At 48.9% G+C, this 62055-nt stretch overlaps 3 protein-coding genes across 6 annotated transcripts; 1 reads left to right on the forward strand and 2 right to left on the reverse strand.

Annotated features, from left to right (window-relative positions):
* The first annotated feature begins 4703 nt into the window (after positions 1-4703).
* On the forward strand, positions 4704-21902 carry LOC309351979 (rab-like protein 2A). Its single transcript, XM_081880216.1, has 9 exons — positions 4704-4842; positions 9406-9548; positions 11254-11283; positions 12178-12257; positions 14846-14925; positions 17642-17753; positions 19340-19437; positions 19614-19697; positions 21466-21902. Exons 2-9 carry the CDS (start codon positions 9433-9435, stop codon positions 21544-21546), a joined length of 681 nt encoding a protein of 226 aa, XP_081736342.1. The 5' UTR covers positions 4704-4842; positions 9406-9432; the 3' UTR covers positions 21547-21902.
* Positions 21903-24915: 3013 nt separating this feature from the next.
* LOC309351762 (uncharacterized protein) lies at positions 24916-36070 on the reverse strand. 3 transcript variants are annotated; one of them, XM_081879633.1, is made up of 6 exons: positions 35924-36070; positions 34081-34284; positions 32984-33249; positions 30311-30456; positions 26251-28437; positions 24916-26184 (listed from the first exon to the last, which is right to left on the reverse strand). In XM_081879633.1, the coding sequence occupies exons 1-6, from the start codon at positions 35995-35997 to the stop codon at positions 25006-25008; spliced, it is 4056 nt and encodes a 1351-aa protein (XP_081735759.1). In that variant the 5' UTR covers positions 35998-36070; the 3' UTR covers positions 24916-25005. The 3 variants fall into 3 exon arrangements, with proteins under 3 accessions (XP_081735759.1, XP_081735758.1, XP_081735757.1); XM_081879632.1 differs by having other exon boundaries at positions 24916-28437; positions 34120-34284; XM_081879631.1 differs by having other exon boundaries at positions 24916-28437.
* A 5010-nt stretch (positions 36071-41080) lies between these two features.
* On the reverse strand, positions 41081-55199 carry LOC309351896 (acrosin-like). Of its 2 annotated transcripts, none has more exons than XM_081880071.1 (5): positions 55074-55199; positions 53065-53282; positions 49942-50213; positions 47383-47531; positions 41081-42116 (listed from the first exon to the last, which is right to left on the reverse strand). In XM_081880071.1, exons 2-5 carry the CDS (start codon positions 53196-53198, stop codon positions 41445-41447), a joined length of 1227 nt encoding a protein of 408 aa, XP_081736197.1. In that variant the 5' UTR covers positions 53199-53282; positions 55074-55199; the 3' UTR covers positions 41081-41444. The 2 variants fall into 2 exon arrangements, with proteins under 2 accessions (XP_081736197.1, XP_081736196.1); XM_081880070.1 differs by having other exon boundaries at positions 53079-53282; positions 55074-55193.
* Between the last annotated feature and the right edge of the window lie 6856 nt (positions 55200-62055).

Here is a 62055-nt window from a genome sequence, read left to right on the forward strand (position 1 = left end):
ACTGTATAGAAATGAATAATAATAATAATAATAATAATAATAATAATTTATTACTACACGCTGTTCTTCTTAGCTTAGCTCCAACTCTCGGGCCCTGGAGTCTCAGCCTGGCACTCCTGAGAGCCCGGCGCCCGGGTGCCTCACACTCCTGGCGCCTATGGTTAAGACGGCCCTGCTAATAGGCCTTCAAAGTAGACCCCCTCTGATTGGAAAGTCAGCGGTTCGAATCCCCACGACGGGGTGAGCTCCCGTTGCTCGGTCCCTGCTCCTGCCAACCTAGCAGTTCGAAAGCACACCCAAAAGTGCGAGTAGATAAATAGGTACCACTGTGGCGGGAAGGTAAACGGCGTTTCCATGCACTCTGTCACGGTGTCCCGTTGCTCCAGAAGCAGTTTAGTCCTGCTGGCCACATGACCTGGAAAGCCATCTGCGGACGAACACTGGCTCCCTCGGCCTGAAAGGGAGATGAGTGCAGCAACCCCAGAGTCGCCTTTGACTGGACTTAACCGTCCAGGGGTCCTTTACCTTTACGCTGTGTTCATGTCCTACTTGTGGGTTTCGCTTTGGGGCATTTGGGCGGTCACTGTGTGAACAGGAAGCTGGATGAGCCATTGGCCTGATCCTGCAGGATCTTCTTACCTTCTTTGGTCCTTACCTCGAGGAAGAGAGGGTGAGCCACGGCATCAGGCTTGATGATGGCAAGGGTGAGTTGCAGGACCTGCCGTGGAGCACGCAGAACGGCCCTCATCCTGCTCACAGGTTCCCCCTGCCCTGGGTGGGGATGGCGGGTGCTCTGTCTGTCTCGTGGTGGCCCGTCCCCAAAGCATCAGCCTGGCAATACAAAGTCAGGTCAGTGAGGTGCAGTGGTTAGAGAGTGTCCAAATTTGATGACTTTGAGACCGGGACTTGGGTCAAGAAGAGATTAAAACTGTGAGGGCTCTCGGACTTGGAAGAGGAGGGGAAAAAGAGAAGAACAAAATAAGAGACTGTTGGAACTACCAGAGGAACTTAGAAGAACAACAGTCAAGAGTGGAAATTTTGAAAGACGTCCTGAAATACCTTTTGGATCTTAGATTTAACTACGGAGATTTGGTTGCCCTGTCGAGAAGGAATAAAATCATCTTTAGGTGGGAGTTTCCCCGAGATCTACTCTTTAGCCTCAAAGGAAGGAAAATGAAAATAAGATCAGTGGAAGACAAAGTAAAGTTCATGTATAAATATGAAGAAGACTCGCAGAAGGGACTTGGAAAAGAGTTAAGAGCATCGGACAGAAGATCACCAGGTTGATGGACTATAGGGAATTGGCGGATATGACTGGCAGAATCCGGGACCAGGGAGAAGAGTCGGTGGAAGAAGATTGGAAAAAGTTTAAAGACTATTTATTAAAATATTGTAAAATTAATGAGTGTTAGAAAAATGTTGGAAAGGAGCTAAATGGCTTTAGTAGAAATGTTACAAGGAATTAAGTACAAATAGATTATTAGAGTATTAAAGGGAAAATAAAGTTAAAATATGTTAAGACAATTATATATTAAAGGGAAAAATAAGGTTAGAATATGTTAAGATAAATTACAGGACAGAAAACAGAGGAAGATGGAAAGGAATTGCTGAAACAGTTAATTAAAGTGGAATACAAAAAGGGAGGTGTGAGGAGGTTGTTGAAACAAGTAAATGAAAGTTAAGATACTGAACTTATTAGATGTGTTTTAAATTGTGTTTGTTTGGTTTTGTTAACTTAATGTTTGGGGGTTGGGGTTGTGTGGTGTTTTTGTTTTTGCATTGTATTGTTTTGTTTTGTTTAATTTTTTGTCTTTCTTTTGCAGTCTTTAAAATGTTAATAAATATTATTTTAAAAAGAGAGATAGAGAGTGTCCGGCTAGGCCCTGGGAGACCAGGGTTCGAATGCCCGGCCAGCCATGAAGTTCAATGGGCGACCTCGGGCCAGTCACTGCCTCTCCAGCCTACCTCAAAGGGTTGTGGGGATTGGGGAGACCCGTGTGTGCCACTTTGAGCTCCTTGGAGGGAAAGGTGGGATATAAAGACAAAAAAATGCAAATAAAAAAATGCTCTACCAGGCTAGGTTAAAGATTCCTGAATTACCGTATTTTTCGCTCTATAAGACGCACCAGACCACAAGACGCACCTAGTTTTTGGAGGAGGAAAATAAGAAAAAAAATATTCTGAATCTCAGAAGCCAGAACAGCAGGAGGGATCATTGCGCAGTGAAAGCTGTTCAGGCTTCTGGGATAGCTGTGCAGCCTGCATTCGCTCCATAAGACGCACACACATTTCCCCTTACTTTTTAGGAGGGAAAAAGTGAGTCTTATAGAGCAAAAAATACGGTAATATACAAGGAGCTGTTGAAAGGATGAAAACAAGGGAGCGTATTAGGGGCACCCTATGTTCCTTGAAGGTGTGGGAATTAGATATTGAGGCAGATGGAGGTCACTCAGTGCCATCCGTATATGCAAAATGTCTGGTTCATTTATATGAAACCTTTATTCTAAGTAATGATGGGACTCACAGCGGACGGAGAATGCTTTTAGTTTTGTAAATCTTTATTATTTGTAAAAGTATTCTTTGTAGGAGCTAACACTTTATTATCCCTTTGTGATTTTATGCTGTGAACTACCCTGAGACCTGTGGTTATAGGGCAATATAATAATAATAATAATAATAATAATAATAATAATAATAATAATACTACTACAGTGGTACCTCGGGTTACATACGCTTCAGGTTACAGACTCCGCTAAGCCAGAAATAGTGCCTTGGGTTAAGAACTTTGCTTCAGGATGAGAACAGAAATCGCGCGGCAGCAGCGGGAGGCCCTGTTAGCTAAAGTGATACCTCAGGTTAAGAACAGTTTCAGGTTCAGAACGGACCTCCGGAAGGAATTAAGTTCTTAACCCGAGGTACCATTGTAATGGTAATATTTTTTGCAATGTTGGTGGCAAGCAGGTCAATAGTGGGTGGGGGACCCTACATTGCAAGAAATATTACCCTTCTCTTAAAATTGTATGTATTGAGTTCCTACATTTTGTACAAAGTACATCAAAGTAAAGCAAGCAAAACAATAACAACAAATTATATTATTATTATTATTATTATTATTATTATTATTATTATTATTATTATTATTAAATATAAAAAGCAATCGTGCACAGAGATGGGCAGTGCTGCTCCAGATATTGTGGGGCGCAGAGGGGTCACCCAGCATATATAAAAGCATAATGAAACATTAAACTTTAAAAAAAACCCACACAAACACCAAAACACTTCCAATACAGATTTGCTTTTAAATGCTTCTGAAGGCTGTTGTTGCTGTTGTTTGAATTTGTCTACTGCCCTGTACCTGCAGGGAGGTTCACTAATCCCCTTGGCATCTGGTGGGAGGGCGCCAGAAGAAGAAAGGAAGGAACAGGAAGAAAGGAAGGAAGGAAGGAAGGAAGGAAGGAAGGAAGGAAGGAGGAAGGAAGGAAGGAGGAAGGAAGGAAGGAGAGAGAGTAAGTGGAGTGGGGTGGGAAGGGAAGGATGGAAGGGTGGCTGGGAGGATGGAAAGAAGAAGGGACGGGAAGGGACGAAGCAAGAAGGGAAGGGAAAGGGAAGGGAAGGGAAGGGAAGGAAGAAGGGATGGATGGATGGATGGATGGATGGAAGGAAGGAAGGAGAGGAAGAGGGGTGGGAAGGGAAGGATGGAAGGGAGGATGGAAAGAAGAAGGGAAAGGAAAGGGAAGAAACGAAGGAAGAAGGGAAGGGGAAGGGAAGGAAGAAGGGATGGATGGATGGATGGATGGGAGAGAGAGAGAGAGAGAGAGAGAGAGAGAGAAAGTGGAGTGGGGTGGGAAGGTAAGGATGGAAGGGTGGCTGGGAGGATGGAAAGAAGAAGGGACAGGAAGGAACGAAGCAAGAAGGGAAGGGAAAGGGAAGGGAACGGAAAGAAGAAGGGAAGGAAGGAAGGAAGGAAGGAAAGAGGGAGAGGAAGAGGGGTGGGAAGGGGAAGGAAGGAAGGAGAGGAAGGAAAGAGGGAGAGGGAGAGGGGTGGGAAGGGAAGGGAAGGATGGAAGGGAGGATGGAAAGAAGAAGGGAAAGGAAAGGGAAGAAACGAAGGAAGAAGGGAAGGGGAAGGGAAGGAAGAAGGGATGGATGGATGGAAGGAGAGAGAGAGAGAGAGAGAGAGAGAGTGTAAGTGGAGTGGGGTGGGAAGGGAAGGATGGAAGGGAGGATGGAAAGAAGAAGGGAAAGGAAAGGGAAGAAACGAAGGGAAGGGGAAGGAAAGGAAGAAGGGATGGAAGGAAGGAAAGATGGATGGATGGAAGGAAGGAAGAAGGGAAAGAAGGCAGAGGGCTTTCCCCCTCCGCTCTGAAGCCAAGCCAGGGGGTGGGGGCCCCCAATTCCTGCCCCCCCTCGTGAGGGGGGGTGAGGGAGGGGGGTGTCTGTGCTTTCGAGGGAGGGGGCGGGGAGAGGTCTCTTGGGGGGCGAGAGGAAGAGGAGGAGGGGGGGGGAATGGGGAGGGAGGGAGGGAGGGAGGAGGCCTCATCCTGCTCCGGTACCTGCCTCTCCCCGGCGGCGGCGGCGGCGGCGTCTCCCTCCTCCTTCCCTCCTTCCCTCCCTCCTTCCTTCCTCCCTCTCTCCTCCTCTTCCTCCTCCCTCCTTCCCTCCTCGGTCTCCGTGGCGACGCGGCGCTCCGTCTCTCCCTCCTCCTCCTCCGCCTCCTCCGGCGAGGCCTACCTTCCGCGCGGGGCGCCCCGGCCTCGCGTAGCCTCTCTGCCCGGCGAGGCGGCGCCTGGGCGGGGAAGGGGGCCAGGAAGGCGCCTCCCTCTTCCTTGGGGGCTCCGAGAGGTGCGGGAAGGTCCACTCCGCTTTGCCCACTTGGGGGGGGGCTGGGGGGGGCACAGAGGCACCGGCCTTGGGGGGGGGGGCTGTTTCGCTTTGCAAGGGGGGCAGGATGGGGGGGGCTGCTGCTTTATGGTCCCCTCGCCTTAGGAGGTGGGGAGATTACCCCCCCCCCAGGTTGGGGGGGTGTCTCTGCTGGTCCCCTATGGGCAGGGGGGCTGCCCCGATAGAGGCAGGCAAAGGGGGGGGTGCAAAGAGATAATAATAATAATAATAATAATAATAATAATAATAATAATAATAATAATAATGGGGTGCAGCACAGCCAGGAAAGATGCCTGGTTTTGGGCGGGGGGCTCGTTCTGGTGCCAGGTGGGCTCTGCATGCCTGTTCCTGTGATGCACAGGTGGTCCTGACTGGTGGTGGTGCCAGCAATTTATAATAATAAATTATAAATAAATTATAAATAAATTATAAATAAATTATAAATAAAATAATAAATATAAACTCCGTCCTCTCCCCCATGCTTTTTAACATCTATATGAAGCCGCTGGGAGAGATCATCAGGGGGTTTGGACTGGGTGTCCATCAATATGCAGATGATACCCAGCTCTACCTCTCTTTCAAATCAGAACCAGTGAAGGCGGTGAAGGTCCTGTGTGAGTGCCTGGAGGCGGTTGGAGGATGGATGGCGGCTAATGGATTGAGGTTGAATCCTGACAAGACAGAAGTACTGTTTTTGGGGGACAGGGGGCGGGCTGGTGTGGAGGACTCCCTGGTCCTGAATGGGGTAACTGTGCCCCTGAAGGACCAGGTGCGCAGCCTGGGAGTCATTTTGGACTCACAGCTGTCCATGGAGGCGCAGGTCAATTCTGTATCCAGGGCAGCTGTCTACCAACTCCACCTGGTACGCAGGCTGAGACCCTACCTGCCCGCGGACTGTCTCGCCAGAGTGGTGCATGCTCTAGTTATCTCCCGCTTGGACTACTGCAATGCGCTCTACGTGGGGCTACCTTTGAAGGTGACTCGTAAACTACAACTAATCCAGAATGCGGCAGCTAGACTGGTGACTGGGGGCAGCCGCCGAGACCACATAACACCGGTCTTGAAAGACCTACATTGGCTCCCAGTACGTTTCCGAGCACAATTCAAAGTGCTGGTGTTGACCTTTAAATCCCTAAACGGCCTCGGCCCAGTATACCTGAAGGAGCGTCTCCACCCCCATCGTTCTGCCCGGACGCTGAGGTCCAGCGCCGAGGGCCTTCTGGCGGTTCCCTCATTACGAGAAGCAAAGCTACAGGGAACCAGGCAGAGGGCCTTCTCGGTAGTGGCACCCGCCTTGTGGAACGCCCTCCCATCAGATGTCAAAGCGATAAATAACTACCTGACATTCAGAAGACATCTTAAGGCAGCCCTGTTCAGGGAAGTTTTTAATCTGTGATATTTTAGTGTATTTCTGGTTTTTATGGAAGCCGCCCAGAGTGGCTGGGGAAACCCAGCCAGATGGGCGGGGTACAAATAATAAATTATTATTATTATTATTATTATAATAATAATGGGGTGCAGCACAGCCAGGAAAGATGCCTGGTTTTTTTGGGGGGGGGCTCACTCTGGTGCCAGGTGGGCTCTGCATGCCTGTTCCTGTGATGCACAGGTGGTCCTGACTGGTGGTGGTGCCAGCGATCAATAATAATAATAATAATAATAATAATAATAATAATAATAATGGGGTTCAGCACAGCCAGGAAAGATGCCTGGTTTTGGGCGGGGGCTCGTTCTGGTGCCAGGTGGGCTCTGCATGCCTGTTCCTGTGATGCACAGGTGGTCCTGACTGGTGGTGGTGCCAGCGATTAATAATAATAATAATAATAATAATAATAATAATAATAATAATAATAATAATGGGGTGCAGCACAGCCAGGAAAGATGCCTGGTTTTTTTTGGGGGGGGGGCTAATTCTGGTGCCAGGTGGGCTCTGCATGCCTGTGTCTGTGATACACAAGTGGTCCTGACTGGTGGTGGTGCCAGCGATTAATAATAATAATAATAATAATAATAATAATAATAATAATGGGGTTCAGCACAGCCAGGAAAGATGCCTGGTTTTGGGCGGGGGGCTCGTTCTGGTGCCAGGTGGGCTCTGCATGCCTGTTCCTGTGATGCACAAGTGGTCCTGACTGGTGGTGGTGCCAGCGATCAATAATAATAATAATAATAATAATAATAATAATAATAATAATGGGGTGCAGCACAGCCAGGAAAGATGCCTGGTTTTTTTGGGGGGGGGGCTAATTCTGGTGCCAGGTGGGCTCTGCATGCCTGTGTCTGTGATACACAAGTGGTCCTGACTGGTGGTGGTGCCAGCGATTAATAATAATAATAATAATAATAATAATAATAGGGTGCGGCACAGCCAGGAAAGATGCCTGGTTTTGGGCGGGGGGCTCGTTCTGGTGCCAGGTGGGCTCTGCATGCCTGTTCCTGTGATGCACAGGTGGTCCTGACTGGTGGTGGTGCCAGCGATCAATAATAATAATAATAATAATAATAATAATAATAATAATAATAATAATGGGGTGCAGCACAGCCAGGAAAGATGCCTGGTTTGGGGCGGGGGGCTCGTTCTGGTGCCAGGTGGGCTCTGCATGCCTGGGATGCACAGGTGGTCCTGACTGGTGGTGGTGCCAGCGATCAATAATAATAATAATAATAATAATAATAATAATGGGGTGCAGCACAGCCAGGAAAGATGCCTGGTTTGGGGCGGGGGGCTCGTTCTGGTGCCAGGTGGGCTCTGCATGCCTGTGTCTGTGATACACAAGTGGTCCTGACTGGTGGTGGTGCCAGCGATCAATAATAATAATAATAATAATAATAATAATAATAATAATAATAATGGGGTGCAGCACAGCCAGGAAAGATGCCTGGTTTTGGGCGGGGGGCTCGTTCTCGTGCCAGGTGGGCTCTGCATGCCTGTGTCTGTGATACACAAGTGGTCCTGACTGGTGGTGGTGCCAGCGATTATTATTATTATTATTATTATTAATAATAGGGTGCAGCACAGCCAGGAAAGATGCCTGGTTCGGGAGGCACATGCACTGGTGGTCCTGACTGGTGGTGGTGCCAGCGATCAATAATAATAATTGCCAGGAAAGATGCCTGGTTGGGGGGGGGGCTCATTCTGGTGCCAGGTGGGCTCTGCATGCCTGGGATGCACTGGTGGTCCTGACTGGTGGTGGTGCCAGCGATCAATAATAATAATAATCAGTGCTTTTTTCTGGGGGGACGCAGGGGTACGGATACCCCTAAACATTTTGTGAATCTTAGTTTTGCCTCATTGACGGGCATTATTTCAATATGAGTCGGAAAATGAGAGTACCCCTAAACATTTTTTTTAAAGAAAAAAAGCACTGATACTACTACTAGTACTACTAATTTACAGTATTTATACTCCGCCCATCTGGCCGGGTTTTCCCAGCCACTTTAACAGAATTAAAGGCACAATAAAGCATTAAAAACTTCTCAAAACAGCATCAGGCTTGGTCGTGGGACCCCTAGATGCTAATAGTAATAGTAATAATAATGTTGTTATTTGTATCCCCACCCATCTGACGGTTTATTTTTATCTATTTATTGAATTTATATGCCGTCCTATACCTGGGGGTCTCGGGTCAGTTCACAAAAAAGATCAACATAAAAACCACAATATATAAGATCAAAATAAAAACAATCTGATAACACGCCCCCCGCCAAAGAAGCCACATTTTAAAAGGGCTTAGGAGGGGGTTGCGTCAGCCACTCTGCCCTAGCAGGTTCCAGCAAATATAAAAACAATAAAAGGGCTGCCATTTGACATTGGGTCTGCACCAGTGACAGGCTTGCAAAATTAAATCTGCTATAAATGCAGTAATATCATTTATGCAATTTTATTATTATTGTGTCTGTGTGTGTGTGTTTATGATTGATTGTAAATTGCCTCCAGACTTTCTTAGTGGGAAAAGCCGTGGGAAACCTAATCAATTTAATTTGTTTCCCTTTTGTGCCATGTCTTTTAGATTGCAAAGGCTGTTTGTCTATTGCTCTTAGTAAGCTGCGATTTTCTTTAATTTCATTATCAATTAATATTGCCATTTCAAATAAAAAAATAGAGTCTAAATTGCTTCGAGGCTTTACGGTAAAACCTAACCCTGACTGGAGTATTTGGCATCCCCTTTGCCCTGTGGCAAGCTCCAGTCTGGGCAGGGAAAAGACTCCATGGGTCAGCAAACTTTTTCAGTGGGGGGCCGGTCCACTGTCCTTTGGACCTTGTGGGGGGCCAGACTATATTTTGAAAAAAAGAACGAATTCCTATGCCCCACAAATAAGCCAGAGATGCATTTTAAATAAAGGGACACATTCCACTCATGTAAAAACACGCTGATTCTTGGACTATCTGCGGGCCGGATTGAGAAGGCGATTGGGCCGGATCCGGCCCCCGGGCCTTAGTTTGCCTACCCATGGAAAAGATGTTTGCCAGGTACCAGGCCTAACAGGATGCAGAGTTCCACCATTGTCCCTCTGGCCTTACAGGTGTCGTGCTGATCCTGCCAAAGCCCGATGGCCGAGGTGATGGCCGATGGAGACGCCAGTCTGGAGCTGGATCAGGAGAAATACGACGCTGATGAGAACGTGAAGATTATCTGCCTTGGGGACAGCGCCGTGGGGAAGTCCAAGTGAGTGGCCGAGAAAAAGTCCCATAGGATGTCTGGCTTATCTGACTATTCCCGCCCGGAGGTTCTGCGCTTTGCTTCGGTCGCTGACGTTTCCATTTCCTTTACAGAGGTTTTCTTTGGACGGGCAGGATAGATATATGGCACCCTCTCTGTGTTTTGGAGAGGGCCGGATTTAGGTTTGATGAGGCCCTAAGCTCCTGAAGGTAATAGGGCCCTTTCTGGGTCCGGCTGTCCTTTACCAACAACAAATTGTCGCTGTTTTTTGTGTGTGGAATATATGCTATGTGGTCATTTATGGACCTCATAGGTATCTAAAGCCATTTGCACATCACAAAATATGTATTTTATCAAAGTAATTGTTGAACTGAAATACAATTAAGAAGTAGTACAGTGGTACCTTCACTTGTGGACAGGATCCGTTCCGGAGCTCTGGTTGGATCCCGAGGTTTCCGCAACCGGAGGGACCGCTTCTGCACATGCGCGCACGGCGAAACCCGGAAAAATACTTCTGGGTTTGCAGCATCTGCATCCTGAAGGATACACAATTGGAGGTGTGCATATCCAGAGGTACCACTGTATATAAATATATAAATACAGTGGTGCCCCGCAAGACAAATGCCTCGCAAGACGGAAAACCCGCTAGACGAAAGGGTTTTCCGTTTTGGAGGTGCTTTGCAAAACGAATTTCCTATGGGCTTGCTTCGCAAGACGAAAATGTCTTGCGAGTTCCTGCGGTTTTTCCCCCCTCCCCCCTTTTTCTAAGTCGCTAAGCCGCTTATCAGCTGATCCGCTAAGCCTCTAAGCCGCTTATCAGCTGATCCGCTAAGCCGCTAATGGGCTTGCTTCACAAGACGAAAAAACCACAAGACGAAGAGACTTGCGGAACGGATTCTTTTCGTCTTGCGAGGCACCACTGTAGTGAAATACAATTAAGAAGAAGTATATTAAACCAGTGATATTTTAGGGAGCAGGCTAGCAAGCGGAGCCCATTACTTGCTTCATAGGAGCCTACACAACACAAAACACTTGCTACATGTAGGTTTTATTTTATTGGTTTTTCATCTTCTGTTTTGGAAGTGTACATCCAGGGTTTTTCCCTTTAATTTTTTGGGGGCCTCCCAAGAGAGAGGGGCCCTAAGCTATAGCTTGTTTAGCTTATACAGTGGTGCCCCGCAAGACGAACGCCTCGCAAGACAGAAAACCCGCTAGACGAAAGGGTTTTCCGTTTTGGAGGCGCTTTGCAAAACGAATTTCCCTATGGGCTTGCTTCGCAAGACGAAAATGTCTTGCGAGTTCCTGCGGGGTTTTTTCCCTTTTTTCCCCCTTTTCCTAAGCCCTAAGCCGCTTATCAGCTGATCCGCTAAAAGCCGCTAGACCGCTAATAGCGCTAATCCGTTAAGCTGTCAATGGGCTTGCTTCGCAAGACGAAAAAACCGCTAGACGAAGAGACTCGCGGAACGGATTAATTTCGTCTTGCGAGGCACCACTGTACGTAAATCCAGCACTGGTATTGGACTACAACTCCCATTGGCCCCAGAGGTAGAGCATAGGCATTGTGGCAAGTAGCCACAGAGTCCTTATTCTCTGACTCAACTCAGAATGGAGGATGCAGAGTCTGGCCAAAAAAGCCCTTTTATCTTTACACCTCTGTGATTTTTCTGAACGGGCCCGTTCCTCCCGAGGCTTCTGTTTCCTTCTCTTTCAGGTTAATGGAACGCTTTCTCCTGGATGGGTTGTATCCTTTGAGATCTTGCAAACTTACACAAGCTGCAGCCCAGAAAGGGGGGGGGGTGTCAGCGGCATTTAATTCCTTTGCTTGTTTGAGATTAAAACTCCCTTGCACTCACAGCAACGGCTCTTACTGGTTAGAGCAGTTCCCATACTTGGGCCTCCAGCTGCTTTATGGACTACAACTCCCATCATCCTTTGCTAGCAGGACCAGTCGTCGGGGAGGATGGGAATGGAATTGTAGTCCCAAAACAGCTGGAGACCCAAGTTTGGGAAAGCCTGGGTTAGAGCGCGATGCTGATAATGCCAAGGTTGCAGGCTGGATCCCCATATGGGAGAGCTGCGTAAATCCTGCATTGCAGAGGGTTGGACTTGATGACCCCCAGGGTCCCTTCTACAATTCTGTCTGCAGCTTATCCGTTTTTGCATACTGTATACACCCCCCCCCCACACACATACATGCACCATGCAGAACCCCCTCGCCTGAGTAATAGGTGTATAATGTAAGCTTCTCTTATATTAATTAATGAAGTATTAGGTGTTTTGGGGGGGACACTTTTCTTTGATAGGGAGCGGAAATGGTTTAAATACCTAATAGTTATTTTACTTATAATATTTTTCTTAAACCAGGCCTTTGGCTGATTAATATTCTACAGCCTTTTCTTTTATCCTGTATTTATTCTGTGAACTGCCCTGAAATCTTTTGGTGTAGAGCGGTAGATAAATAAAATAAATAAGCAATAAAAGGGCAGGGAGGTGTCCTGGAATGCAGCTGACTGCTGCATCCATTGCTTAATGGTGAAATGATGGCCGTCTGATATCAAGTTACCCTGGCGCGCCCGCGGTTAGATTTAAAAAACGGTGTCATCGCTTGAAAAGGCGCCTTGACTCGCACCCGCAGCAAGCCTCAACAGCTCTCCACCTTCGCCCTGACACTCTACAAGCATACAGCCACCGTGGATGGCAAGACGATCCTCGTGGGTGAGAGCCTTGCTGGGCAGGGCATCTTTGGGCCCCGTGGGACTCGGGAACTGGGGTCTCTTCCACTCCCTTTTGGAGTGGCACCAGCTCTGGATCAGGAAACCACCTAGTGGATTCATGCAAAATTTAGTGGGGTAGTAGGAGAGCTGGGGGGAAAAATGGCATGTGGCAACCAGTATGCCCCTTGGGATTCGTACATGGGTAAAGGTAAAGGGACCCCTGACCATTAGGTCCAGTCGTGGCCAACTCTGGGGTTGCGGCGTTCATCTCGCTTTATTGGCCAAGGGAGCTGGCGTACAGCTTCCGGGTCATGTGGCCAGCATGACTAAGCCGCTTCTGGCGAACCAGAGCAGCGCACGGAAACGCCGTTTACCTTCCCACCAGAGTGGTACCTATTTATCTACTTGCACTTTGACGTGGTTTCGAACTGCTAGGTGGGCAGGAGCTAGGACCGAGCAACGGAAGCTCACCCCATCACAGGGATTTAAACCGCCCACCTTTTGATCGGCAAGTCCTAGGCTCTGTGGTTTAACCCACAGCGCCACCCGCATTTAGACAAGTCTAAAAAGCTTGGGACACAAATGTTCATGGTCCTCTAGCAGCTATGGTGGCTCATTTATGATGTATTTAGCATAATAATAATATAATAATAATAATTTATTACTTATACCCCGCCCATCTGGCTGGGTTTCCCCAGTCACTCTGGGCGGCTTCCAACAGAAGATTAAAAATACGTTAAAACATCAGTCATTAAAAAACTTCCCTGAACAGGGCTGCCTTCAGATGTCTTCTAAATGTCAGGTAGTTGTTTATTCCTTTGACATCTGGTGGGAGGGCGTTCCACAGGGCAGGTGCCACCACTGAGAAGGCCCTCTACCTGGTTCCCTGTAATCTCACTTCTCTCAGGGAGGGAACTGTCAGAAGGCCCTCGGAGCTGGACCTTGGTGTCCGGGAAAAACAATTGGGGTGGAGACGCTCCTTCAGGTATACTGGGCTGAGGCCGTTTAGTGTTTTCAAGGTCAGCACCAACCCTTTGAATTGTGCTCAGAAACGTACTAGGAGCTAATGTAGGTCTTTCAGGACCGGTGTTATATGGTCTTGGTGGCCACTTCCAGTCACCAGTCTAGCTGCCGCATTCTGGATTAGTTGTAGTTTCCGGGTCAGCTTCAAAGGTAGCCCCACATAGAGCGCAATGCAGTAGTCCAAGCAGGAGATAACCAGAGCATGCCCCACTTTGGTGAGTCAGTCTGTGGGCAGGGAGGGTCTCATCCTGCGTACCAGATGGAGCTGGTAGGCAGCTGCTCTGGACACAGAACTGATCTGCCCCTCTATGGACACCTGGGAGACCAAAATGACTCCCAGGCTGCGCACCTGGTCCTTCAGGGGCACAGTTGCCTCATTGAGGACCAGGGAGCCCCCCCCCCACCTGCCTGCCCCCTATCTCCCCAAAACAGTACTTCTGTCTTGTCAGGATTCAACCTCAATCTGTTAGCCACCATCCATCCTCCAACTGCCTCCAGGCACTCACAGAGGACCTTCACTGCCTTTACTGGTTCTGATTTGAAAGAGAGGTAGAGCTGGGTATCATCTGCATACCGATGAACACCCAGATCCAAACCCTCAGATGATCTCTCCCAGCGGCTTCATATAGATGTTAAAAACCCAGGTATTTAGAAAGTTGATGCAAGTTTTAATATGTTTTTAGCCTGTTGTTATTTTCATTTTTCAAAAGTCTCAAATTATCCTTAACTTCTCTTGTTGATAAGTTTTTTGCAAGCCACTTTGAGGTTTGTTTTATAATCAAGCAGTGCATAATTTTTTATGAAATACATAATAAGAGGAGGAAACCCTGAGCAAGTTTTTTTTTTGGGGGGGGGGGAGCACAGAAAGCAAAGCAGGTAAGAGAAAAAGTTTCACACCCAGTGAGTTTTGGTTTACTCAGGCTCTTCACCAGGGAGTAAATACAGAAGTTCAGTAAGATATTAATTTTTCTTTGCCTCTTCCTTTCCCCCACCCCCACCCCACCCAGTAGTGGGTTACCGGGGGGGGGGGCTAGCTGGGGTCAGGAAAATATAAGTCAGGCAGATCACAGACAGGGTCTGTTTTCCTGTTGCCCTAGGCCATGGAGGAAGATCTTCTACATCCTTCACCTGCTATGCTCTCAAGAAGCATTCTCTGACCAGAGTGTGCTTGTATCTAGAGCAGCCTTTCTCAGCCTATGGGTCCCCAGATGTTGTTAAACTACAACTCCCATCACCCCTAGCTGGCAAGGCCAGAGCTCAGGGATGATGGGAGTTGTAGTCCAACAACATCTGGGGACCCACAGGTTGAGAACCGCTGATCTAGAGATTTATTCCTTTATTTATTCATTTGCACACCACCAGATCATCATCAGAGGGATTTCCGGTTTCCAAGAAACGTAAAGCGATAGAATTATCACGAAGCAACCTCAATTTAACTTTAGAAGTTAAGATAGGCTGGGAGCAGATTAAACCCTGCATCAACTTTCTAAACCCCTGGGTAAGCTAGAAGTGGAGCTTTCTTCCCCGCTATGGTTAATGCAGCCATGGGCCATTCCTGCTTTTCAGACTTCTGGGACACGGCGGGGCAGGAGCGCTTCCAGAGCATGCATGCTTCCTACTACTACAAGGCTCACGCCTGCATCATGGTAAGTGGGTGGGCTGCCTTTTGGGCGGGGGCTGCAGAGGGGGCACCAGGGGTGGCAGGCTGGAAGCGGGGAAGCCTGGTGTGGCTTTGAGAAGCTCGGGCGAGGCTTTGGCTCGGGCTGTGCTGTGTGTGCTTCACCAAGCTCTCCCACGGAGCTGCGTCTTTCCCCTTGCTTGTTCCGGGTCAGCCTAGACTTCCGTACACGACTCGTGTTATGGGATGTGAGTATTCTGCAGAGCCGGGATTCTACAGTAGGAAATCCTGTGCAGAATTTTGCACGTCCTGGCTGCCGTTATAAAAAGGTACAGTGGTACCGAACAAATTTGCTCCCGGGCGCCGCAAACCCGGAAGTGAGTGTCCTGGTTTGCAAACGTTTTTGGGAATCCGAATGTCCAAAGCGGCTTCCAATTAAGTGCAGGAAGTTTTCAAACAGTTCCAGGAGTTGAACGGACTCCTGTTTCGGAAACGGGATCTGGTCGTTACGACCATGAAGCCTGAGTGCTTGAGGAAAGTGATATCTGAAGAAACCTTTGACTCTGGAGGTGGGCTTATCAGCCCTTTCTGTGTCAGAGCCTTCCATGGGTGCAATTTCCTCCCAAGCAGTGGTTTCCAACCTTTTTTTGGCCGTGCCCCACTTAAAAGGTAAAGGTAAAGGGACCCCTGACCATTAGGTCCAGTCATGACTGACTCTGGGGTTGCGGCGCTCATCTTGCTTTACTGGCTGAGGGAGCTGGCGTACAGCTTCCGTGTCATGTGGCCAGCATGACTAAGCCGCTTCTGGTGAACCAGAGCAGCGCACGGAAACGCCGTTTACTTTCCCGCCGGAGCGGTACCTATTTATCTACTTGCACTTTGACGTGCTTTCAAACTTCCAGGTTGGCAGGAGCAGGGACCGAGCAACAGGAGCTCACCCCGTCGCGGGGATTTGAACCGCTGACCTTCTGATTGGCAAGTCCTAGGCTCTGTGGCTTAGCCCACAGCGCCACCTGCGTCCCTTAAGCATCTCTAAAATTCTGCCCTCCCCCCATGACGTATAATTCTTGTTATTCAAAAAGCAAACTCATATTCACGTGGAGGAAGCCTAAAAGGCCATTCACTGTTAATGACTCGTTCTCGAATTGTCCCCCTTAAAAATTTAATTGCCCCTCTGTGTGGCGTGTGCCCCATGTTGGGAACCACGGCTCCCTGGTGAGGTTGCCTCCTGTAATATTGACACCTGGGAAGAATTTTTAAACATTCCCGTTTACCCATGTGTTTGATGGCAATCCTAAAACCATTGGATGGGAGACTGTGATTGTTTTAAAGTGTTTTCATATATTTTTACGTGTTTATCACTGGTGTTTTTATTTTATTTATATAAAATATTTATATACTGCTGTTTCATATAAATATGTCACAGTGGATTACAAGAATATAAAAACATGAAACCATACTTTAGTAAAATCAGTTTGCCAACATGGGCTCCTTTGGGAGGGAAGAGTGAAATACAAATAGAATAAATAAGGAGCTCCCAAGAGCTCAGTTGCTGGGAGAGGGCATCTGTTGCCACAGCTGTGGGTCTGTTGCACTGTGGTTTGTCTTGGCCAGCCGTGGGGCAGCGGATCACTCTTTGCATGCTGCAAAGTACAACCTCATTTAAGACTGGAGGCCTTTGGCATTCCTGCTAGCTTCCGCAGAGCATGCTTTTCCCTGGAGGCATTTGGACCCTGCACTTCCACTGCCCCCGCCCCCAGCCAGCCCCTCAAGTTACTGGTTTGGGTCCTACCCTCTCTTTTCTGCTGCTCCTGAGGGGGGGACCCAAACCAGTGGCTTCAAATTGCAAGAAGGGAGATTCCAACTAAACATTAGGTCGATTCGATCCCTGTATGGGGCAGGTGCATATTTCTGCATTGCAGGAAATTGGACAAGATGATCCTTCCAACTCTGTGATTCCATAATTAGATCAAACTTTTGGGGACGTCAAACATTGCTGACAGCTTGACGAAACCATTGTTGTTTGTAAAAAACAAGCAAATGTGTGAATGTTTGGATTTGCAAAGTTGGATGAAATGCTCAGAAGTTAATTGCTATGTGTGAGCTGTGAGGGGGTGTTGAGATTTTTCTTCTGTGTGCAGCTTCACACGAAGTCAATTAAGAGTTGGCCGAAAGCCAAGGGTACTGAGCAGAGGAGTAATTCTGCCTGGAGATATGAGGCCTTAGATACAGCTCTACCATTGGTTGAGGTCTCACACAGGCATGATGACGTATGACCTAACCGACTGGAAAGGTTGTTGGTCAGTGTGGAGTCGTTTGGCGTTTGTTAAGAGAGAGCTAGTTAAGATCCGTATCTGTTCTGTTCTTGTACATAGTAACTTGAAGTCTGCTGTAAATAATAAACACCTCTAAGTAAACAAGTTACTGGTAGCAGCATTTTGTTCCTGCTTCGTCCAGCCTGCCTGCAACTTATTGCTTTCCGGAACTCTGCGTATGCTCTGCTAAGGTCCTGCAACAGGTCAAAGTTGCGAAACACCAATAACTTTCTGGCTGTAAGAGTCGTTCAATGGTGGAACGGTCTTCCTGGGAAGGTGGTGGACTCTCCTCCCTTGGAGGTTTTTAGCAATAGCCATCTTTAATGGATTCTTTAGCTGTGATTCCTGCATTACCAGGATTTGGACTGGATACTTCAGGCCAGAGTGCCACCTGTGTCTGCAATGGGCTCTTCCCCTCTCTCTTGCCAGGTCTTTGACGTCCAGAGAAAGGTCACCTACAAGAACCTGAGCAGTTGGTACAAGGAGCTGCGGGAGTTCCGCCCCCAGATCCCTTGCATTGTGGTTGCCAACAAAATCGACGGTGGGTCTCCTTAAAGCTCTGGAGGATCACTGAGGGAGAGACCAGATATGTGCTGGCCTGTAGTTGTAAAAGCAAAGCTCACAAGCTCCAGCAACCACATGAATTAAGCGCATCTGTCGGGGAGCAGGATGAGTTCAGTGGTCGGAGAATCCCTTCGCTTCCCGCATAGCAAAGACAAGCAGAAATCCCTGCTTGCTGCCACAAGGCATACCGTGTGGTGGCCAGGCAGGCTTTCCTGAGGGAGGGCTATTGAATGAATGAATGAATCTTTATTTGCGTCAGCCATCGGCCAGAGCAGTGAAACAACAATACGATATACAAAGAACAGAAATAAAAAGCCAATTATATAAAATACATTTTAGGGTTTTGAATCAATGGTCAAATAGTGGATCTTATTCCAACTGCCCCAGATAAAAACCTTGCAACATTTGCTGTCGCCTGCTCCTCTTGATCTGCTAAGAGAAAGGACGCTGTGGCAGTGGCTGGGCGACCCGGAATGGACAATAAAAAAGGGGTGGTAACCTCATTCCTCAAGTCTTTATAAAGAGTGCAAGCCAGGAGGGCATGTGCCACCGAATCTGTACTGCCATCTCCACAGGGACAGAAGTGTTTTTCGTGAGGAATCTGTTGGAATTGTTCCTCAAGTACAGCCGAGGGCAATACATTCAATGTTGCGAGAGCAACATTGATGTATTTTAAAATCACAAGGTTATGCAGATAGGGTGCCAGAGAGTCGAAATGGGAAGGTGGTAAATAGTCTTACCACAGGCAGAATTTCCTTATTGTGGCCAAGTTGTTCTGATGCTCGATATCATGGGCGCTGACAAATTAGACTGTTTGCTTTACTAAAACCCAAAGTGAGTAGCTGTTGTGGTGATAAACCATAAGAGTGAAGTTTTCAATAGACAATTTTAGTCCAGGCGCTCTTGTGACAATCTTGCAGCAAGAGCGGCTATTGCGCATGGGGTGCCACCACTGCAAAGGCCCTGCCGTGCTCCCCTGCAGCACACACTTAAAGAGGGGAACAGAGAAATCCCTCATATCAAATATAAGGAGGGGGGGAGAGTGTACAGAAGTGTCAGGCCACTTTAACATGTTGGTTTTCAGCTTAGCGCTCAGCCCCTGGACTTCAGAATCCTTGACAGGCGGCTGGCTGAGGGTGGACTGGTTGGCAGGGCACTGCCACATTTGCCCGAGTTGACCAGCTCCCACTGTTCCGCTGCTGTCAACCCTGCCTAGAAAGCCAGTTCTTTTCTGAATGCAGTAAAGGAAATAATCTGCTTTCTCTCCTGGGTCGAAGCCAGTGGAGGAAGGTAGTTCTGCAGAAGCTGGTTGGGCACAGCACTGAGTGGCTAGCATTAGTGACATCAACCACCTTCCTTCCTGCCCCCTATTCATGGAGCAGTTTTGCAACATCATTGTAGTAGACTTTGTATTTTAAACAATAGCAATAACAGGGAGAAAGATGATCGCTTTATTAAACTTGCATGCCTTCCTTTTTTAAATGATCAAGCGGGCGGTACCTAGGTAGTGTGCCTTCCCCACAATGGCTCCTTGAGCAATGACCTCCTCTTTTGCTCCTCCAGCCGACATGAAGGTGACTCAGAAAGGCTTCAGCTTTCCGCGGAAGTTCAACCTACCCTTCTATTTTGTGTCTGCTGCAGATGGCACCAATGTGGTGAAGGTAGGAGAGAGCTTTCGCCAGGGAGGGAGGCAGGACCGGGGGCTGGCGGGCTTCCTGGGGGGGGGGGAGGAGCTGATGAGTGGTGGAATCGGCTTTCCTCCGGTGGAAAAAGGAGTGGGAGAAACCCAGAGCCCGCCTTCTTACCTTTTCAGTGGTCTCCCTTCCTCTCCCACCAGGTCTTCAACGATGCCATCAAGCTGGCTGTGGCCTACAAACAGAATTCAGAAGACTTTATGGATGAAGTCTTGAAGGAACTGGAAGTAAGAGCAAATCTCCCCAGTGTGAGGCACCCAAGCCCTTGGAGACTCGCACCGCATTCCTTTGGAAGAGCATAGAATCCAGCACTTTACAGAGTTGGAAGGGACCCAGGGGGGTCATCTAGAGCAAACCCCTGCAATGCAGGGATCACAGCAACTGAACTTCCTTTTACCGTATTTTCCGCTCTATAAGACGCACCAGACCATAAGACGCACCTAGTTTTTGGAGGAGGAAAACAAGAAAAAAAATATTCTGAATCCCAGAAGCCAGAACTGCAAGAGGGATCTGGCTTCTGGGATGGCCTCTTGCTGTTCTGGCTTCTGGGATAGCCGTGCGAAGCCTCTTCAGGGCAGCAGGATGAAGGCTCCCCCTGCCCTCAAGAGGCTTTGCGTGGCTAAGGCAGAAGCCAGGACAGCAAGCGGGATCGCTGCGCAGCGATCTGGCTTGCTGTCCTGGCTTATGGGATAGCAACGCGCAGCCTCTCCCGGGCAGTGGGAGGAAGGCTCCCCCAAGAGCCGCGCTCCCTTTAAAGAGCACACAGAGCATGTGTGCGGCTCTTGGGGGCTTTTCCCTGAGGAGGGAGAAGGGCAGCGGCTCTTTAAAGGAAGCACTGAGCAGAGCCTCCCGCCTGCATTCGCTCCATAAGACGCACAAACATTTTCCCTTTTTAGGAGGGAAAGGTGTGTCTTATAGAGTAAAAAATACGGTAATTGAACTGCTTTGAAGCCCCCGCGAGCCTGTAGTGACTTCTGGTTTTGACAGCCACTACAGCTGGCTGTGGCTGAAGAGCCCCTTTCCACCTCTCGCCTTGGCTCATGGGCCCAGCTGCCAGTCCCACCCCTGCCGCACTTCCGCTTTCAGCAGCTACGGGCTCCAGCTGTTTTCCTTTGCCTCTGTGGCCATACCTGCTCTTCCCTGCTACTCTCGCTTCTGGCTGCAGGTGAGAGCAGCTGCTGTCAGGGGTCGAGGAATAGAAAATAGCCAGAATAGCAGGGCCCTTGTTTCTTCTCCGACAGAAAAGCCAGGTGCTGTGGCAGGAGGAACAGGGTGATGGCAACAGTGGCTACCTCCTTACTGGGACGGGTGGTAGTTGTACTTAATAGTGTATGCCCTGTGTTCAAATGGCGCGTTGCAAAAAAATTAATACAAGAAAAGTAATTTAAATACAGTGAAAACAATCTCAAACTCACATTGTTGTTGTTTAGTTGTTCAGTTGTGTCTGACTCTTCGTGACCCCCTGGACCAGAGCATGCCAGGCCCTCCTGTCTTCCACGGCCTCCCGCAGTTTGGTCAAACTCACGCTGGTAGCTTCGAGAACACTGTCCAACCATCTCGTCCTCTGTCGTCCCCTTCTCCTTGCGCCCTCCATCTTTCCCAACATCAGGGTCTTTTCCAGGGAGTCTTCTCTTCTCAAGAGGTGGCCAAAGTATTGGAGCCTCAGCTTCAGGATCTGTCCTTCCAGTGAGCACTCAGGGCTGATTTCCTTCAGAATGGAGAGGTTTGATCTTCTTACAGTCTCAAGAGTCTCCTCCAGCACCACAATTCAAAAGCATCCATTCTTCAGCGATCAGCCTTCTTTATGGACAAACTCAGATAGGCAGACGCAAACTGGTGCAGCGGAAGCCTCAGTTGCTGCTGCCTGTAGTGGCTGTTGGAACTGAGAAGGACTCGGAAGGAAAGATTCCATGCCGGAGCCCCCCCAAGAGGTGACCTAGGCTTTTTCTCTGATGTCTTGCTGTTCCAACTTTCTCTTCTCTTGTCTCCTTTCAGAATTTCGAACTGGAGAAGAAGGGGGAGGACTCGACTGACAAAGAGGAGAACAGCCCAGAAGAAAACCCCCCGTCGACCTGAGGCCAGAGAATGGGGTGGCCTAGTTCCGCTTTCTCGAGTAGCTAGAGGCGCCCAGTTTGGCAGGGACTTGGGGGTGGGGAGCAGTGGTCCCTGCACAGAGGTGCCGGCCCTCCCTCCCTAAGGGAGGCAACCTGACGGAGATCAGCTCTGCTCCTCTGGATCCTTGTGGTGTGGGTGACCAGGCAGAGAACCCGTAGCACTTCCCTCCCCTTAAGAATGCTGGGGAGGTGGGGGGAATATATGGTTTGGTGGGAGTTGGGATTCACGGATCCCCCCCGCCCCACATCTTGGGGATCTTCAGCCATGAGCTATTGTGGATGGCGTCTGCCTTCAGAAATAAATATTTGAAGGACTTGCGGCAGAGTTTGGAGACCTTTTTTTGCAGGGACGTCCAACTTCTAAGAGACCGCGATCTACTCACATGATTAAAATCTGGCAGTGATCTACCCGTGGGGGTGGGGGAGGTTCAAGTCAAAGTTATTGAGCTTTTTTTAAGGGAGGAACATCCTTTTGGGGGGGGGGTTCAGGTCTAATGAATGAAAAAAGGCGCTCAGGGGTCAATCGCTAAGGAGACAGCATCACTTCGATTCTAGCAATCTACAGGACGGGGAGGGGCCGGATGGAGGAGCCAGCGATCTACCAAAGTCTCCAGGGGATTGACCAGTCGATCCCAATAAACCTGTTGGACACCCCTGTTTTCTTGCATTCTCCCCAAGGAAGCAAAGGAAGTCAGGTTGGCGTAAGCGAGAAGAGCCCCGTGGCTGGATCAGACCTCAGGAGGCAGGGATGGCCACCAGAGCACACTAGCAGCCAAAACTGTGGGAACCTTTTGGAAAACATGTATTTTTGAGGTTTGATGGCTCATAACACCACTTTCTTTTGGAGTAATACCGTAAAATTCTTTATCAATGGAAAGATCATTTCATGAAGAATGTAATGTTCAATTATCTGTATTCTATCAAAAGTTATAGCCAAATAACCAGAAAAAGGAAGCACAACTTGCTTAGGTTGGTAATGCGGTAGCTTTTCTTCATTTAAATGTAATCAATGAGCACAAGTGTTTAGAGAACCAATCAGGTGTCATCTTGTTTTGGCAATGATCCAATCAGGTCACAGTAGGATGCAGCTATTGATGTTATATACTGGAGCTGAGAGGAGGACATTTGCCAGTGTGAAGTTATGTGAAGTACAGTTATGAAGAAATTAGAAGAAAAATTGGTGGAAACGTAACCAAAGGTGGCATTTCTAAATTTTTGAAGAGGTATAAGGAGATTCAGTCACTACAAAATCAGACTAGTAAAGGCAGGGAAAGATGCACAACAAGTGATGATGGAAGAATTGAGATACTGTGCCTACATGACAGAAGAAAATCATCTGGGTATACACAAGATGACACGGTGCAGTGTAATGTGAAGTTGAGTGCAAGGACTGTTCGGCGCAGACTAGAGGAATATGGTCTAAATGCTGGAATTCCAAGGAAAAAGCCATTGTTATCTCTCAGACAAAGGTTGAAAAGATTAAACTGGGATAAAACCTATTTTAACTGGACAGCGGAACTCTGGGACAGTGTTATTTGGAGTGATGAGAGCAAAATCTCCTTGCTTGGTAGTGATGGCATGAAATACGCTAGGAGAAGAATTGGAGATAAATGTAAATGCCCAAATATACATAGCCCAAACCTTTAACCCAACTGAAAATCTGTGGAGCTGACTGAAGAAACCTGTTAGAAGCAACCCAGCAATAAAACCCAATTAATAGAGGCAATAATTCAATCTTGGTTTCACATTATTACAGCTGCAGAACTAAAAAACTTTGTTCATTCCATGGGAAGGCGTTGTAAGGCCGTAATTAAAGCTAAAGGTTACCAAACTAAATATTAACTGACATGGTGAGAATTTTTGTATATATTGTTTTTTTCTATGTGCTTCACATTTCTTCTTTATGACCGCTGTTGTAATAAATAATCCATAAAAGTTATTGCACTACATTCTTCATTAAATTACCTTTCCGTTGATATATAATTTTATGGTATTGCTCCGAAAGAAAGTGATGTTCTGAGCCATCGAACCTCGGAAATACACTTTCCCCAAAAGGTTTCCACAATTTTGGCCACTAGCGTAGGTGGCTGTTGAAAGAGGATTAGACAAAGAAAGGACCCCTGGATGGTCAAGTCCAGTCAAAGGCGACTGTGGGGTTTCAGCGCTCATCTTGCTTTCAGGCTGAGGGAGCTGGCGTTTGTCCACAGACAGCTTTCCAGGTCGTGGCCAGCATGACTAAACTGTTTCTGGCACAACTGAACACCGTGACGGAAACCAGAGCTCTCGGAAATGCCGTTTACCTTCCTGCCACAGTGGTACCTATTTATCTACTTCCACTGGTGTGCTTTCAAACTGCTAGGCTGGCAGGAGCTGGGACTGAGCAATGGGAGCTCACTCCATCACGGAGATTCGAACCACCGACCTGATCAGCAAGCCCAAGAGGCTCGTTGCTTTAGACCACAGTGCCACCTGTGTCCCATATTAGATACCCACTCACTCGATCATCACCTTGTGGTGAGTGGGCTTGCATGTTCCTATGACCCTTGTGAGCGAAGCCGTAGGGAATCTCGCACTCCCAGCAGGGTCACCCAAGGCGGTAAGGTCAAACGGAAGGAGCTAGACAAAGAATGATCCAAGAAGTCCTCAACGGCAGAACAGGCAGATGATAACAAGCGGTATAGCGGTATGTTACAACGCGGGTGAAGGCGGGTGAAGCCTGCAGCAGATAGGAATCTACCGGTTTGTTGCGACTACTTCATGCCATCGGAACAGAGCCCTACTGCGAAGACACTGCGTTGGTCAGCATGTACTGATCTACACACAAAATAAATTTACACACGGGCATCTTCCAAAAACCCAACCCAAACCCCAAAAGTCCCATGGCGATCGGCAAACGGTAACGGGGGCAGGATTGTGAAATCTGGAAGCCCCTAGTCATGAACCGGCACATGGGTGGTGGATACAGATTCAGTAGTTCTGATTCAAGGAACAAGGCAGTTGAGTAGCTCAGCAGCTGTATCCATGACCGAGCAGCCCTTTTTAGGATCCACTCTGCTCACCCCCAAAAGGGGAAGGGCTAGAAAAGGTGCCCTAAACATAGTCGGCCTCCCTTTTTCCCTGACTGGATTACCGTGCCCAGTGGGGTCACCACCTAACGGTCGTAAAAGACACCCCCAGTGGCTGCCTCTGTTTCCTCCTGTCTGCTTGCACGCAATCGTAGGATCCCCCCCCCCACCTTACAATTTACAATACAGCGAGGAAGAATACAAGTTGTGCAAGAACTGGCCTCAGGAGGGTGGTTGTGTGTGGCAAGACGAGCATCACAGGCAGGTAACAAACATAAAAGTTTATTTCCTTCTGGATTCAATACAAAATCTGACACAAGAGTTCCTCTTAGGGGTACTATTTGGCAGTCACTCTGCTAAGACCTACTGACTTTGGTGAGGCACTCGCGTGCCAGGGGCGCTTTGGAGTTCTTCGCCTGCGCACAAGGATTCCTTTTCTCCGCTCCTGAATCCGGGACAGAATCTGCACCTTTCTTCTTGAGTTCCAGCTCGGTCAACTTCTCCTCCCTGGCAGCATGCAAGAATTTCTGAAGCAGTCTGAAGAAAGAGGTCACTGTGGTATTGGTATTTTTCTGGGGCTTGGGGGCAGCTGGGGCTTCTGGCTTGGGCTGAGGTGCTGGGGCTTTCGTGGTGGGTTCTGGTGGGGCTTCTGTCATGGGTTTTGATGGGGCTTCTGTGGGTGTTGATGGAGCTTCGGTTGTGGGTTTTGATGGGACTTCTGTGGTTGTTGATGGAGCTTTGGATGTGGTTGTTGATGGAGCTTCTGTCATGGGTTTTGATGGGGCTTCTGTGGGTGTTGATGGGGCTTCGGTTGTGGGTTTTGTTGGGACTTCTGTGGGTGTTGATGGAGCTTTGGATGTGGTTGTTGATGGAGCTTCTGTCATGGGTTTTGATGGGGCTTCTGTGGGTGTTGATGGAGCTTCGGTTGTGGGTTTTGATGGGACTTCTGTGGGTGTTGATGGAGCTTCTGTCATGGGTTTTGATGGGGCTTCTGTGGGTGTTGATGGAGCTTCGGTTGTGGGTTTTGATGGGACTTCTGTGGGTTTTGATGGGGCTTCGGTTGTGGGTTTTGTTGGGACTTCTGTGGGTGTTGATGGGGCTTCGGTTGTGGGTTTTGTTGGGACTTCTGTGGGTGTTGATGGAGCTTCGGATGTGGGTGTTGATGGAGCTTCTGTCATGGGTTTTGATGGGGCTTCTGTGGGTGTTGATGGAGCTTCGGTTGTGGGTTTTGATGGGACTTCTGTGGGTTTTGATGGGGCTTCGGTTGTGGGTTTTGTTGGGACTTCTGTGGGTGTTGATGGAGCTTCGGTTGTGGGTTTTGATGGGACTTCTGTGGGTGTTGATGGGGCTTCGGTTGTGGGTTTTGATGGGGCTTCTGTGGGTGTTGATGGAGCTTCGGTTGTGGGTTTTGATGGGACTTCTGTGGGTGTTGATGGAGCTTCGGTTGTGGGTTTTGATGGGGCTTCTGTGGGTGTTGATGGAGCTTCGGTTGTGGGTTTTGATGGGACTTCTGTGGGTGTTGATGGAGCTTCGGTTGTGGGTTTTGATGGGACTTCTGTGGGTGTTGATGGAGCTTCGGCTGTGGGTTTTGATGGGGCTTCTGTGGGTGTTGATGGAGCTTCGGTTGTGGGTTTTGATGGGGCTTCTGTGGGTGTTGATGGAGCTTCAGTTGTAGGTTTTGATGGGACTTCTGTTGTGGGTTTCGATGTCGCTTCTGTTGTGGGTGTTGATGGGGCTTCTGTCACAGGTTCCGATGGCACTTCCGTCGTGGGTTCCAGTGGGGTTTCATGCTCAGGTGGCCCTCCAGCCTCATACTCATGCTCGTACTCATATGCATAAGGCTCTCCTGTCCCATGTTCATGCTCATGTTCATGCTCATGTTCATGCTCATGCTCATGTTCATGCTCATGTTCATGCTCATGTTGATGTTCATACTCATACACATTTGGTCCTCCAGGCTTGTGCTCATGTTCATGCTCATGCTCAGGTGATACATCTAGCTCCATCTCAGGTTGTGTTTCATTATTGGGTTCAAGTGAGGTGTTGGACACAGTTTGAGGTAGGGACGGGGGCTTCACTTCCGGCGTAGTGCTGTTCTCAGGTTGAGGTGGAGTTGGGGGGTTGGGTGGTGGCTGAGATGCAGGTATGCCATCTGGATCTGTTTGAGGAGGGGATGTGGGCTTTGGCTGAGGTATGATTTCTGGGTCTGTTGGAGGTGTGATTTTTGGTTGAGTTGTGGTTTCTGGCTTCCTTTGAGGTGAGGCTGTGATATTTGGTTCAGGTGTGGTTGGTATCTTAGCCTGAGGTGGGACTTTGGGCATTGGCAGAGGAGGGGTCTCTGGCTCAGGTTGAGGTATGTGTTCTGGCTTTGCCTGAGGTGGAAGTGGGGGTCTTAGTTTGGGTGGGGTTGCAGGCCTCAAATGAATTGTGATTGTGGGCTTGGTTTGAGGTGTCGACGTAGGTTTGGGTTGAGATTGGGTTTCAGGCTTGGTTTGGGTTGGGGTTGCAGGCCTCAACAGAATTGTGATTGTGGGCTTGGTTGGAGCTGTTGACGTGGGTTTGGGATGAGATTGGGTTTCAGGCTTGGTTTGAGTTGCAGGCCTGAAATGAATTGTGATTGTGGGCTTGGTTGGAGTTCTGGGTTTGGGTTTGGGTTTGGGTTGAGATGTGGTTTCAGGCTTGGTTTCTGGTGTGGGTTGAGATGTGGTTTCAGGCTTGGTTTCTGATGTGGTTTTGGAGTGAGTTGTGGTTTCAGGCTTGGTTTCGGGCGTGGGTTTGGGTTGAGATGTGGTTTCAGGCTTGGTTTCTGGTGTGGGTTTGGGTTGAGTTGTGGTTTCAGGCTTGGTTTTGGGTGTGGGTTTGAGTTGAGTTGTGGTTTCAGGCTTGGTTTCTGGTGTGGGTTTTGGTTGAGATGTGGTTTCAGGCTTGGTTTCTGATGTGGGTTTGGAGTGAGTTGTGGTTTCAGGCTTGGTTTCAGTCATGGGTTTAGGTTGAGTTGTGGTTTCAGGCTTGGTTTCTGGTGTGGGTTTTGGTTGAGATGTGGTTTCAGGCTTGGTTTTGGGTGTGGGTTTTGGTTGAGATGTGGTTTCAGGCTTGGTTTCAGACGTGGGTTGGGATGTGGTTTCAGGCTTGGTTTCAGGCGTGGGTTGGGATGTGGTTTCAGGCTTGGTTTCAGACGTGGGTTGGGATGTGGTTTCAGGCTTGGTTTCAGGCGTGGGTTGGGATGTGGTTTCAGGCTTGGTTTCAGACGTGGGTTGGGATGTGGTTTCAGGCTTGGTTTCAGACGTGGGTTGGGATGTGGTTTCAGGCTTGGTTTCAGACGTGGGTTGGGATGTGGTTTCAGGCTTGGTTTCAGACGTGGGTTGGGATGTGGTTTCAGGCTTGGTTTCAGACGTGGGTTGGGATGTGATTTCAGGCTTGGTTTCAGACGTGGGTGTGGGTTGAGATGTGCTTGTGGATGTGGTCCCCTCTTGTGGCTTCGGCTGCGATGAGGCTGTGGGCTTGCTGCTGGTCTCAGACCAATGGAAAGGGTTTGTCGGAGGATGGAAATAGATAGTGACGTGAGGTGTCTTCAGCTTCCGGGGTGCCGAAGGGGCAGGCTCTGGGGTGGGTGGGGGCTGGGGCATAGGTCCTGCCCACCCTTTCACCCAGGCATACAAGGGCTGCGTGGCAGTGTAGACTCCAGGCCGGTGTGCTTTGCCACAGCCTTGGCCCCAGCTGGTGACTCCAATCACCCAAAACGGCTGAGCTGCCTCTTCCTTGCACATGAGGGGGCTCCCACTGTCTCCCTGAAGCGACAAGACACGCAGAAGAAGTGGGGGGTGAGCAACCGATTGCATTTGTCTCAAAAGGAGGGAAGAAAGGGGTGGCCACTGGGGCGTTGCGGGGTTTCCAGAAGTGCTGGGCAGCTGAAGGGCTGCACGGGGTGAAGAGATGCTAACTGTCTCCCATGGGTGAGTCAGGGGTGTCAAATGGGTGCCTCGCCTTGTTGGTGGTGGGTGGGGAGCGAGTGCCACATTGGCCAATGCTCAGCTCTCCGGAGGCCTCATCTCAGCCTGCCTGTGGCCAAAGTGAGTGTGATTTTTGTAAAGGGCAAACTGAAGTATATTGGGGGCTCCCCAAACCCTTTAGATATCGCAACAGAGGAGCGGTCACTAAATAGAAACATAAGGCACAGATATATTTTCCATGGCTGACTGAGGATTCGAACCCTGGTCTCCTGTGTCCTAGTCCCGCACTCTGACCATTACACCACCACTGGCTCTGATCTTACTACTTGTGCTTTGCCACTTTTACACAAGATAGGGGGTATGATGCAGGGGCTAGGTGCAGGCTGCCCCGCCTGGTTGGCTGGGGGGGGCGTGCGCTGGGGGGCATGTGGGGCCCGTGCCGAGGGTGAGCGCAGCCCGCCTTCATCAGACTCCTCGCCCTCTGCCTCCATCCACCTGCCCACTGGACCAACCTGCCTGCTGCCACACCATAACTGGAGCCCCGGAGAACACGGCTGCCCTTCTCCTGCTTGCCTCTCCCTTCCCATCCAGGTGGAGCTTCTCACCTCTCCTGGGGGGGGCGTGGCAGTGCCTTCTCCCTCCCTCCCTCCCTCTCCGTTGGCCCATGGGCAGGGCATGCGCCAGGCAAGGGGAGAAGAAGACACCATCCCAGCGCCCGAGGACCCAGCCTGGGTGCAGCTTGGCTTGCCTCCCCTCAGCTGTGGCCACCCTGTCGTGGGGGTACCCCCTCAGAAATGTGCACATGGGGCCACGCCCCCGGCCCCCCAACACTTTGCCTCTGGGCTGATGACCCCAAATGATGATGTGAGCCAAAGGAGCTGGACCCCTATATCCTCAGAATAAGGCTGTTTCCTGCATAGCCACCTCTGTGCTGGCCAAGGAGGTGGGGTTGCGGGTTTCACGCCCCGCCCCTGCGATAACAAGGGAAGCCCCGCCCATCTCATATCCTGGGGCAGCCAATCAGCTGGGTCCAGGGGCGGGGCCTCGGCTCTTTAACCCGCCCACGGTAGCGAAGGGTTACTCTCCTTCGCTACAGCTGACACGGTTTTCCCTCCCATCCCACCCATTTAGGTTAGGCTTTCTGACGTTGCTATGAACTACGGTTGGTCGCCGTCAAGGGGCCTGGTAGGAATTTTCCTCAATGGCAGATTGGCACCAGCCATTTGGTTTTCGCCTACCTCGTAGCAAATCGTCACAACCCTTCGGTATTGGCGGTTAGGCATTGATGGGGGTACAGCTCTATTGTTATGCAAATGAAGGGGGAAGGAACGCCATCACCTCCCCCCAAACACGTGTAGTCTGGTAAAGGATTCTGGGGGGCGTGGCCTTGTCCTAAGCCTAAGGAGGTGTGGGCCCACGGCACGCCCCCACGCGGTGACACGCGGGGGGAGGTCCTAGTTGATGTGCCTCAGCAGGACTCCTCCCACTGGTGATTAACCCTTCCGGCTTGTTAGTAGATAGGACCAATGCCTAAGACCAATACCGCTCAATTCCTGTAATCAATAAAGTTGTGGCCTAATTTGACCCATTAACCTGAATTCTTGTGTCCTGTGTCTTTATTTCTTGGTGGGAGGCAGGAACTCGCCACGCAACCTCAAATCTGACACCCAGTTCCACATATCTGAAGCTGCCAAGGATATTGGCACCTTACCTGGCAGCTGTCGGTGCCTCCTTGTTCGTACCCTGCGCAGAGGCTGTTCTCTCTCACGGTCCCGTTATACCAGCTGCTGCTGTTGCACGTCTGGGTGGAAAAGCGATTGACTTTTGCCTCCTGCATCATGTCTGATGCCTCCACCCCTGTTGGCAGGGGAAGAGCAACTCTTTAGTCTGTGGTGCGTGTCCCCCCCAGACCTGTTCCTAGACAGCTTGATGCTGGAACCTCAGCTACAACTGAAGCCCCATGGAGGAAATGAAGTGCCCCCACCTGACCCCACGATCCTTAAGGAGCAACATCGCCTGGACTGCCGCTTTGGGGGATCCGTTCCAGAGCCCCATTCGCATCCTGAGCAGAACGCAACCCATGTCTGCGCATGCGTGGGTCGCAATTTGCCGCTTCTGTGCATGCGCGTGACATCATTTTGAGCGTCTGCACATGCGCGAGTGGCGAAACCCGGAAGCAACCCATTCCGTTACTTCCGGGTCGCCGCGGGACGCAACCTGAAAAGATTTAACCCGAAGCTACTTTAACCCGAGGTGTGACTGTAGTAGTAGTAATAATAATAATAGTAAATTTTTATTTATGCCCCATCCTCCCCGGCCAGGGCCAGGCTCAGGGCAGCTAACACAAAATATAAATCACAATAAAACGTTAATAGAGAAAAGAAGAAGAAAACAGTTAATTAAAATACGGCTTAAAATACAGCTTAAAATGCAGCCTCATTTTAGTAGTAGACCATAAAGGGAAGAAACATCAGATATTCACCCGAGCTAGCTATCCATGCTGGTCCTACATGGGCCAGCAAAAAAGCCAAGGGAAAATTTATATACCAAAACCCATATTAGGGGTCAGAGTGAGTCTAAGCCGAAGGCCAGGCGGAACAGCTCCATCTTACAGGTCCTGCGGAAAGATGTCAAATCCCGCAGGGCCCTGGTCTCTTGTGACACAGCGTTCCACCAAGTCGGTGCCAGTACTGAAAAGGCCCTGGCCCTAGTTGAGACCAATCTAGCCTCCTTGAGGCCCGGGACCTCCAAAGTGTTGTTAACAGCCTGCTGGAGCAGCCAAATACACCTAAGGACCGAGGAATCTGGACTGCCTCTGAACCTGGAGGTTCCATCAGAACATCAGAATAAACTTCTGGCGTTCAGAAGCATCGCTTCCTCCAACTGTGGAGGTCGAGCAAGAGCCATCATGAACAAATATGCAATTCGTTGTGTCTGTTTTGGATTTCATTGTGCTATTATCTTCCTTTGTGGGTAGTACAGGCGGCGATTCTGAATAAAGCTTTCTATGGGGTGGGGAGCACAAGGGGTGAGTTTCATGGAACAAAGGGGAAGGTGGTCCATAAATATTTGGGAACAACTGGGCGAAGCCATGAGATTTGGGCAGACCCAGCCAAGCAAGGTTTAATAGAACTTCCACCATCCAGGCAGCTTCCAGATGTTTGGGTCAACTATTCTCATTAGCCACAGAAAACAGGACCCGATGGAAGACATTGTCCAAAACATCTGTGAGGCACCAAGTTGGCAAAAGCTGGTATCATTACTTTAATGTACATAGATTTCCATACGGTTTCACAGTTTGTCGTGGAGAGTGCTGATGACTAATATGAACCAGGGATGAGAAACTACAGGCTCAGGACCAAGTGAGACCCTTCTGCCCTCCTGATCTGGCCTTTGGACCTCTCCTCACCCCACACTTTCCAGGCGCTCATCTTCCCCAGGCCACTTAAGAAGATCTTAACACTTCTACCTCAAACTGTGGAGGCAAGAGCATAGCCATTAGGACCAGTAGCCCCCGATAGCCCTCTCCTCCACCTTAAATTTGTCAGCTCCTCTTTTAAAGCCACCCAGGTTTGTGGCCATCCCTGCCTCCCCCACTGCTCCCTACTTCGCATCTTCCTTGAGTGTTTTCACATGGCCAGGATGTGGCCTTGAATTTGTACTGTGCCTCTTGCTTGCGTGGTAGGAAGATTGAGAGAGAGTGTGTGTAGAAATTAGCCTTCTGCACTCAGGTAGTGATGTATGGAAGTGAGAGCTGGACCATAAAGAAGGCTGATGGCCGAAGAATGGATGCTTTTGAATTATGGCGCTGGAGACTCTTGAGAGTCCCATGGACTGCAAGAAGATCCAACCTCTCCATTCTGAAGGAAATCAGCCCTGAGTGCTGACTGGAAGGACAGATCCTGAAGCTGAGGCTCCAAGACTTTGGCCACCTCATGAGAAGAGAAGACTCCCTGGGAAAGACCCTGATGTTGGGAAAGATGGAGGGCACAAGGAGAAGGGGATGACAGAGGACGAGATGGTGGGATAGTGTTCTTGAAGCTGCCAGCATGAGTTTGACCAAACTGTGGGAGGCAGTGGAAGACAGGAGGGCCTGGCATGCTCCGGTTCAGGGGGTCACACGACTAAATGACTAAACAACAACAACACAGGTAAAATTCACATTTGCCAGTTGGGCCACTTTCCCCCTGGCTCCACCCACTACTGCCATGTGGCACCTGGAAAGTTGCCCAGAAGGGTTTATGGCTCCCAAGCTCAAATAGTTCCTTATCCCTGCTGTAAAAGGGGGCCAGCTAAGGTCCCCAGAGGAACCTCACAGCTGCCTTTCCCCACCTGCTTTGTCTACTCGGGTGCGGCAGAGAGGCCGCCTCGGCCGGGCTCTCACCTTTTGCTTTGCTGAGTCCCCAGCCACTGATGTAGCAGAAAGACAGCGCGGCCCCGCTGACGGTGCTGTCGGGCATGCAGGCCGGCTGGATGTAGTCGCTGCAGATGATGGGCTGGTCCAGCTCCATCAGCGCCACGTCGTTGACCTGTGTGGTCGGCTGGTAGGCTTCGTGCACCACCACTTGCTTGATGTAGCGCACGTGGACCTCCGAGCCGAGGACGGAGAGCTTCGAAGCGCCGATCACTGCGCGCCAGTGCGGAAGGCTCCTGCAGAGCAGAAGAAGCTGTGAAGCCGAGCACAGCTCAGGACTCCAATACCCCAAGAACTGCCTCTCCCCTTACGAACTGACCTGGACCCAGGAGGTCCAGAGGGTGGCAAGAGGAGAATAGGGCCTTTTCAGTGGTGGCTCCCCTTTTGTTCAATGCTCGCCTGGAACCATCATTACATATATTCAGGCAGCAGGCAGAAAGGCATTCCTTTGTAACCAGCCTTTTAGGCATGGAGAACTTACTCGTTTGATATTCAGTGGACACAGCTTGGATATTTTGTAATACTAAATTGTATGCAGGTATACTGATTAATCGTAGAATTGTATTGTAGGGTCATCCTAGTCCAACCTTCATTTCAGAAGTCACAATTACATATACAGTTATATATACAGTGGTACCTCAGTTCCCGAAAGCCTCCCTTATCGAATGTTTCGGAAGCTGAACACCGAAAACCCAAAAGTAAATGCTTCCGTTTTTGAACATTTTACAGAACCCAAATGCGCGATGTGGCTTCCGCTGAGTGCAAGGAGCACTTACAACCAATGGGAAGCCATGTCTCAGTTTTCAAATGTTTCGGAAGCCGAACGGTCTTCCAGAATGGATTACGTTCAAGAACCGAGGTACCACTGTATTCACGTTTCAATGATCATTTCCATTGTATCCCCTGTGGCTTTGTGTTTTTTGTTCCTTATACTTGGGGACCCGCCCCCCTGTTTTCCCCATTGCCCCCTACATCGCCTGGTTCCCAGTGGTCAGGGCATATGGCCAGTTGGGGGGGGGCATCTTCCTTCGCCTCATCCATCCCCAACCACTTTGGCTCCTGCTTACTTTTTGCTTCCAAAGCAGTGGGCGGCTGTGAGGACCCACCGGGCAGTGATGAGGGCGCCTCCGCAGGTGTGCTTGTGCCCCGTCAATGTTGGCAGCTGCAAGCTGACGATCCAGGGCCAGGCCCCCGGCAGGGCGTCGGCCCCACCCGTAGTCCGCCCTGTGCCGCCACCATGGCCTGGCACCAAGGGGCGCCTTCCGCAGACTCTGGAAAGAGAGGTGGTGGTCAGTGCTTCCTCACTCCCAGTGGTCCGTTCTGCACGTCGAGAGGCAGTGTGGTGCAATGGTTAGAGCGTCAGACTGGGGCAAGAGCAGGGTTTAAATCCCCTCTCAGCCATGAAGCTCACTGGTGGTAGTGACCTTGCGGGCCAGACACTTGCTCTCAGCCTAACCTAGAGGGCTGTTTTGGGGGTTAAATGAGGACCGAGGTGGCGAACCATGTGCACCACCTAGAGCTCATTGGATCAAAGATGCATCAATGCAATAAACATATTGCCTGGTGCCAGCTAATGTTTTCACTGCAGAAAATGGCATGGCTCATGTTCCCGCCTAAATTTCTCCCTACCGTCCTTAGACACTGTTCTTCCTTAATCCACGAACCTTTGGGTCCATGCAGGTCTTGAACTTTGTTAGTGCTCGCCCATCTACATTCATCCTCAAAGTGGGGATGTACTCTACGTGGGGCTGCCCTTGAGACTGACACAGAAACTCCAGCGGGTGCAGAATGCTACGGCGAGACTCCTTACGGGGTCCTCGCTGCGGGATCACATTCACCCGGTGCTATACCAGCTGCACTGGCGCCCGGTGGAGTACAGGATCAGATTTAAGGTGCTGGTTAAGCTCTATACGGCCTAGGACCCTCGTACCTACGGGACTGCCTCTCCTGGTATGTCCCATGGAGGACCTTATGGTCTTGAAACAAAAACATCTTGGAGGTCCCGGGCCACAGAGAGGTTAAGCTGGCCTCAACCAGAGCCAGGGCTTTTTCGGCCGTGGCCCCGATCTGGTGGAATGCTCTGTCCCAAGAGACTAGGGCCCTGCGGGACTTGACATCTTTCTGCCTGCAAGACAGAGCTGTTCCACCAGGCCTTTGGCCAAGGCACAGTCTGACCCCCTCCTTTGGTAATCCTAACAGGACTCTAGCCCAACGGTTGCCATTGATTTGATCTGAAGTGATTTTAGAATGAATTGATTTTAGAATGCTGTATTACTTTACTGTTGTTAGCCGCTCTGAGCCCGGCTTTGGCTGGGGAGGGTGGGATATAAATAAATTATTATTATTATTATTATTATTATTATTATTATTAAGATTTACACGGGTGTCTTTTCCCTTCGCAGGACATCCTTCTGTTGCCCTGAACACACATATTCACACAACAATAATTCTGCAGCCATGGCCACGTCTAGTGAGTTGAGATCACCTCTCTAACATTTGTCCCATGGGATACTCAGTGTGAGATCTGAGGAAAAGGCTCCTCCTTTCCATAATGAAGCAAAAAGAGCCCTGCTGGATCAGGCCAATGGCCCATCTAGTCCACCATCCTGTCCTCACAGTGGACAGGATACTCCAAAGGGAAACCAGAAAGCAGGACCCAGGCACATGGAGCCCTCTCCACGCCTGCAGTTTCCAGCAACTAGTATTCAGAAGTCTTGCTTCCTCCAGTACTGGAGGCAGAGCAGAGCCTTCCTAATAGCCATGAATAGTCCTCTCTTCCAGGAATTTGAAAGCCACCCAAGTTGGTGGCCATCTGTGCCTCCTGTGGGGGAGAGTTCCATTGTTTAACTAGGCACTAAGCGAAGAAGCATTAAGCTTCCTGCTGGACTCTTGTCTGTTCCCGTCACTTACTCGCAAGTATCAACTATGGCACGGCTGGGCCAGACAGTGGCAAGGATCTGGAGTAGCAGGAGCAGCCATCTCATCCTCCTCTTGGCTCCAGATGCTACTCCTATCACCGCATTCTCCCACCGCTCTTGACCTCACAAATGCACTTCGCCGAGCCGCATCCAATCAGCAGGGAGACAGTATGACATCACACGGAACGGATGTTCTTTTTTGATCCGGAATGCATTGGCAACATTAATAGAAGCGTCTGGGCCAGGTCCCCCAAGCCCAAGGGTGGAATGGTCCTCAAAGCATCACCCGTGGTCTGGGCTCCCAGCCTTGGGAGATGTGTCTCCAAGCAACCTTGGCTGCAGGCACAGCAGGAAGAGTGTTCTGCGCCCAACCTCTTTTGCATAAGAACACCGGGAGAACCTCCTGGATCAGGCCGAAGGAGCCCCGTCAAGTCCAGCACTCTGTTCTTGCAGTGGCCAACCAGGTGCCATGGTGGGAAACCGGCAAGCAGGATTGGAGCGCAAGAACACTCTGTCCCTGCAGTTTCCAGCAGTTGGTATTCAGAAACATTGTTGCCTACAGTTGTGGAGGTTGGCGGTTCGAATCCCTGCAATGGAGTGAGCTCCCGTTGCTCTGTCCCAGCTCCTGCCTACCTAGCAGTTCGAAAGCACACCAGTACAAGTAGATAAATAGGTACTGCTGCGGCAGGAAGGTAAACAGCATTTTTGTGTGCTCTGGTTTCCGTCACGGTGTTCCGTTGTGCCAGAAGCAGTTTAGTCCTGCTGGCCACATGAGTTGGAAAGCTGTCTATGGACAAACTCTGGCTCCCTCAACCTGAAAGTGAGATGAGCACCACAACCCAAGAGTCGCCTTTGATTGGACATAACCATCCAGGGGTCCTTTACCTTTACCTTTTTACCTGTGTGCTGAAGGACTCTCTTTTATCCACCCTGAATCTTCCCACTTTCAGCATCATTAGATGCCCACAACCTCTACTGTTATGAGACAGAATAACTTTTTCTGCATCTGCTTTCTCTGTACAAACCTTTAACACGTTGCCTCTTGCAATGCCCCAGCTGCTGCAAATTCTCCTTATAGGGCAGTCGTTCCACCCCCTCAATTGTTTTGATGGCCCTTTTCCGAACCTTTAGCAACCCTACAATATCCTCTTCAGGGTGAGGTGACCAGAACGCTACAAAGCACACTGTTCTGGTACTCCAAGTCTGTGCGAGAATCCCCATAACCCATTGCATTTTCCCTTGCTAGGGTACCCTAAGAGATAAGGTCAGACACATTGCCTGGCCCTCAGGAGAACCAAAGGCACCGGTTTGACACACCCGGCAGAATGAAGTGGTTAGAATTCCGAGATAGGAGTGGGGAATCTTCCTTTTCAGAGCTTTGGAGGTAGAGAGTGCCAGTTTCAAATGCTCACCCATGTATAAATAATCCTCTGCATGTAAATAATAATAATAAATTCACATCAGAAGAGTGGTCTTCTAGCCCAGCTCATTCCCTGCCTGTTTTGCACTGAATTTGTCATGTGGAGGAGCATTTTTTTAAAAAAGGGTTCTCCCCCCCAGCTGTGATGCAAAGTGGTATATTCCATTCTCCACCAGATTCTGATTCCTGCACAGTGAGCCAGGCTAGAGTATAGAAAATAGAGAGAGCTGCCTTCCCTGATCCAGATGTTTTGGACTACAACTCCCATCAGCCTCAGGGAGCACCAATGGGAAGTGGCCTTTGCTGGGAGCAATAAGTTACCTGGTTGCAATAAGTTGCCTGGACCATTGGCTGGGAGGATAGACAGAAAGGCAACCTATTCTTCCCTCTTTCAGCAGCTGTTTGTTGGTAAAGTAGGTGACCTCCTTTCTGACTTTGTGTCCTCCCTTCCTCTTCCTTCTCCAGGTCAGCATGAGTTAGTGTACGCTAGTGCCTCCATCTTGGCCGTGGGAGAAACCTGTGCTCGGAATGCCTTTGTTTGGCACGACAAATAAGCCTCCAGTTTGCTTTGTCCTTTCAACCTCACTGGGCTTCTTTTTCTGCACAACGCTGCAATATATTTACAGCAAGCCCACATCCTACATGTGGGGTTATTATTCCAGGGGTTCGTAAAATCGTGCAAAAGCAAGAAGACCCCTGGAGCCACACATGTACACATCCCGTTTAACTATCCTTGCCTTCCGGGGCTCTGGGAAGGCTGCACGAGATCTTGTCGGGCTTTTGCAAGATCTTATGAGATCCCAGACAGCCCCTTCTGACTGTCTTCCCCCCACCTACCAGCTCCCCATTTATTTATTTGTCTTCTGCCTGTGCAAAGTTGAAATTGCTTAAGTAAATCACACGTAAGTTGAAGGTCTGCTGAGCCAAATTCCAACAACCATTAGCCTTAGAAATAAAGGCAGGGGAAAGGGGTGTCCTGAGACAAAGGAAGCCGATGATGGTGGTGATGATGATTATTATTATTACAGTGGTGCCTCGCAAGACGAAATTAATTCGTTCCACAAGTTTTTTCTTCTTGCGAGTTTTTCGTCTTGCGAAGCACGGTTTCCCATAGGAATGCATTGAAAATCAATTAATGCGTTCCTATGGAGACCGCTTGCCAGGCTGGCAGTGCGGAGAAGGGCTTTTCTCCCCACCGCAAGCCTTCAGGACAGGTACGGGAACAGAGGGGAAGGCGCGCAGCGCTTCCCCTCTGTTCCCGGGGCTTGCGGTGGGAGGAGGGTTTTTCCTCCCCACGCCAACATTCAGAACAGCATTCTGAAAGTTGGCGGTGGGAAGGAAAACCCACCTCCCACCGCAAGTCTTCAGGACAGCCATCCGAAGGCTGGCGTGGGGAGAAGGTCTCTCCGCCCCACGGCCAGCCTTCGGAGGAGCCATCCCAAGGCTGGCGGAGGGAGGGAGGTCTCTCCGCCCCACCGCCAGCCTTCGGAGCAGCCATCCGAAGGCTGGCAGAGGGAGGAGGTCTCTCCACCCCACCGCCAGCATTCGGAGGAGGTCTGAGGACAGTGGGGAAGACGCGCTGCACTTCCCCGCTGTCCTGGAGATTTCTCCATGGGCTTTCGTCTTGCGAAGCAAGCCCATAGGGAAATTCGTTTTGCGAAGCGCCTCCAAAACGGAAAACCCTTTCGTCTAGCGGGTTTTCCATCTTGCGAGGCGTTCGTCTTGCGGGGCACCACTGTATTATTATTGATGATGATGATGATGATGATGATGATTGATGGTGATGATAATGATAATGATGATGATGATTATTTATACCCTGCCCATCTGGCTGTGACAAGGTGTGAGAGGCATGTTGAGAGAAGGTGCCGGCAGATCTATCCATTTTCGTTTCTCTTTCTTCCTCATTTCCCCAGCCCTCAATTCTTCACATTTTGTACATCAGTTTGAGATTCTTTTATTTCTTAAAGTCCTTGTGAAAATTCATCTCTGTGAATTTCTCCTAAGTTTGTGTGAAATTTTGCCTAATGTACACATATTCGCAAAGCATGTAATCTAACACTTGCATGTTATTTTCACCAAGGCACACATTTTCTATGCATGCCTGGCTCCAGGATGTGCATTTTTCATGTACATACATTCACTGGAAACCTGCACTGCAAAATTCAGAGAAGTGTGAATGCCTTGACCTTTGGTCGCCTGCATTGCTGCAGCATGTCAGAATGGAGTGGGGAAGGGGCGAGCTGGGGGCAAGGCCAGCATGGTGCAATGCAGGGGGCAGGAGGCAAGGGACAGCTCTGCCAGGGTGTTTGCACCAGGCTGAACTTGCTCCCTCCTTGGACCCCTCCTCTGTCCCGGTATTTAGCAGCAAGTCAGGCAACCAGGAGTGAGGTGGGCTCTGCCACACCACACTGCCACCTACTGCTTACTCTGAATCCGGTAAAATAACCCAGAGCCTAGCCCAAAGGGGAATGCTGCCCGGTGCTCCTTGCTGAGGAAGGGCAGGAAATACTGTACTTTTCTGTGTATAAGTTGCCCCCATATATAAGACGTCCCCTATTTTGGGAGACTCAAATTTAAGAAAATGGGGAGAGATGGCTCAGAGTTGTTGAGCTTTTTTTGAGGGGGGGGATTGCCAAAAATTGCTCACCCGCATGCGGCACAAAATCAGCCCCTCGTCTGTCCCCTCGCTGGCAGAAGCCCACCCAATTGCCACAGAGTCAGCCAATCAACACCAGCCCTTGGTGCAGCAACCAATAACAAGCCCAATAGCCGCTGACAGCAACCAATGGCAGCAACCAATCAAACGTCCACCCTATGTACTATCCATGTACAATACGACCTCCACTTTTTAACATATTCTTATACACAGAAAAGTACGGTAAATGCAATCAATCAATAAACGATGATGATGGTACCAAAAAAACGACTAGCAGAGCAGAAACAAGGAGCAGTAAATGGGTGAATATAAAAATACTGTATATTTGTAAACCACAAGGAGATGGAACGAAGAGTTGAATTTTATCCCATCAAAAAAATGGATTGGCTGGGGCAACCCAGCCAGATGGGTGAGGTACAAATAATAAAACTATTATTGTTATTGTTAAAAATGGAGTTGTGTCGGGGGAAAGAAACAGCCTGTGTGCTCCTCCATCCAAAGTGACCTTCCAGTGGCTCATTAAAAGTGAGTAGATATTATGATTATATTTATTCATGTCCCTCCTTTTTCCAAGTCAGGAACTCAAGGCAGCTTACAGATAAAATAGAGACGGCTAAAATCATAGGGGGTAAACAATGCCTAGAAAGTGCCAATGAAGGGTTGGAGCCCGCCACCTTCTAAGGGAGTCCATTCCACTGCCAAACAGCTCTTGCCGCCAGAAAACTCTTCCCAATGTTTAGTCGTAATCTCCTTTCTTGTCATTTGAATCCATTGGTTTGAGTCTGACCCTCTGGAGCAGCAGAGGGCAGGACTTATTTTGCTGCCCCGCCCACTTTTGCCTTAGCCCCGCCCACTGCTGGCATATGGCCCCTGGGGAGGGGCTCAGAGGGAAGTGTGGCCCTTGAGCTGCAAAGTGTCCCTCACTCCTGGGTTTGATGGATGGAAGAAGACCTAACATGGCATAAGTCCCTTTTCTACCTACCCCTGCCTTCCCACTATGCACTGCCCGGAGAGGAATGACCAGGACAAGCTCAGTAGAAGTCTGGCACCACTTTTATTTTTAATGTGCTTGTACAAGAAGTTCCCACAGGACCCACCCAAAGAAGGAAGAGGGTCTTCTCACCAATAATGTGCCATGAGTCGAGGAGCTTCCAGATACTTTGAGCATCTTGTCTGGTTCCTTGGGTGGGAATTCATTCTCAGGCTGGCTCTGACATGAGCTCAGACAGAGTCGCCATCATCCAGAATCCTCCTGCCATCTTTTGCTTCCCAAGACGGTTGCAAAAGGGCAAACTGAGGATTGATTCGTGCCGGAGCCCGGCTGTAATCTCTCTGAGTGACAGCAGCATGGCAGCAGATGGGATCAGGGTCAGGCCCATAGCTGTGCTTTGAACCTGTGGCCAAGACCTCTGGTCTGTGTTTGTGGTTGAAGGCCTATTTGCCCCAGTTACTGGGCCTGGTCCGGCGCGTGTACTGCCACTGGGTCTGTGGTCGCGCCATGGTGGTCCAGGGCTGGTACTGCCACTGGGTCGTTGGTTTCACCGTGGTGGCCGGCTTCCGCTTGGGCAGCCTGTAAATAATGCTAGGCCGCACATTCCAGCCCAGGAACTTTGTGCTGGTGAGATACCAGGGAGTTGTCGGCTTATAGGGGGGGAAAGTGAACTTATAGGGAGGGAAAGTCCTCTTTGGGCCCGTGTACCAGCCCCACGTGCTACGAGGCCGGGAGGTCGTGGTTGCAACATAACCGGGGCGTTCAAACGAGTAAGTTGGACGGGCCTTGCCCCCGTACCCGTAATACTTGCCGTTCACCAACATATGAGTGGGTCTCTTTAAATTGGGTGCCGTTGCCCAGGCTGGGGGTGAAAACAGGGTGGAGGCAGTGGAGGGGGGCTTGGTCGGGGGCGGTGTTGGTTTGAATGGCGGGACAAGAGCGGAGGCAGGAGGGTTCTTCAGTATTCTCTGGATCCAGTAGTAGAAGTGCTGGGTGGCGGTGAAGACGCCTGGGACCTTCCCGACCGTGCAGCCTCTGCCCCAGCTGTTGAGACCCACGACCCAGAAGCGCTCGGATCTCGCTGGCCTGCACATGAGGGGGCTGCCCCCATCGCCCTGCAGCGGGAAGAGGGAAGCGGCATGAGGAGCAAGGGCAGAGGCAGCCCATCTCATTTTGCCACCAGAGGCAAAGAGGGGAAGCGCCACACTGTGTGTCCATTTCCACCCCCCTTGATACCCCCACCAAAGCCGTGCTTGCTGGGGTCACCTGGTTGCAGGTTCTTTTGTTATTCTTATTCACATAATATACATTCTTTACAAGAGACAACTCCAAAATAAAAATCATATGTAGCAAAACCGTAAGTCTCATGTTTTCATTTACACTGATCTCTGGGTTAAACCACAGAGCCTAGGACTTGCCAATCAGAAGGTCGGAGGTTCAACCAACATGGACAAGTCACACAGTCAAAATGTGACAAAAGACGGCAGACTACCTAAAACATTCTTTGAAATGACTGACAATATGGACTTGATTGACATCTGGAGAACAAAGAACCCCCTAGGAAGAGAAGGAACATTCTTTTCTGAAGCCCAACTGACATGGACAAGAATCGACCAAATTTGGACAACTAGAGGCCTGGCGCCTAAGATAAAAAAAGTGGAAATCTGCCCAAAGACCTGCTCCGACCATAACGCTGTCAAGATGGACATGAGATTAACTCCAACCGGCTCCTTCAGATGGAGGATGAATGACAATTTGTTTAGAGACCAGGACATTATTAAAAAGGCCCAAAAAGTTTTGAAGGACTATTTTGAGATAAACCTGAATACTACGGTGGAAAAAAGAACTGTCTGGGACGCAAGTAAGGCGGTGATGAGAGGGTTTCTTATACAACAGAATACAATTAAGAAAAAAGTACAGAATGACAAGAAAGATAAGATTTTGGAGAAAATTAAAGAAGGTTAGAAGAAGTTAAGATTGAGACCGAAATCAAAGGAGATTTTAAGAGAAATTAAACATTATCAAGCACAATATTCAAAATTGATAAATCAAGAAGTGGAATGGAAAATTAAGTTAATGAAACAAAGATCCTTTGAATCGGCAAATAAATGTGGAAAGCTGCTAGCATGGCAGCTGAAAAAGAGACAAAAGTTGAACACAGTAACAAACTTGGAAATTGAGGGAAGAAATATTCAGAACCCGGTGGAAATCCAGAGATATTTCAAACAACTACACAGGGGCCGCAAAATGAATCAGAGATAGAACAGTTCTTAAAGAAGAATGGTCTACCAAAGTTGTCTCTTAAGAACAGAACAATCCTGAATTATAAAATAACACAATTAGAAATTGAGGAGGCCATTCAGAACATGCAACTGGGCAAGTCTCCAGGGCCAGATGGGCTTACCTCCAAATATTATAAGACATTGAAAGATTATTTGATGCATCCATTAATGGAGGTTTGCAATGAAATTATGGAGGGGAAGAAGGCACCGGAGTCGTGGAAAGAAGCTTTCATCACGTTGATACCTAAACTAGAATCTGAAAAGACGCAATTTAGGAATTACCGCCCCATCTCCCTTTTAAATGCGGATTACAAAATATTTGCAGACATTCTAGCAAGAAGATTTAAAAAAGTCCTTAATGAAGTAATTCATAAGGACCAAGCAGGCTTTCTCCCAGGTAGACATTTGTTTGCTAACACAAGGAATATTATTGACATTTTGGAACTTTTGCAAACAAATATTAATACAAAAGCTGTGTTAATTTTCATAGATGCGGAGAAGGCCTTTGACAACATCTCTTGGAAGTTTATGAAGAAAAATTTGGAAGGAATGGGAGTGGGGCGGGGTTTCATAATGGGATAGAGGCAATTTATTCAGAGCAAAAAGCAAAATTGATAGTTAACAATGTGGTGACAGAAGAGTTTAGAATTGAGAAAGGAACACGACAAGGTTGCCCTATATCCCCTTTGTTATTTATATCGGTCCTGGAAGTGCTCTTGAATATGATTAGAGGAGACCGGTTGGTGGAAGGTATTCAGGTTGGAGCGAAACAATACAAACTGAAAGCATTTGCAGATGACCTAGTTTTGACCTTACAGGAGCCAGAGCCTAGTACTAAAAGGGTATTGCAATTGATTCATGAGTTTGGTCGAGTGGCGGGATTTAAACTTAACAAGCAAAAAACTAAGGTTTTGGGGAAAAAATTGACTCCTTTAGAGTCAGAAAGGTTTCAGAAAGAGACAGAATTAAATGTGGTCAAAAAAGTAAGATACCTAGGGGTAAACATAACAGCGAAGAACAGGAATCTGTTTAAAGACAATTATGAAAAATGTTGGTCTGAAATTAAAAGGGATCTAGATGTATGGTCAAGATTGAAACTCTCCTTGTCAGGACGTATTGCTGTTATCAAGATGAATGTATTGCCAGAAATGTTGTTTTTGTTTCAAACTTTGCAGATAGTGGATAAAATGGAGTGTTTTGGGAGGTGGCAGCGAGATATTTCCAAATTTGTCTGGCAGGGCAAAAAGCCCAGAATTAAGTTTAAGATATTAACTGATGCTAAAGAAAGAGGGGGCTTTGCCCTGCCAGACTTAAAGTTGTATTATGAATCAGCAGCTTTCTGCTGGTTGAAAGATTGGCTACTTCTTGAAAACACTGATGTTTTAGATTTGGAAGGATTCAATAATGCGTTTGGTTGGCATGCATATCTGTGGTATGACAAGGTTAAAATACACAAGGCTTTCAAGAATCATGTTGTCAGAAAAGCAGTGTTTAATGTCTGGTCAAAATATAAGGACTTATTGGAAAACAAGACCCCAAGGTGGTTATCACCAATGGAGGCTAAGGCCCCGAAAAGAGTCAATATGGAGGCCAAATGGCCGAAATATTGGGAAATAATAGAAAAAGATGGAGACAATTGGAGGTTGCAGAGTTTGGAGAAACTAAAGGGGAAAGTGCGAGATTGGTTACATTATGCTCAGATCAAAGAAGCTTTTAAGTCAGATAAAAAATTAGGATTCCAGGTGGAAAAATCAAAGTTAGAAACAGAACTGTTAGAACCCAGCTCTAAGATACTTTCAAGAATGTATAACTTGCTGCTAAAATGGAATACACAGACCTGGGAGAAGAACTGGTGGAGGAGGATTGGAAGAAATTTAAGGATTATCTACAAAAACATTGTAAATTGTATGAATGTTAAGAAAGATGTAAGATCTGTAATAACACGGCTCCAACAAATTAGTAACAAGGAATATAAATTTGAACGGAACTGAAAGAAAAGACAAATTTTGGATAAACAGTATTTTATAATTAAGTTTCAATAAGAGAGTTGTTAAATTTCAAAATTTGAGATATTAACAGTGGAAAATTTTATTATATAAATTAAACTAAGTTAATAATTTGCTGGCAAAATTTATGAGTTTAGAAAGCAGGAACAAGAGTCGTGAGGAAGTCCAAGGAGGTGTACGAAATGTGGATATTGGAAAATGTTATGTTATTATGTGCTTTTATTGTTAAACAAAAATCTAATAAATATTATATTAAAAAAAACAAAAAAAAACAGAAGGTCGGAGGTTCGAATCCCTGCGACGGAGTGAGCTCCCATTGCTCAGTCCCTGCTCCTGCCAACCTAGCAGTTCGAAAGCACGTCAAAGTGCAAGTAGATAAATAGGTACAGCTCCGGCGGGAAGGTAAACGGCGTTTCCGTGCGCTGCTCTGGTTCGCCAGAAGCGGCTTAGTCCTGCTGGCCACATGACCCGGAAGCTGTACGCCGGCTCCCTCGGCCAATAAAGCGAGATGAGCGCTGTAACCCTAGAGTCGGCCACAACTGGACCTAATGGTCAGGGGTCCCTTCACCTTCACCTTTACCTTTCCAATACTTTTACTTGATATTTCTTGCTGCTTTCTGCTTTCCTTATAGAATCTTCATGGAAATTTACATCTCTTAAATCCTATACCAATCTTTAACAATTTCAATTAATCCCTTCACCTCCCTCCCCCACAACCCAGTACTTCCCTCCACCCCTGTGCGATACTCTTTACTATTATTTTTGTTATTTTTGCGTTACTCACTTTATTTGTTATTCGATCCGTAATACAATATTATCCTATCTCCCTGCGCCTTTTATACTTTTGCATATTAATTTTTAAGCTTAAAAGGTTCCAGGTTCTGGCGGCACCACACAAGGGCCCCACCAGATCACCCGAGAGCCTCATGAGATCACATGGAGGCTTCCCTTGACCTTCCTGAGCAAGCAAGGGCAAAGTTCCTAGTCTCCTGAGATATTGCCAGAACCTAGAAGCTTCTCTTCCCTTATCTGGTGGCGGCGGTTCCTGTGGATTCTGCCACCTGAGGCAGTCTGCCTCATGGACGGGCCAGCCCTGGGCAAGGAGACTCAGCCATTCAGAACCCCTGAGGAGCCAGGGAAGGGCTAATTTCACATGGTTGGAATCCACTGCCGGTGCCGCCGCTCTGCGAGCGCCCTTGCACAACCCAGTTAAAAGGGGCTTCTGGAGGGGAGGCCTGGCGTGGCAGCACCTTCCCATTCTGCCTCAGGTGGCAAAATGGGATGCACCAGCCCTGCAAGGAGATCCTTGCTTTCAGGAACTGCAGCTGCAATGCACACCCAATGGCCTTCGCTTTCCATGGGATTTGCCCAACAACACTCTTACATGGGACAACGCACAGCCCGCCACAATTTTGCCAGTGACAGGAAGGAAATGAATCAGGTGGGCTTGCAGAATCGTAAGATTGTACACTTGGAAGGGGTTCCGAGGGTCATCTAGTCCAACCACCTGGGATGCAGAAATCACAGCTAAAGGATCATGACAGGTGGACATCCAGCCTCCTTTGAAGAGAGTCCCCAACATCGAAGATTACTCTTTGCACTAGCAGAACTGCCAAATCCATGTTGGAGCCCAAAACCAACTCCCTACTCTGAAGGAATCTGTTAGCCAGGCACCAACAGACCCCTGCACATTTTACTTGAGCAAAGGACCTTTAATGGGAGCACAGGGGAGCAGATCTTAGGCTCCTCCCCCTGTTGAGTGGCTCCTCCCAGTTTCCCACCTGCCTGGGCTTAGTATCTGCAACAGGGAGCCTCCTCTGAGCTTGCAAGTTCCTCCTTAGATGCCTGCACCATCAAGAGCACCAAACTTGAGACCTCCGTTCGCTCCTGATCCTGGTTGCTCAGTGTGTAGTCTAAATACTCTCTGCTCCACAGCAAGCTTCTTCCTCACACGCCCGCTGGCCTCCACTGGACCTCCCCAGCAGGTCTTGGCTTGTAACAGGACGCCTCAGTTTAGCAAGCCAAGGTGGAGCTCGGAAGACCAGAACCACCATGATGGGGAATGAGGACACGGGGCTTTAGCTCGCACCTACCTTACATCGGTCCACCTTTGCTTCCTCAGATATGACGCAGATGTTCTCCTGTATGATCTGTCCGTCATACCACTTGCTGCTGTTGCAGATGTCGGAGGGCATTATGGTCACCCTGGCCTCTTGCATGATGTCCGCGTACGGGGCACGCCCTGTGGGCAGAAAGCAGGGAGAAGGCCGAGCTGGTACCTGCCTGATGGACCTTAATTTCTAACACAAGAGGTCTTCTGGGCAAAGCTCATCAAGAACTGACAGCACCTGACCTAGTGAAAGCCTCGGTCCCAAAATCTTGGGTGTAAGGAGGTGGGCTGAGGGTTTCTCTCCTCAATGAGAGAAAGTCACTCTGCTCCACCTACCCAAGAGATACTTTGTGATATCAACATAAGCGCTGACCCAACTGCACTGGCTGCCAATTAGCTTCTGGGCCCAACTCAAAGTGCTGGTTTTCACCTATAAAGCTTTAAACGGTTCAGGACCACAATATCTCTCAGACTCTAATAGCCAGGGAGAAAGGGGCTGCTATCCAAAATCGGGTTGGGAAAGGCTTATAGTTTAGTTTGCTTGAGCATTGGACCAGAAATCCAGGCATCTGATCTCTTCTACATGGGATGAATGCACTCAGCTGTTGAGTTCTGGTCCTTCCTTCTGAAGATGCCATGACAGAACTCTTAGCTTTTTGGGGAGAAGGCTGTGGCAGGTGATGGGAGGCACCTGTGGAAATGATGCTGCACAGCTGCTGCATATCAGGATAGAGGATGCTGGGCTGGTTGGGCCAACAGACAAGGCAGCTTCATGAATTTGTCCAGGGCAGCTGACTACCAGCTCCATCTGGTATGCAGGATGAGACCCTACCTGCCCACAGACTGTCTCGCAAGAGTGGTGCATCTCTAGTTATCTCCCGCTTGGACTACTGCAATGCGTTCTACGTGGGGCTACCTTTGAAGGTGACCTGGAAACTGCAATTAATCCAGAATGTGGCAGCCAGACTGGGGACTGGGAGTGGCCACCGAGACCACATAACACTGGTCATGAAAGACCTACATTGGCTCCCAGTACATTTCTGAGCACAATTCAGCATATTGGTGCTGACCTTTCAAGCCCTAAACGGCCTCGGCCCAGTATACTTGAAGGAGTGCTTTCACCCGCATCGCTCAGCCCGGACACTGAGGTCCAGCTCCGAGGGTCTTCTGGCAGTTTCCTCACTGTGAGAAGGGAAGTTACAGGAAACCAGGCAGAGGGCTTTCTCAATAGTGGCGCCTGCCCTTCTGGAATGCACTCTCATCAGATGTCAAAGAAATTACCGTATTTTTCGCTCTATAAGACGCACCAGACCACAAGACGCACCTAGTTTTTGGAGGAGGAAAACAAGAAAAAAAAAATTCTGAATCTCGAAGCTAGAACAGCAAGAGGGATCGCTGCGCAGTGAAAGCAGCGATCCCTCTTGCTGTTCTGGCTTCTGGGATAGCTGCGCAGCCTGCATTCGCTCCATAAGACGCGCACACATTTCCCCTTACTTTTTAGGAGGGAAAAAGTGAGTCTTCTAGAACAAAAAATACGGTAACAACTACCTGATGTTTAGAAGACATCTGAAGGCAGGCCTGTTTAGGGAAGTTTTTAATGACTGATGTTTTAATGTATTTACCTTTTGTTGAAACCCAGCTAGATGAGCGGGGTATAAATATATTGCTATTATTATTATTATTATTATTATTATTACTACTACTACTATTAGGGACGCGGGTGGCACTGTGGCTTAAACCACAGAACATAGGACTTGCTGATCAGAAGGTCGGCAGTTCGAATCCCGTTGCTCGGTCCCTGCTCCTGCCAACCTAGCAATTCAAAAGCACGTCAAAGTGCAAGTAGATTAATAGGTACCACTCCGGCGGGAAGGTAAACAGCGTTTCCGTGGGCTGCTCTGGTTTGTCAGAAGCGGTGTAGTCATGCTGGCCACATGACCCGGAAGCCGTACGCCGGCTCCCTCGGCCAGTAAAGCAAGATGAGCGCTGCAACCCCAGAGTTGGCCACGACTGGACCCAATGGTCAGGGGTCCCTTTACCTTATTATTATTATTATTATTATTATTATTATTATTATTATTATTATTTAAACAGCAACAATCCATTGACTAAGAGATTAGTACAAGGGTGGGGGATGCATGGACCTCCAGATGCTTTTGGGCTCCATCAGCCCCAACCAATGTCCAAGGCTGATGGAGATTGAAGTCCACCAACATTTGGGGGACTGCAGGTTCTCCCACACCTGGACTTGTCCCTCCAATTTCTGCAAAAGTGCTGCCCTCTGTTATGCCATTCCCCCCTCCCTCAATTCCTGTGCTCAGCTTAAGGTCCTTAAGAGTCTCCAAAGCAACAATTCAATCCCTCTTCCTTTCCTCGCCTTTGCTTCTGAAACTCCCAGCGGGGAAGCATCCTGATCACAAGAGGCTGGCTGGCTCCCAGCCCTACCTCAAGACCTGAGGCTGTCAGGGTGATGGAGAATGGACCACGAGAGGCCCCTGCAAACCACGTCTCTTTGTGGGGAGGGGAAGGGGGTGGTCCTCACACTTTATCTGTGTGATGCCCCAACCACAGGTGTAGCAATGGGTCAGGGAATCCACCTCCAGGTTTTCGTCTGGCAAACAGGCAGGCTGGATGTAGTCGTTGCAGACCACTGGCTTGTCCATCTCAATCAGGGTGATGTCGTTGAGATACCCCTCGTGGCGGAAGTGTTCGTGGTCCACGATTCTCTTGATGGAGCGGACCTGGGCATCGGGGCCGGGGTTGGAACGCTGCGTGACGCCAATGTGCACCTTCAAATACTCAACTTTTACAAACCTGGGGGGCGGGGGGGAGGGAAGACTTAAAATGAGATTTCAGAGAATCACAGAATTGTAGAATTGGAAGGGACGTCAGGGGTCATCTAGGACAGCCTTCTGCAATACAGGAGTCACAGCTAAAGTATCCCTGACTGTTGGCCATCTAACTTCTACTTAAAAACCTTCAAGCAAGGAGAGTCCATCACTATCTGAGAAAGTCTTTTCCGCTGTCAAACAGCTCTTACCATCAGGAAGTTTTTTTCTGACGTTTAGTTGGACTCTCCTTTCTTCCAATTTGAAAACATTGACTCAAGTCCTCCAGAGCAGCAGAAAACAAGCTTGCTCCGTTTTTCATGTGGCAGCCCTTCAGATATTGGAATACGACTATCCTATCACCTCTCAGTCTCCTCTTCTCCAGGCTAAACATACCCAGAGCCTTCAACCGTTCCTCATCAGGCTTAGTTTCCAGACCCTTGATCATCTTGGTTGCCCTCCTCTGCACACCTGCCAGCTTGTCAACATCCTTTTTAAATTGTGGTGCACAGAACTGGACACAGGATTCCAGGTGGGGACTGGACACTAAACTTCTGTGGATACAGCTGCACCACACTATTGCGGTCTACTAAGACACCTAGAACCTTTCCACCTATACTGTTGGCAAGCCCCGTGTTCCCCCATTCCATATTTGTGTGTCTGCCAAGGCATTCATTTTGTTAAAGTTATCCTGAATCCTGATTCTGTGGTATTAGCTGCCCCTCCCAGTTTGGTGCCATGTGCAAATCTGATTAGCATCCCTTCAATTTCTTCATCCAAGTCATTTATGAATGATTGGTGCTAGGCAAAGCCACTTTCGCCCTACGGAGGAGGTGGGGTTGCGGGCGTCATGGTCCCAACATTTGCGTGGTGGCTGGAACCAGTCGCTGTGCAAATGGGGGGATTCCCGGCCGCGTCGTCACCTGGCCAGCCAATCAGCTGGCTCAGGGGGCGTGGCCTGCCCTATTTAAGGCAAGACATGGCAAGGGAACTCCCTCTTTGCCACCTGCCAGCTGTTCCTGTTTTTCCCACCCTCCCGCCCTATAATGTTTTCGTTCTTTGAGCTTGCTATGGACCTTGGTTGGTCGCCGTTGAGGGGCCTGGTAGGAATTTTTCCACTTGGCAAATTGGCACCAGCCACTTGGTTTTCACCTACCTTGTAGCAAATCGTCACAACTTTCTGGGTATTGGCGGTTAGGCATTGGTATTGTTCTGTAGAAGGAAGAGGGGAGGTAGTGCCATCACCTGCCCCACATATTGAAGGGTAGTTTGTTAATGGATTCCAGGGGGTGTGGCCCTGTCCGAACCCTGGGGAGGTGAGGGCCTAAGGCACGTCTCCAAGCAATGACCCCGGGGGAGTTCCTAGCTGATGTGCATCAGCAGGACTCCCCCTACTGGTGGTTAACCCTTCCCAGACTTCAAGCAGAAGGGCTGGAGTCAGATATAGTTGGTTAGGACCAATGCCTAAGCCAATACTGCTCATCACCTGTAACCAATAAAGTTGTGGCCTTATTTAGCCCATTAACCTTAATAATTGTGCCATGTGTCATTATTTCCACTGGTGGGGGCAGGAACTCACCACGCAGCACCAGGCTCAGGACAGAACCTTGAAGACTCACCCAAGGGGCTGAATGTTTTGGGGAAATCTCTGGTGTGTGGTTGTGTGTGTGTGTGTGTGTGTGTGTGTGTGTGTGTGTGTGTAGCACAGTGGAAAGAATGGTGTGTTCAGAAAGTGGCCCTGGGGTCAGCAGCACCAAGCATGATGGAGTAAGAGTCCAAGGAACATGAAGCGAAAGTGGGGGGAGGGCCAAAAGGGACCACTTGGGGTCTGGTACAGGAAAGGAAGAACAGCTGCTCGTTGATCTAGCCAATAGGATGCCCTGTCTTCCCCAACAAACGGCAATGCTGGCTTGGGCTGGTAGGAGTTGCACAAACAAAAAAAGTGTAACACCCCCCCCCCAAGAGCAAATACAGGGTGAGTCCTTTAAAAGAGGCCCCCGTGGATACAGAGTACACATGTTCCACGGGGCCTCTTTTACAAAACTCACCCTGTATTAGTGAAAGGCACACTCAAACAAACATTTGTCTTTGTGAAAATAATGTGTACGGGGAAATTCCTTGCCGAGATATGTAACGTATTTCACTCCATAAGATGCACCTAGTTTTTAGAGGAGGAAAACACACACAAAAAATATTCTGAACGAAACAGTGGATGTATGATTTTTGTGGTTCATGCTGTGGCCACAGACATGTGATTTGGCAGTGAATTTGGGGTGACCCAATGCGAAAATCCTGAGGATCCATGTGGATCCGTGCTTTGTAACCACGTTTTTGCGCCATTGTTGCCCCACGAAACAGTGGGTGCATTATTTTTTGGGTGAAGGCTGTAGCCATGGACATGCTATGTGATCTGATGGTGAATTTGGGGTGACCCAGTGCAAAAATCCTGAGGACCCATGGGCTTTTACCTCCCCCCTGCCAGGCAGCCTCCTTTAGCGTCCTTTATCACCCTCCTGATCACTTGCCAATCAGCTGCTCAGCAGCTTCGTTTTGATACCCCCTTCCCTCTTTATATATATATATAAAAGTACAATCTGCTTTTTGCCCCCAGGCAATTCGGCTTCAGGGACCATGCATTCGCTCCATAAGACACACAGACATTTCCCCTTACATTTTAGGAGAAAAAAGTGAGTCTTATGGAGCGAAAAATACGGTATATCCCTATAGATCGGAACATTAGATGAATCTTCATACAGAAAACGCTTGCGAAATTTCATTCCAACTGATGTGGGCATGGGGAGAAGCTGAGTAAAGTCGAAATAGGGCGGTTTGTCTACCTGGCTTTGCTTACTTTTGGATCATAAAGCAGTGAGCGGAGGAAAGGATCCACTGGGCGTTGATGAGGGCGCCTGCGCAGAAGTGCTTGGGCCCCTGGCTCGTCGGAAACTGGAAGCTGACGACCCACGGCCATGTTCCCGGCAAAACGTTGGAGCCACCCACAATCCTCAGCGAGTTGCCGTGGCTCATAGCCAGTGGGCGGCTTCCGCACACCCTCCTGTGAAGAAGAGAGCAGATCAGACAAGGAAGGCGCGGTTTGTAGGTGCAGGTGGGAGGAGGCAGGTGAGGCTGCGCAGGCATCATGGCTCATGAGCTCCATTCCAGTGGATGAAGAAGAGAAGAAGAAGAGTTTGGATTTGATATCCCGCTTTATCACTACCCGAAGGAGTCTCAAAGCGGCTAACGTTCCCCTTTCCCTTCCTCCCCCACAACAAACACTCTGTGAGGTGAGTGAGGCTGAGAGATTTCAGAGAAGTGTGACTAGCCCAAGGTCACCCAACAGCTGCATGTGGAGGAGCAGAGACGCGAACCCGGTTCCCCAGATTACGAGGCTACCGCTCCTAACCACTACACCACACTGGCTACATCAGAACTGCAGCCCCACACGACAGGGACCCTGTTAGACTTGGAGAAGTTTAGACCACAGCGCCACCCGCGTCACTTATGGACTCATTGTTAAAACTGTGTTTATGGAAGACAATCTTACTTGGCCACGAGGGATTGCCAAAGAAGAAGAAGACTCAGAAACATTGCCATCCTGGCTAGTAGCCATCAATAGCCTTCTTCTCGTCCACAAATTGTCTAATCCTCTTTTAAAGTCATTGCTGCCTCTCCTGTGGCAGGGAGTTCCATAGTTTAACTATGCACTGTGGGAAGAAGTCCTTTCTTTAATCTTGCAGCAAAAAGATGGTATCTTGCCCTTCCGCGTAGGCAAAATGGTACCGTCAAGAGCAATCTGAGAGACTCTGGTGTCCTTTTACTAATTATATGGAACAGAAATGTGATTCTGAATTATTTAAAGCTTTCTCACTGAGGTTATAAATAGAAAGCATCTTCGGGATATCAAAACTGTAAATGCATTTTGAATGTTCATGCATAAAAATGCAATTAAAATAACTGCATATTCTGAGGATAACTACATTCTAATTTATGCTTATGCAAATTTCCACCCTGTCTCTCTGCCCCTCGGGTACCCACAGCAGTAACTAACAACATTGTTTTTTTAAAAAAATAATAATAATCCAATAATGAAGCCAAATGCATGCAATGTCAAAACACAGAAATAGTTTTAAAAGCAGGAGCAGATCAAGAGAGCAGCCAGCTCAAATGGGAAGCATCCACCATCAGCAGGAGAATAGTCAGGTCACCAGGACAGATTAAAAGGGTTTTTGCATTTATTTCCCACCTCTTCTCCAAGGGGCTCAAGTTAGTGTAAATATAGCTCTTCCCCTCACCCTTCCCCCCTCACAACAACCCTGTGAGGTAGGTTTCGCTGAGAGACAGTGCGTGGCGCAAAATGACCCAGTGAGCTCGGTGGCCAAGTAGGGGGTATATCATGGGTAGGCAAACTAAGCCCCAGGGGCCGGATCCAGCCCAATCGCCTTCTCAATCCGGCCCGTGGATGGTCCGGGAATCAGCGTGTTTTTACATGAGTAGAATGTGTGCTTTTATTTAAAATGCATCTCTGAGTTATTTGTGGGGCTTAGGAATTCGTTCTTTCTTTCCCCCCCCAAAAAATATAGTCCGGCCGCCCACAAGGTCTGAGGGACAGTGGACCCGCCCCCTGCTGAAAAAGTTTGCTGACCCCTGGGGTATATGAACCCCGCACCCCCCAGATCATAGTGCAGCCCTCTAACATCTACACCACACTGACTCTCTGTTGTGCGCCCGGAAAAGGTGTTATTTGTTCACTAGCGGACTGCCATGGAGGCTCCAGAACATCACTGGGGCTAACTGCGATGGACGGACGGGTCCTCCTCCCCCTCTCCCCGATTCTGGTGTAACTTACGTGCAGGTATCATCCTGCGCATGCGTGGACCGCAATGCGGAAAGAGCCAAAATAGGGAGAAGCAGCCACAACATCCTACATGGCGCAGTGCGTGACGGGTTCCACCAGCAATTCCCATTGCTCGCGACATCACAAACTGTCCTTTTGGGGTCTGGCCAATCAGCTTGCAGCCAATATGACATCACACATGGTAGAATGACGTTCTGGGTTTTCTCTTTCCTCCCTGGAATGGATGGTGCCCAAGAGTCAGGGCCCAAGGTTCCCATATGCCCAGGGCCGGATTTAGGTTTGATGAGGCCCTAAGCTCCTGAAGGTCATGGGGCCCTTGATATGTCCAGCTGTCCTTTGTCAACAACAAATGGTTGCTGTTTTTTGTGTTGAATATAAGCTATATGGTCATTGATGGACCTAATAGGTATCTAAAGCCATTTGCACATAAAAAATAGGAGCCCACAGCCCACACAAGACAAAACACTATTTCTGTATGTAGGTTTTATTTTATTTGTTTAAACCCAAACCGGAATTAAGATTCCCAGAAGAAATATCAACAACCTCAGATATGCAGATGACACAACCTTGACAGCAGAAAGTAAGGAGGAATTAAAGAACCTTTTAATGAGGGTGAAAGAGGAGAGCGCAAAATATGGTCTGAAGCTCAACATCCAAAAAACAAAGCCACTGGTGCCATCACCTCCTGGCAAATAGAAGGGGAAGAAATGGAGGCAGTGAGAGATTTTACTTTCTTGGGCTCCATCATCACTGCAGATGGTGAGAGCAGCCACGAAATTAAAAGACGCCTGCTTCTTGGGAGAAAAGCAATGACAAACCTAGACAGCATCTTAAAAAGCAGAGACACCACCTTGCCAAAAAAGGTCCGTATAGTTAAAGCTATGGTTTTCCCGGTAGTGATGTATGGAAGTGAGAGCTGGACCATAAAGAAGGCTGATCACTGAAGAATAGATGCTTTTGAATTCTGGTGCTGCAGGAGACTCTTGAGAGTCCCATGGACTGCAAGAAGATCAAACCTCTCCATTCTGAAGGAAATGACTAAACAACAACAAAATCTTATGTTGGAAATGTACATCCGGGTTTTTTTCCTTTAAATTTTTTTGCGGCCCCCCAAAAGAGTGGGGCCCTAAGCTATAGCTTATTTAGCTTGTACAAAATCCGACACTGCATTTGCCTCCGTGGGTTTGGCATGGTCTCAAGCCAAACAACTTTGAAAACAAGCACCAAAATTGCCTCAAATAACTTTTGTGATTGAGGCCTCTGGAGTTCAAATGTCTTCCAGTCAGAAAAAAGGTTTCTCAACCAGTCCCTCTGCCTTGGAGCCTCCATGAGTGGCAAAGGATTCTGGGTGCAGCACATTTCCTGGTGCCCATTACCGCTTTGAATTTGCAAGGCCATTGTCCAGTGGCAAGGAGAGAGTGAATAAAGTTTTTCTCCCTCTCTCCTAACACCAGAAGTCATGGGCATCCAATGGAGCTGAGTTTTGGAGGTTTCAGCACAGGTAAACAGAAACTCCTTCACCCAGTGCATAGTTAAACTATGGAACTCCCTCCCACAGGAGGCAGTGAAAGTGTCATGAATGAGCCAACCCCCAGGGAAGGTTTGCAGCCAGATCCCAGTGAAGGTTTGCAACCAGCTGAAGAAAGCAGCCAGGAACAGAGAGGGTTAACTGCCAGGCAGAATGAGCATCGGCTGGTGCCAGCTCCCCCACCCCTTGGAGTGCCATTTGATAAGGGAATGGCTGAGAGCAGTCCAGAACCCAGCCAACGCTCTCAAGAAGTGCAAACTGGCGCGAACAGAGAAGGAAGCAGTTTGTCAGAATGGGAAGAGATCGGAGCTGAGCCAATCCCTTCTAAGACTAGGCTAAGGGGAGGGCTGCTAGACCGGAAACAAAGCAAGAGGCACAAAGTGAGGAAGTTCAATATCTTCTGTAAACAGAAGGGGTCTTCGGTGTTGGGAAAAACGCCCAGGAAGGCCACACCTTCTCAAGACACCGGGGCGTCTCTCCGATGGTCACTCTCTGGCTGTAAATCTCCCGCAGTCCAGAGAGGCCCGTGATAAGCGACCCCTCCCTCCTGAGAGGAGCACACTCGTCTTCTGGCTTCTTGTTGCAGAAGAAAGAGACAACCAGTAGCTCTAAACTAAATTTATTTTACGGTCTATATACAAAGAATCCATCAGCATGTCTGTGCTCTCTCAGCATCAGTACAGAAAAACATCACACACAGAAGTGAAACTAAAGTTCCAACAGTATTAAGACTTCCTGTCTCACGCTCTCAGACACTCACATGATATAAACAACATAGTGCTACGTACTGGAGCAGCACGGGTGGATAAAAATCCTAACATCACTCCCCCATTTTTAGGTAACCCTCACTGTGAAAGCTACTGCAGCATCAAGAGACAGAAACATTTGTCATACACATAGTATACCCCTGTTGTACCAGTTCCATTCTTGGAACTACCTGCAACTGGACTGACCAGTTCAAACCTCTGGTTACCTGTCTTCCATGGGACCAGAGCTCTTGCTCTATCTTGGTCTGAGGAAACAGTGTTGACTCTTGCAACCTTCAGGTGCGGCTTTGTCTCTCCTGTGGACAAACCCTGTACTCACTCAAGACCTCAGTGTCTGGTTTTGAGCTGCTAGCCACAGCTATACATGCAACAGCTGTGTTAGCAAACTCCTGAGAGTACCTCTTGGGTGGCAATCCCTTTGTGACTCTCTCAGATCTACATATCAGGTGCAAATCCTCTTTGCTGGCTGGTTCTTCCTTGGGACTTTTGGGAGAACCATGACCAACAGTAAACAGTGGCTCTGGCAATTCCAGTTACAGATAGGTAGCCGTGTTGGTCTGCCATGGTCAAAACAAAATAAAAAAATTCCTTCCAGTAGCACCTTAAAGACCAACTGAGTTAGTTCTAGGTATGAGCTTTCGTGTGGTATCTGAAGAAGTGTGCATGCACACGAAAGCTCATACCTAGAACTAACTCAGTTGGTCTTTAAGGTGCTTCTGGCAATTCCAGTTCGGCCTCAAACGATGGCCTGGACATTGCTTGTGTACCTCTCTCAATAACCGTGCCATCTGTACTAGAACTCTCAGTGGTGCTTTCAGTGTCACTCTCAATGTCATAATCTATATGTGTGTTGGCATTTATGGGGAAACTGTGGAGAAACTCTCCTGTCATGGAGTGCATTCTGCATTCCTAGTAAGAATCACTGTGTCAGAATCAGGCAATAAAACTCTGTATTGACCTTTCTCATAACCCATGAAAATGCTTTGTCATCATGACTGAGCCGTCTGGAGCTATCTGTTGTTTTGACAATAAATCATCCCTTTTAATTAACTTCGCTTACTGGAAGTGAGAGCTAGACCATAAAGAAGGCTGATCGCCGAAGAATTGATGCTTTTGAATTATGGTGCTGGAGGAGACTCTTGAGAGTCCCATGGACTGCAAGAAGATCAAACGCATCCATTCTGAAGGAAATCAGCCCTGAGTGCTCACTGGAAGGACAGATCATGAAGCTGAGGCTCCAATACTTTGGCCACCTCATGAGAAGAGAAGACTCCCTGGAAAAGACCCTGATGTTGGGAAAGATGGAGGGCACAAGGAGAAGAGGACGGCGGAGGACGAGATGGTGGGACAGTGTTCTCAAAGCGACCAGCATGAGTCTGACCAAACTGCGGGAGGCAGTGGAAGACAGAAGTGCCTGGCGTGCTCTGGTCCATGGGGTCACGAAGAGTCGGACACGACTAAACGACTAAACAACAACAACACTGTGTGATCAAGCCAGGGACTGGACTCCTGACAGAAGGCCACCAACCTAGACGGGCTGTAAAGGAAAATCTGACAAATTCATGGAAGCGAGTGCTATTTATTTATTTATTTATTTATTTATCATTCATTCATTCATTCATTCATTCATACATTCATTCAATTTATACACCACCCTATCTATACCTGGAGGTCTACCAGCCATGATGTCTTTGCTTCTGCCTCTACAGTTGGAGGAACCCACACTTGCATTTCACCCGTCTGGTGGGGAGAGGGGAGACGGACCTGCCCTGTTAGGACCCTCATCAAGAAGTTCTCATGGAGCAACATTCCAGGACCATGGCTGGCGGGAGTTCAAAATGGCATCCAACTTTGGTACCACTTGCATTCCGGGGCAAGAAAATAATAATAAAGCAATGGTGGAGGATTTGGGCTGATTACAGGGGTGAAATTTGGACTGGTGGGGCGGTGGGGAGTAACTCACCAACCAGTTCTGGAGCTCATTTCGGTGAGTGCCATTTTTCTTCCCAGTTAGCCTCCGAGAGCTGTTTGATGGTGGCAATGTGATGGCCGAAGTTCTAAGATTTGGTGCGTTGCTCGGGATTGCCTCTGGGTGACTACTGGCAGAGGAAGGCGGGTGTGGGGTGTGTGGTGCACACTGGGTGTCAGTCGTGAGGGTGGGCGACATCACCGCACCACTCCCAACCCCACCCCACGCTCGCCTCATGGGAGGTGCCCCCGGACACTGGCTGTGTGGACAGGAGGCAGCTAGGGATGCTCGCCAGACGGGCGGCTAGCTGTGCCACCCCACGCTCATCATGCGGGTGGCTAGCCCCGCCCCCAAGGGCCAGTTGCCCCACCCCCCACTGCTCCGGGTGCTGGGGCAGGTAGCTCCGCCCCTGTGGGTGACATCAAGTTTTTACACACAGAGGGTAAGAGTAGTCTTTCCACCTGCCCCATGAAAACCACACTGTTAGGAGTTCAGCCTACACTCGAGTAGGACCCTGGCAGAGACACATGCCCGACTGGCATGTTCTCTCCCTCCTGGTCGATCGTTCGGGAGCTTCAAAAGCTTTCTTCAGCCCGAACATCACAGAGACTGATGCCAACCGACACTGGCACATTTAGGGATCTGCAGAGTTTGCGCAGTTGTGTTAACAGACCTCAGCAACTCAGCATTTTGGCTAATCTACTTTATTTACATATAAACGCACATGGAGCACTGCAACATGGCTCCCTCCTTCTCTAGCATCAGACAGCAAAGAGAAAAAGGACAAAGGACAATCGCCCCACTTCACGGAACACAGGAACACAAACATCCTGTTTTCGTCACTTCCCACTCTGTGGAGTCAAAACATACACCATCACATGAAAGACAACAATCTCATGACTGCAATCACGGAGCAGGAATTCTAACACAAACATCCCAGTGGCCTCATTCTATTTCACTTCCATTGACCCCCCCACCCATCTCTCTTCTGCCCTCAGAGCATTGCCTACTTAACTGAAGGGGAAATATATGAATAGATGACTCTTGGGGTCCCTTCCAGCAATACAATCCCTTGATTTGAAGGCAAAGGATCTCCCTGCATCTAGCAGCCGCTGAAAAACACTCTCTGACTAAAGGAGAAATCACCAGGGGAAATAAAACCTGAGAACCTCATTTTTTAACACTTCTTTGGTGAGGGGAGGGGCAGAGACAAACCCCAGGACCTGCCCAGTTATGCTAGAGAGGGGGCCTGCTGGGTGATGGTGCACATGCAATTTAAAAAGAGCAACAACTTTGGGCCATCTCCCCTCATTTTCTTTAAATTTAGTCCCCCCAAATAGGGGGTGTCTTATACACGAAAAAATACGGTATGTGCTGTCCCATTTCCCTTGATGCCCTAAGCCTGTGCTTATTTTGCTTCATGGTTCATCCAGCCCTAGTCTGCCATCAAATTTGCCTGCTGTCAAAAGAAGACTGTCGTTCTCACTTAATAAACACAGCGGCAAACCTGATGATCCTTGCTAGAGATTAACTCCACCTCCTCGGGGCATAGTTTACAACCTTCTGAAATTCCAGGAGGTATTTCAGGTCGCTTATTCCTATAGATGATGTGTTCTTCATTCAATGTGTACATCAGGAGTCACTTTTTTTACCTCCTTTTCTCTCTTGATGGTTTTAGCTTTCATCTTTCCTGACAGCTGGACAGATACGTCCTCCTTTCTACAGGAACATTTTACAAGACCTCTGAGAGTCCTCCTTAAACCACCGAACCTTTGATATGCCTTCTGGTGCCATCAGCACAGCTGCAGAGTAGGTTCAGAAGAAAGCTTTGGTTCTGGAGAAAGTTTGGATGGTATTAGTGTTATCAAAGAGTAAACACTAAGGATAAGGATCCCCATTGTCCAACAGACAGTTCTGAAGGAGCAGGGATGTTTGCTCTTCAAATCCCCAAGTAACCAGGCCTTTGTTGACTGAAAGTGATATCTGGGAAGCGTCCCCCCCCCCCATCTACCACCTGTAACTTCAGAGTTTAGAAGATGCACCTATTATGTCGGCTAGTAGCCAAGACGACTATGTTCTTCCTCCGTGGTTGGAGCTGATATGTCTCTGAGTAACGCCAGCTACTGGAATCCGCAGGACGAGAGAGGGGTCTTGGGTTTGAATCCGGCTTGCAAGTTTCCCATAATGGGCACCTGCTTGGCCACTGTGAGAACAGGACGGGGGACCACATGGGTCATTGCCCTCCTTTCTTATAGTCAAGAGTCCTTCTTTGTAGCCTGCCAGATGGTAGTGTCAGGGTACTGGAGCCAGTGTGGTGTAGTGGTTAAGAGCGGTAGTCTCGTAATCTGGGGAACCGGGTTCGCATCTCCACTCCTCCACCTGCAGCTGCTGGGTGACCCTGGACCAGTCACGCTTCTCTGAAGTCTCTCAGCCCCACTCACCTCACAGAGTGTTTGTTGTGGGGGAGGAAGGGAAAGGATAATGTTAGCCGCTTTGAGACTCCTGAAGGGGAGTGAAAGGCGGGATATCAAATCCAAACTCTTCTTCTTCTTCTTCTATTGGGGAGGGGGGCAGAAGAGCACAGGGAACCTCCAACATTGCTGAGCAGTAGCACTTGGTCAGGCAGTGGAGAGAGTCACCTTGGAGGAAGCAGAGGGGGAAAGGAGGGGCAAAGCGAGGCAAAGGCCCACAGATGTTACTGTGACCCCA

This window comes from Podarcis erhardii, assembly GCF_964252035.2.
Source record: "Podarcis erhardii genome assembly, chromosome: 10".
NCBI classification, from domain to species: Eukaryota; Metazoa; Chordata; class Lepidosauria; order Squamata; family Lacertidae; genus Podarcis; species Podarcis erhardii.

Excerpts from the sequence above, each read along its gene's own strand:
- LOC309351979 (XM_081880216.1), top strand. The coding sequence starts at position 9,433 with ATGGCCGAGGTGATGGCCGATGGAGACGCCAGTCTGGAGCTGGATCAG. Across the intron at positions 9,549-11,253 it reads AGCGCCGTGGGGAAGTCCAA|GTTAATGGAACGCTTTCTCC; the intron begins GTGAGTGGCCGA and ends CTTCTCTTTCAG. Across the intron at positions 11,284-12,177 it reads CGCTTTCTCCTGGATGGGTT|CAAGCCTCAACAGCTCTCCA; the intron begins GTATCCTTTGAG and ends TCGCACCCGCAG.
- LOC309351762 (XM_081879631.1), bottom strand. The coding sequence starts at position 35,997 with ATGAGATGGCTGCTCCTGCTACTCCAGATCCTTGCCACTGTCTGGCCC. Across the intron at positions 34,285-35,923 it reads GCCATAGTTGATACTTGCGA|AGTCTGCGGAAGGCGCCCCT; the intron begins GTAAGTGACGGG and ends CTCTCTTTCCAG. Across the intron at positions 30,457-32,983 it reads GGGACTCAGCAAAGCAAAAG|GGGTGGAGGCATCAGACATG; the intron begins GTGAGAGCCCGG and ends CCCTGCCAACAG.
- LOC309351896 (XM_081880070.1), bottom strand. The coding sequence starts at position 55,147 with ATGTTGTGGCTGCTTCTCCCTATTTTGGCTCTTTCCGCATTGCGGTCC. Across the intron at positions 53,283-55,073 it reads GCGCAGGATGATACCTGCAC|GAGGGTGTGCGGAAGCCGCC; the intron begins GTAAGTTACACC and ends TCTTCTTCACAG. Across the intron at positions 50,214-53,078 it reads CACTGCTTTATGATCCAAAA|GTTTGTAAAAGTTGAGTATT; the intron begins GTAAGCAAAGCC and ends CCCGCCCCCCAG.